The sequence below is a fragment of the Dasypus novemcinctus genome, chromosome 13 (genome assembly GCF_030445035.2).
Source record: "Dasypus novemcinctus isolate mDasNov1 chromosome 13, mDasNov1.1.hap2, whole genome shotgun sequence".
NCBI classification, from domain to species: Eukaryota; Metazoa; Chordata; class Mammalia; order Cingulata; family Dasypodidae; genus Dasypus; species Dasypus novemcinctus.
The window spans coordinates 109,755,011-109,813,141 of NC_080685.1; the positions used below are offsets into that span (position 1 = coordinate 109,755,011).

The 58,131-nt window shown below is 48.7% G+C and overlaps 2 protein-coding genes and 1 long non-coding RNA gene across 3 annotated transcripts; all 3 read right to left on the minus strand.

The window, feature by feature from the left end:
* Positions 1-4,070: 4,070 nt before the first annotated feature.
* LOC131280820 (ral guanine nucleotide dissociation stimulator-like) lies at positions 4,071-7,022 on the minus strand. The gene is made up of 4 exons (XM_071207309.1): positions 6,939-7,022; positions 6,529-6,876; positions 5,062-5,175; positions 4,071-4,579 (listed from the first exon to the last, which is right to left on the minus strand). Exons 1-4 carry the CDS (start codon positions 7,020-7,022, stop codon positions 4,505-4,507), a joined length of 621 nt encoding a protein of 206 aa, XP_071063410.1. The 3' UTR covers positions 4,071-4,504.
* Positions 7,023-7,436: 414 nt separating this feature from the next.
* LOC131273104 (uncharacterized) lies at positions 7,437-8,711 on the minus strand. Its single transcript, XR_009180257.2, has 3 exons — positions 8,637-8,711; positions 7,728-8,236; positions 7,437-7,557 (listed from the first exon to the last, which is right to left on the minus strand). It is a non-coding gene; the product is annotated as an uncharacterized lncRNA (long non-coding RNA).
* Positions 8,712-18,980: 10,269 nt separating this feature from the next.
* LOC101411242 (TATA box-binding protein-associated factor RNA polymerase I subunit A-like) lies at positions 18,981-45,152 on the minus strand. The gene is given in 9 exon segments (XM_058309334.2): positions 18,981-19,214; positions 21,552-21,706; positions 22,651-22,774; positions 23,483-23,549; positions 34,679-34,695; positions 34,764-34,902; positions 36,094-36,251; positions 41,568-41,698; positions 45,079-45,152. Coding segments are annotated over 9 exon segments (978 nt in total). The 3' UTR covers positions 18,981-19,101.
* Positions 45,153-58,131: the final 12,979 nt, after the last annotated feature.

The following is a 58,131-nucleotide window of genomic DNA, read 5'->3' on the forward strand; positions in this document are numbered from 1 at the left end:
TCTGTGCTCCCCCTGCCATACATAACTGCTCTTCTATGTCTGTCTCTCTTGTTAATTTTTAATATATTTTGTAAAAACAGTATTATATATGCAATATTACCCATTTTCACATTTCACACGAGGTTTCACTATGTTATGTTTTTTAGCTTTCCTTCTAGTATTATACATGGCCTTACTTTCCCTTTCAACCACTCTAATACCCATATAATAGCTTTGCTAGTTACAAACAGTGATGTGCTTTCACCATTTCTATTCATTGCCAATGTTACTATCAATTCTGCACAGATTAACCCTCAACTTTCCATTCTCTACCCTCATTCTATTTTCTATTCTCATTCTAGTTATTAACTCCAAGGGTTTCCATAATATATTCAGTTCATATTAGTGCAATCATACCATATTTGTCCTTTTGTGGCTGACTTGCTTCACTCAACATAATGTCCTACAGGTTCATCCATGTTTTCATATGCTTCACGACTTCATTTCTTCTTACAGCTGAACACTATTCCATTGTGTGTATATACCACAATTTATCAATTTCTCAGTTGATGGACACTTGGGTTGTTTCCATCTTGTGGCAATTTCGAGTAACACAGCTATGAACAGTGGTGTAGGGGGGTCACTGCTGTCAGTTCTTCTGGGTATATACCTAGCGATATTATTGCTGGGTCACATGGCAAGTCCATATTCAACTTCTTAGGAAGTTCTTAGGACAAACAGTCTTCCACATGCTGTATCATTCTACATTCCCACCAACAGTGAATAAGCGTTCCTATCTCTCCACATCCTCTCCAACACTTATACTTTTCTGACTTTTTAATAGTGGTCATTCTAATAGTGTGAAATGATATCTTATTAGAGTTTTGATTTGCATTTCCCTAATCACTAATAATATTGAACATTTTTTTATGTGTTTTTTCACCACTTGTATTTCTTCTTTGGACAAATGTCCAAGTCTTTTGCCCATTTTTTAATTGGTAGTTTGTCTTATTATTGTTGAGTTGTAAGTATCTATGTGTCACGGGTATTGAACCCTTATCAGATATGTGATTTCCAAATATTTTCTAGCATTAAGTAACTGCCTTTGTATCCTTTTGACAAGGTCTTTCAGGTGCAAAAGTTTTTAATTTTGAGGATGTCCCACTTTATCTATTTTTTTCTTTTGTTACTCTTGCTTTGGGTATAAGGTTTAAGAAACCACCACCTAACACAAAATCTTAAAGATGTTTTCCTACATTTTCTTCTAGGAGTTTTATGGTTGTCACTTTTTAATTTAGGTCCTTGATCCATTTTGAGTTAATTTCTGTATAAGATGTGAGATAGGGGTCCTCTTTCTTTCTTTTGGATATGGATATCCAGTATTCCCATCACCATTTGTTGAGTAGACTGTTCTGGCCCAGCTGTGAGGGCTTAACAGCCTTGTCAAAAATCACTTGACTGTAGATGTGAGGGTCTATTTCTGAGTTTACAATTCAATTCCTTTGGTCATTCTGTCTGTCTTTATGCCAATACCATGCTGTATATTCCAGTGTAGCTCAGTAATACGCTTTAAAATCTGGAATTGAGAGTCCTCTAACTTCGTTCTTTAAGATATTTTTTTACTATTCAGGGCCCTTTACCCTTCCAAATAAATTTGATAATTGACTTTTCCATTTCTACAAAAAAGGCTGTTGGAATTTTTATTGGGATTGCGTTGAATTTGTAAATCAGTTCGGGTAAAATTGACATCTTAATGATATTTAGTCTTCTAGTCCATGAACGCTGAGTATCCATCCATTTATTTAAGTCTTCTTCAGTTTCTTTAGCAATATTTTGTAATTTTCTGAAAACAGGTCCTTTATGTCCTTAGCTAAGTTTATTCCTAAATATATGATTCTTTTAGTCACTATTATAATGGCTTTTTAATTTCTGGTTTCCTCCTCAGGTAGCTCTTCAGTAGTGTATAGAAACATTTTTTTTTTCTAGGAGGTATTTGGGATTGAACCCAGGACCTCGTACATGGGAAGCAGACACTCAACCAATGAGCTATATATCCACTCCTCCATGAGAATTCGTTTTCTCGTTTGTTTTGTTTTAAGGAGTTATGGAGATCGAACCCGGGACCGCAAACATGGGTAACAGGTGCTCAATCTCTTGAGCTAATTCAGTACCAACACTATTGACTTCTGCACATTAATCTCATATCCCGACACATTGCTGAATTTGTTTATCAGTTCTAATAGCTTTGTTGTGGTTTTTCAGGATTCTGTAGATATGGGATCATATCATCAGCGAATAGTGAAAGTTTTACTTCTCTTTTTCCTATTTGGGTGCCTTTTATTTCTTTATCTTGCCTAATTGTACTTGCTAAAACTTCTAGCACAATACTGAATAAAATTGTTGATAGTGGGCATCCTTCTCTTGTTCCTGATCTCAGTGGGAAAGCTTTCAGTCTTTCACTGTTGAGTACAATACTAGCTGTAGGTTTTTCATATCTACACTGTACCATATTGAGAAGGCTTCCTTCTAGTCCTATATTTTGGAGTGTTTTTATAAAGGATGCTGTATTTTGTCAAATGCCTTTTCTGCATCAATTGAGAGGATCATGTGATTTTTCTTCAATTTATTAATGTGGTTTATGACACTAACTGAACCACCAGATATGTTGAACCACGCTTGCATACTGGAATATAACCCACTTGATTATGATATATAATTCTTTTGGATTCAGTTTGCAAGTATTTTGTTGAGGATTTTTGCATTGTATCATTAGAGAAATGTCTGTGATTTTTTTTTTCATATTATCTTTATCTGGTTTGGTATTAGGCTGATGTTGGCTTCATAAAATGAATTTTCTAGCAATCTTTCCTGTTCAACTTTAGCTCCCGGTCATGGGGAAGCCAGGCTAGAGCCCACGGGGAGCTCAGGACAGGGTCTGTCACTCCCCGGGCAGGGAGCTGCTCAGGGACTGTACGTACCATGAGGCAAATCGGGGCAAGACTGTGGTCGTTGATCCCAGCATGCCGTGACTTGCACCCCCTCCCGACAGGACCTGTCCACACCCCCGTGACATCAGCAAAGCCCGAGCTGAGGACCCAGGGACGCAGCCCTCCCAGGGACCCGCGAGCTCGAAGCGCTCAGAGCCAAACTCCTTCCGAGGCCAGTCACCAGCCGCACAGCCCGACTTCCCCTCGACCCGCAGAAAAGGGCGCGTGGGGTCTCTGGCCGCCAGGAAGGAGCGCTCCTGTCTTGGCATCGAGGGCTCCCATGTGCTGGCGCAGGCCCCGGCCAGCAAGCAGAGCCCCCGGGGACCCCGCGCAGAAGGGGGCATGCGGGGATGTTCCGTGGGAAGGATGTGCACAGGGAATGGCACAGCAGTGGGAAGCGCTCGTCCACAGGGAGCAGTGGTGTGACACCAAGGAGGCCCAGCTGGAGCCCGGGACGCTGCAGCTCAGACCTCCGTCCCCGCCTCAGGAAAAGGAATTCTGGTGCCAGGGATGAGGATCACAAAGCAGGAACTCCAAGGTCAAGCGTGGACCATGAGGCCCTGCGGGGCACCAAGGAGGCCGGGTCTGCCTGCCCTTGCACTGGGGCCAAGAATCCTCCTCATTTGCTCCTCTGTCCCTTTCCATTCCTCATTCTCAGCTATGTTCTCATTCTTGCCCTACCTCCTGCTGCTGTCACCCTGTCATTTGCCCTTGAAAATTACAAGTTCCTATTTGGTGTGCAAGCAAAGCCTCAGGCAAGAAGCTGGAAAGGTTCCTTCTTCCTCCAAAGTGGTAGAAAGGCAGCCGCTGCCCTGCCTGGGCTCAGGAAACGGGCTTTGAGAATGGTCTAAGCCCGACGGTCCTCCTGGTGCTCTCGGCTCCCTCGGGTGGAACACCGAGACGCACCGAAATGCTCTCTGCTGTGGCTTCCTGTGCTGGCGTCAGGAACCCGGGGAGGCGCAGCTGGCTCTTGTCGCTTCTCCCTTCTAAATTCAGCGGATGGCTCTGGAGGATTTCTCCTTTGATTGAGCACTGCGAGAGCCTGTATCTCATTTCAATGAACACAGGAAATGCAAGAACCAAACTCAACTCCCAGGCTATAGTGGAAACAAGAATTTAATAATAAAACCTTCACATCGAACATCTACTAAGGACAAAGGTAGATCTCGCCCCTCCCCTTTAGATAGAGAGTCTCTGTTGCGGTTGATTCTGAATTCAGTTGTCTGACAATCTCGCGCAGCTCCTCCCTCCGACTAGCCATGTGTCAAGGGGAGGGACAGGCCCAGGGGTGGGAGTGGAGTCTGGGGGGGTGCAGACTGGCTGCTGGGGAGGGAAGCGCCTGCCTGCCAGGCCCACGCTGGCTGGGGTCAGCAGAACGACTCGGCCAGGCGGACCTGGAAGGGAAGGGGGCTTGAGGCTGGGGGGCAACTGGGCCAGTTACAGTTTCCCCTTCCGGAAACTGGGCCCCTTCTGCCGACTCCCCCGAAGGGATGAGAGAGCCCTCTCCTTGACCACGGCGTCCAGGGACGTGCTCTTCCTCAGGAGACGAAACCGATAAGCGCGCGAGGGCGCCATAGCGTAATACACGTTGGCGCCGTCCGGGATCTGCAGGGCTGGGGGGGCAGAGGAGGGTCAGCCGTGCTCCGGGGCACGCACGAACCCCACCCTCTGTGTCCCCACGAGAGCCGGCCTCGCCCGGGCACCCGACTTCCCCAGCCCAACTCCAGGACCACAGAGGAGCCGCCTGCGCGACACCCTGAGCAACCAGGGAAGGTTCTGCAGAGGCACAGCTGGACGCGGGGACCCTTGTTCCAAAAGCGACTCTGCCTCCCACTGCCAGCCTCAGAGTGCAGCTGCCACGAGGTCGCCTCATCCCCCAGCACCCCTGCCGCCTCCCTGCTGGGGATGGAGGCGCTGAAACTGGCCTTCTCCAGCCCAGCGCACGCCCCTGAGCCCAGCGCGCCCCGGGCCAGCCTGCCGAGCGCGCCCAGGGCAGCCCCGCACCCGGCCTCCTGAGCGGGGCCTCGCGCCTTCGGCCCTGGCCGTGCTGCCCCCCCACCCCTGCGCCCCCACCTCTCCACTCGCCCTGACTCACTGCCATCTCCTGAGAGGATCTGCACCAGCTGTAGTCCGCGGGCTGCTCCCCAGCCAGTTCCTGCTCTTCCAGGGCCTTGCGGATCACGGCTGGAGCCCTGTCTTGGTCGGTCACCTGCAGTGGGTCAGCCACAGGCCTCAGGGCATGGGTCCTGGAGCCGGCACCCCACGGCGCAGCTGCCAGAGACCCCGAGGAGGCCCCTCTGCTCGGGGCTGGGGCTACAGGGGCGTCCCTGTCCTCTCTTGCTCCCCCGGGGACACTCCAGGCAGTGAGGGCTCTTTTCCAGTCCTTCCTCACCCCATCTCCTACAAGAACCTGCACCTCTGTCTTGAGGGTATTTCCACGGGAGGGTCCAAATCCCCCACCCTGCAGGCTGAACCCCGGCCCCTGGCTCCTCGGCCTGCACGACTCCTAGGGCCTCCCAGAGCCCTGGGACAAAGGGTGGCCTCGCAGCAGAGGGTGGGGACTGTGGAGTGACCTCGGGGCCTCTCTCTGTCCCTCCTCCCTCCCCAGCACAGGAGACGGCTCACCCTCGGGGAGGGCCCCTGCCCTGCCCCTGCCCCTCCAGGAGGCCTCCACGTAGCACTGAACCCCCAGGCAGAACACACTCGTCCAGGCCAAGCCCAGATGTCCGAGAGGAGGCTGGAAGACACCCTACGGCCCCGCAGGAGGCCCTGGGCTCCAGGAGGCTGCTGTGCTCAGCAAGGTCTAGACCGCAGCTGCCTTGAGCACGAGGGCCCGGGTGCAGGCAGGGCTCAGGCCGAGGCTCACTCAGGGACAGCTTAGAATCAGCACGCCAGCTCCTGGCCACAGGAGAAGTGCAGCCAGTGTGGCTGTGCACCACCGCAGCTCTGCAGCCTCTGGGCCGTGGGGCAGGGGTGGCTCCATCTGCACATCCATCCGGGATCTGGGCCCTGCTCACGCCTTCACGGCCACCGCCCCGGGGCAGACCCCCCCCCCCCCCGTCCTCCCTTCTGGGTCATGACAGCAGCCCCTCGCTGGCCGGTGTCTCCACGCTTCACCTCACTGTCCACTCTGAGGCAAAAGCTCTCCTGCTGTCCCTGCTCTGCTCTGACCCTTCAGAGGCTCCTTAGAAAGTCAAACTCCGTCCGGCAGCTCCAGGGCCTAATGGGACCCAGCTCCCAACGCCTCTCTGATGCCAGCCCTTCCCCGGCCCCTGCTCCTTCAGCCCTGGCCTCCCGGCTGGTCGGCCCCTGCTCCTTCAGCCCTGGCCTCCCGGCTGGTCCTCGGCCCGCCAAGCACATGCCCCCGGGGCCTGCCTGTGTCCACCGTCCTGAGCCCTGACCGCCATCTCACACACACTCTTCCTTCCCCTGGACGTGGCCGTCTGTCCTTCCCCAGCCACTGGCAAGTCTGCTCCAGGGTGCCAGGCAAGGACCACGGCACCGCTCAGGTGCCTACTGCCTGAGCCACCGCGGCCGGGGGGTGGCCGCACGCCCAGCTCACCAGGATGCTCTGGACCTTGTGGCCGCTGTCCTCAGCCAGGGCGACACGAACAAAGCAGCGGTCGCCCACGTGCCGTTTGTAGCGCGGCCGTGAGTCACGGCGCTTTCGGCTGGTCCGGGTGGCCCTGGCTTGGATGGAGGAGGAAGAGGACGATTCTCCCGACGCTGACGTGACACTGGAGCCGATCCGAGACGATGCGCAGGTGGACGGCCCCGGCTGTGGGGGACGGGAGGTCAGCTGAAGGCCGGGAGCCTCGGGGCAGCCCGGGCTGCTCGAGAAGCTCTGAGAGGCTCTAGAAGGTCTGGACCAGGCAACGGGGCTCCACCCCTCGTGGACACGAGGAGGGCCCTGCAGGCACAGGAGGGGCGGCGGGAGGGCAAGGGCCCCAGGGAGCAGGGCTGGGCAGTCACCTTCGCTTCCTGACCGTCCTGGGCCTCCAGGACGTTGTCCAGGTAGATTCCCACCGCAGAGCCGGAGGAGCCAGCCACGGGCATGTCAGCAGAATCCGCTGCATCCCCGCTGCTCAGGTCAGGGCCACCCTGGAGCTGGACGCTGGAGCGGGCGGTGCTGCTGCCACTGGACTCAGCGTCGGGGCCCTGACAGCTGGACGGAGGCTCATCTTACCTTGGGGGCCTCCCCTGGCATGCCTGCCCACCTCTGCCCTGCTAAATCTGCACATGCCTAAATCCTAGGTCCATCCAGAGGAGCCAGTGGGCCCCGACTGCCTCCAGCTCCCGCAGCACCACCCCATTGCCCAGAGCAGGAAACGGGCCCAGGGAGGGGGCGACTCTCCCAGCCCCAGGGCTGGTCGGGACTGGAGCTGGGATCCCGGCGCTCAGTGGCAGGCAGGCCCCCCCAGCCCACGCTCAGCCTGGAGCTCCCCTGAGCCCCGGCCAGCCCACCCTCGCCTGCTCTGCAGGGGGAACTCACTCTCCGCTCCAAGGCTCGCTGCCTTCCGGGGGCTGTTGGGCCTGGAGGCTCTCACTGGCCGACTCGGGTGGTGGCTCCCACTCACGAGACAGGAGGAGGCTACAGGACAGGGGGCAGCCGTCAGGCTCCCGGGAGCCCCAGCTTGGGCTCCCTCCTGGAGTCCGCACAGCAGTTGGCGTCCACGTGCCCCGGCCTCCTCGGGCAGGAGGGCATACGTGGGCCAGGAGCCACCAGGGCGCTCCCACCCCACCGGGGCCTGATGTCCTCACCTGTCCTTCTGGCCGAGCTGCTCCATGGCCTCAAACCAGGCCCCGAAGCACCCGTCGGGCACAAGGCAGTCGTAGCAGCAGCACGCCTGCAGCCTCTGCAGCTCGGCCACCAGCTGGTATTCCTGGGGACAGACGGAGGAGGAGGCACTGCTGAGGCCTGGGTGGGCTGGCCCGGTGGGCCGGGGCCCGGGGGCTGCTTTGGCCCCTGGGTTCCCCAGCCCTCCCCTGCCATCCGGGTTCTACCTGCCCTCAGGGCTGAGTTCACACAGCTCCTCCTCCAGGAAGATGACTTTCCACCAGGGCAACACCCACCCTCGCGTGGGACAAGGGGACGGGGCGGCGCTGTCTTCTCTCCTCCAGCTCCCCAGCAGTCTTCCAGGAAGCTGCCTGCAGCCGGGGTGCCCTGCCAGGAGGCTCTCTCCTGTCCAGGCCCCACCCCCAGCTCCACCCCCGCACTGCTGCCCTCAGCTGCTCACCTTTCTCCTTTTTTCAAAATTCACCATGGTGCCCTGGAAGGCAGAGAGGTCATATCCGTCACAAGGGGGCTCCCAGCCATTGCCGTGCCCATCGCCCCTGCGCCCTTGTCGCGCAGCACGACTGTGGGTTCCATGGGCACAGGACAGCCCAGACCAGGCAAGGACCCAGGCAGGCTTGTGGGCGCAGAGGTGGGGCAGCCAGGGGAGTCCCAGAGCCCGCCCGGCCGAGCCTCTGAGCACAGTGGAGAGACGCCCCCGGACCAGCCTGCACGCACTCTGCCGTAACAAGTCCACGCAGCCAGCTCCAGGGCGGCCGGCAGGCTCTCGGGAGATGCAGTGTGCCCACTGCTCAGCGCTCGGGGCTCGGGCTGGCCTCTCCTCCCAAGCCTCAGGGGCCCTTTCCCACGCGGCCCCGGCCCCCAGGCTCACTCACATCCAGAAACTCCTGCATGGCAGAGTCCACCAGCGAAAACCGAGTGAGGAATGTCCCCAGCCATGGGACAGTGCCCTGGATGGCACCCTGTGGCATGGAGTGGGTGGGGATGAGCGCAGGCACTTGGCGGCCCCCAACACCCTGCCCTGACCACCCCGCAGGCTCAGACTCCTAGGACCACCCAGCATCAGCCTGGCACACGCTCGGGCACTCAGCTGTCACCCGAAGACCCCCGCCCGGCCTCCAGGGACCCCAAACTCCCCTGCAGTCCCCTCCCAGCACCGGAGTTTCTTCCATCCTAAGCCCACACCCCTCCCCACCCAGTCCACCAGCCTCGGCTCTTCCAGGCTCTTGCTCTGACTTGCTGCCACTAGTCCCCGAGGATTCCCTCGGCTCCCGGCCCTCAAGCTTCCAGGGGAACAGACATGGAAGGGAGGCTGCCTGGGCTCAGAGGCCCAGGAGGGATGGCTGGGAGGAGGGCCCCACCCTGACTTGGAGGCCCCCCGCCCTGGCCCCCTGGCAGGAGCCACCCCCTCCCCCTCCTGCTGCTGCTGCTGCTTCTGGGCTCTGTTGGGGTTCGCATCCAGGGTGGCAAACTCGGGGTTCCCCTCCTGTCAGGATTGAGCAGCTCGGGGTCAGTGAGGCCCTCGGCCCCTCCCCGTTGTCCCTGGGGCCTTGGACCCCTGGGCCAAGTGGGCAGGTGGAAATCTGTTGTCCCCACGTGCCAGAGGTGCCATGGGGCCTGGTGCAAGCGGCCTGGCCTCCCTGAGCCTGTCTGGACATCTGGGACGTGACCACAAGACCTGACCCCTTCTGGGAGTCCAGAGGCCTCGGGGGTGCACGCCAGTGGCACAAACGCTCTGTCCATCCTGCTCTCCTGCTTAGAGTCCCAGGAACGCTCGTTCCTTTTCTCCTGTCAACCCCGCCAACTGGCCGTGAGGGCGGCACCGCTGGGTGCTCCTGCTTCCATTCCACAGGAGGACACACAGGCCCAGGGAAGGACGCGCTCGGGGTGCCCAGGACAGGTGTTTCCCTCCGATCGGAGGCCTCATCTACACGGATGTCGCCCCACAGCCGCCACTGCCAGCAGCTGTCCGCTTCTCCCGGCCTCTGCGCGTGGATGTGCGAGGGGCCTCGTGTCGTCCCAGCCGTGGAGCTGGAGCATGGGGTGTCCCAGGAAGCCTAGTTGCGCAGATCCTGCCTGCCCCAGCCACGCGACTGAAAACCCAAAGCCTGCCCAAGGCCCCAACAAAGGCGCCTCCTCCCAGGGGTCCACTCGGGAGGTTCTGCCTGCAGGGGCACCCCATCCTCCCGCTGCACGGCTGGGACACACGTCCTTGCAGTACTGGACATCGAAAGTTGTGCTGCATCTTCTAGGTGGAAGCTTCTAGTGACAGTCAGAAGGGACCCGCCATGGTTTCCCCTCTCCCAAAGACTTCTCCCAGCTCTCTGACACAACCCATTCGTAACGAGGTACAGTTCTGAGACCCCCACGTGGATGGAGACTTCTCATCCTGCCGTTCATCATCTCCTCCTGGAACATCCCAGCCCCCACTCCCCACCTCATCCGAGCACCAACCCCGGCCTATGGCCGTGCAGCTGCCCCCCACCTGCCCACGAACCAGGCAGAGTTCTCTTCATCTTCCTCCAGAAGAGGCCTGACTGGAGGTTTGCAAAGAAACACCCAGGAAAACACTCACAAGCCCCCCTCCTGAGCCCCGGCCCCCCGCCTGCTCTTCACCTGGGAGATCAGCTCGCTGCCCAGGGAGGCGTTGATCTCAGTGGAGACCATCCCAGACAGTGTCTGAAAGAGGCGGAAGCTGGCCCTGGGGGAGGGCAAGAAGGAAGGAGAAAGGTGGGAGTGGGTGGGAGCGTCCAGGGGACAGCCCACTACGTTGTAGCTGGGTCCTGGGACCTGGACTGCCTGGGTGGGTGGTGCTGAAACTGGGCAGCTCTGAGCACAGCAGGACAGCGTGGGCTTGGGAGCTGAGCTCTCAGGCGGGCACCGCGGGGACCCCCACTCCTAGTTGACGAGCGGCTGCTGTTGACACGGGGAGCTGTCCCCTGGACAGAGCGGGCTGCTGACCAGCACACCCTGGACGTGCTCTCCTCTGGCTCAACTCTGCCTGACCGCGGATGGCACCAGTGGTGACGCACAACAGCTGACCTCAGGTCCTGGCGAGACCTGGCGCCCCAGCCCACCCGGCCCCTGCCCGGGTCCCGCTGCCTCCTGGCTCCCTGCAGGGCGATGCCCAGCCTTCCGCGGGGCCCCCGGACCCCCTGGCATCCCCTGGAGAGAAGCCCGCCCACCTGGAAACTTCTGCCCATGTCTTCTTCTGACGGCCCATCATGTGGCTTTCGAGAGCAGAGAGGATGGCGAGGGCTGAGGAGAAGTTGTGGAGGGTTCGGCACTCCTGGGGAGGGAGAAAGAACGGGCCGTGAGGGGTGGTCTGAGCGTGCCCTGCTCCCACTCCAGCCCCCTCGGCTGACCTCCCCCTCTGGATGAGAGACCCCCATGGAGCCCCTGAGGGTGAGCCGGGGCCCCAGAGCGGGACCCCCACGCTCCACCTGAGGGAAGAGCCTGGGGGAGACGTGAGGAGGAAGGAGGGCTGTGCTCCAGGCGGGGCAGGGCCCGGAGGCCGAGAGCCCCCCAGAGCGCAGAGGGGCCCCAGGAGCACAGAGAGGGCCCGGCACGCACCCTGGCCACCTCGATCCAGTGCTCCACCACTCTGGCCCTGTCTGCGGCCTTCATGCTGGGGTCCCCGAGGCAGGTGGCCACGACGCAGTCGGCCACGCGGTTGACCTGGCTGATGACGGCGCGCACGGTGGGTGCCACGTGCTCCTTGCCCTTCTGGAGGCACTGGGACCAGATGGAGCCCGGGCAGTGGTGGGGCACCACCTCCTTGAACAGCTCCTGGGGAGGAGGGCAAGTCAGCCAGCCACACCCCCCCCCAGCTCAGATCCCGCGGGCCCTCGGGACGCTGGCCGGGGTCATCGTCACAGCAGTGTGTGTGGCAGGGACGGCCAGTGTCCTAGGTCTCCCCTCCAGAGGCGCAAGTGTGGGCTTGGGCTCAAGAAACTCGCCCAGGGAACGAGGCTGGCAGGGGACCAGGGCTTGGGCACAGTTGGCAGGATTCGGGATTAGGGTGGGCAAGGCTGGGGCAGCAGGTCCTGGGAGGAAGGCTCCCCCACCCCGCCTTGCCGAGCCAGCTGCTCACCGCATCCATGAGCGACAGCTGCTCTGCCACCAGCTCGGGAGGGAAGGACAGGAGCTCAGGCTACTGCTCACGCAGACCGTCCCCGCAGGGCCTGCGCCAGGGGCAGGAAGGCTGTGGGGGGGCTGCCCGCCCTGCTGCTGAGCTGAGCTCTGGCCGTGGCTCAGGGGCTGCTGCCAGGCTGGCCTCCCCCTCGAGAGCCGTTGCTCCTGAGGGTGCCTGAACCAGCTGCACCTCCAGAGTGGGCACTGCAGCGACCTGTGCAGGCGGCACCAGAGGTGGCGGTGGGACCGCCTCCCCCTCGCCAACTGGGAGTGCAGATGGTGCAGCAGGGGCTGCCCCTGCAGATGGGGCCGGCTCTGCCTGCGCAGGGGGCACTGGCGCTCCCTCCACAGGTGGCAGTGCAGGTGGCCCCGAGGCACCTTCCAGCTCGCAGGCCGGCACTTCTGCTGCTGCAGGAGCAGGCCCTCCCTCGAGAGCGGGCAGTGCCGATGCGTGGAGCGGCGGCGAGGCAGGTGCGGCTGGACGTGCCCCCGGCTCTGCAGCTCCTGCTCCTGACGGCGCTGCGGCTGCCTGCGGCTCCTGAGCAGCTGCTCCGGCTGCCCGGGTCGCATGGTCGAGCTCCAGGGGGGGCACGGGCCCCATCCCTGTGGGGGGCAGCGGTGGCGGTGCTGGAGCCACCTGCAGCTCAGGAGCTGGCGCCAGGGCACGGAATGCGGCAGGCTCTATCTGCACGGCGGGCGCTGGTGCCACCTCGCTAACTGGCAGTCCGGGTGGTGATGGAGCCGCCTCTGGCTCTGGACCTGTGTCGGCCGCAGGGGGTGGAACTGGCACAGGCGGTTGCACTGGAGGCATCGGCAGCTCCGGCGCTGACGCAGGAGCTGGACGAGAGGCAGTTTCCCACCATGAATGGCTCCGAGGTCGTTCCAATACAGAGAAGATCCCACTCCCTCGAGGGGAAAGTCCTGCCCAGGAAAGTGCTCCCCCCGCAGGCTCCCAGGGGACATGCCTGGGGCTCCCCTTGCTCGCAGCCCGAGGGCAGCCTCTGCTGGCTCCTGCCTCTGCGGTGCAATCCCTGCCCCTGGCCCACAAGCTCACGTGCCCCACCCCGAGGCCCCTCACCCTCCGGCTCTGCCTCCAGGGGCTCCGGGTGTGGCATCTTCGTCTCCAGCACCCCCGAAGGCTGAAAGGCTGCTCTGAGCCGCCCTCCTGCGATCCTGGGCAGCCGAGGCAGCCCCAGCTCCTACCCAGGAGGGCCAAGGGGGCGCTTATGAAGACGGCGAGAACCCCCTTCTGCAGGAGAGCTGGACGGCTCAGAGCAGATGGGCAAGGACAGCCACGGAGATGCTGCCGGGGACGTGGGGCCGAGGAGGGGACTCGCAACACAGCAGCACGAGGCGCACGTGTCTGCGGCGCGCCCACCCTCCAGCCGGCCCTGACGGGCATCCTGCGCTAAAGACCCTCTCCCGCCCCCTCCACGTGTGCGGTGACCTTCCCCCGTCTGTGGAGTGGCAGTGTGCTGGGGGACTGGGGGGTCCCAGGGTCCTTGGGGAGCATGCTATGGGGCCACTCGGGTGGGAAAGCCCTGAAGAGCGCGCGGGCGGCGGTCAGGGTGGACCACGGCCTCGGGTGCTCCCCGGCTGCCTCGGGCCCCCCACTTGGCACCTGCTCTCACCTGGAACCAGCGCCGGCCCTGGCCGGGGCCCCGATGGACCGGCACCTTCCTCAGAGAGACGCTGTAGACCAGCCCCTCCTCCAGCTCCTCGCCCACCACCTGCGTGGAGCTCTGCGAACACAGTGCCCGGCGGCCGGGCCGAGGGGCGTCAGCGAGGGGCCTGTCCTCCCCCGCAGGGGACGCTGCCCCCCATCGGGCCGGGACCAGCGCAGGCCCAGGTGGGGTCTGCCTTCCCCTGAGCCCACAGGAGAGAAGAGGGGAGCTCGAGGCTCAGGAAAGACACGGCCCACATGGATGTCCCCAAGCTGCCTCTTCCCACCCACACCCGTCACCTGGCAGGGGACAGGGAAGGCCCTCCGGGTCCCCAACCCTGACAGCCGCTCCTGCCCGCGGTGGTCCCCCTGTCCACGCCCCCACACCCTGGGAAGAGGATGGACGTGGGGCTGCCCAGGAGGAGCACAGCGGTGGCCTGTGCTGACTGGCTCCCCTGGGCCACCCCGTGTCACCTCTGGGTGCCTCCTGGGTGCCGATGGCCAGCGGCTCCGTGGCTGAGGCCTGAGCCAATGTCGGAAGCGCTGACAAGGGGATTCGTTCCCGCTTTGGTCTAGGCTGGAGCCTCGGGGTCGCGCCACGCAGCAGGAGAACATGTTGCTCTCTTGAGCGTCTCCTGCCAAGTGAGCTGGGAAGGGGCTGCCTGTGGAATCTGGGTGCCTGGTTACCAGGGTTCCAAGTTCTGTCACCGAGGAAGTGAGGTCACCTCCTGAGGTCATTTCCCCTGGGCCCTTCAACTGTCAGAAGCCCGCCAAAGTCCCTCTGCACGGCTGTCTGTCCATCCCCTCTCCTGGATCGCCTTGTTCCCTGGACACCGTTCTGCCAACACGTCCCCCCACAGCTCCCTGGGAAGGCTGCGGGCAGCTCGGGCCCCAGCTCAGGGGAGACCCAGCTGGGATCAGAGCCCGCTGCTCCGTCCTTTCCGTTTTGGGGAGCCCAGGCTAGTCACTGGGGCCCACCCGTCTCCTCACCACACAGCAGGATCCATCCTAGCATCGGCTTCCCGGGACAGTGGCACGTCCACGGGGGGTGGACACCGTGAGCCCTGCAGTCTGGTTTCACATGGAGCGAATGCACACACTCAGACATGGGAGAAGCAGGAAGGGACGGACGGAACCCCGAGTCCATTCCACACAGGGCTGGGGAGGGCCGTGTGGTCTGCGCAGACCCACTTGCGCTCCTGGGCTGCTGTCTCCCTCTGGCCCGTGACGAGGTGGAAAGGAGACCAAAGTCAGACACGGCGGCTGTGCCACCAATCCTGCCAGAGGCTTCCCATTGCCTTGATTATTTCTAACTCTCTCTTGTCCACTTCAGAATTGGAGACAAAAGCCATCATTTAAAAAGAAAAAGCAAGCACAATTGAATAAAACTGTACAACTCTCAATTAAATGGACTGGCTACGTAGAAATTTTTTTTATCGTACAGTATGTCACACAGTCTATTGGTTCATCATAACACAATTCTGTGGTATTGGCCCTTTTGTGTCTGGCTGGCTTCACTTCAAAGAATCTCCTCCAGAGTCATTCTCGTTGTCTTCTTCTTGACAATTCATTTCTTCTTACTGCTGCCTAACTTTTCCTTGGGTGAATTCACCAGCTTGTTTTTCCACTCATCCATCAATGACTCCTGGGTTGTTTCCAACTTCTGGCAATCGTGAAGAATGCCTCTGCCAAAATCGATGTGCAGATGTCTGTTCGTGGCACTGCTCTTGGTTCTTCTGGCTAGAGACCCAGTGGTGGTACTCCAGGGTCACATGGCAAGTCTCTTTTCAACTTCTCGAGGGACTGCCAAACAGTCCTCCACAGTGGCTGGACCGTCCTGCGTTGCCACCAGCCAACCGGGAAGAAGTGTGCCTATCTCTCCACAGCCTGTCCAGCACTTGGAGTTCTCTGTCTTTGGGAATAGTGGCCATTCTGATAGGTGAGAAATGATAAGTCCTTGTGCCTTTTGATTTGCATTGCCCTAATCAGAAGCGATCTTGAGCATTTTTTCCATGAGTTTTGTTTTTTGTTTTTTTTGCCATTTGTATTTGTTCTTTGGACAAATGTCTACTCAAGACTGTTGCTTATTTTTAAGTTGGAATGTTTGTGCAAACATCATATAACTCACTGCCTCGGGCTGGAGAAGTAACACTTGGACTATCTCCAACCAGTGAACTCACAGCTCCCACTGCCTTCTCGGAAATGGGAGGAGACCGACCATCTGACCCTGTGAAGGGAGAATGAATGTATTTCCCATTCCATCTAGGACCTGTGAGTATTTTTTGATCATTTCATTGACATTTTGGTTATGAAAAAACTGAGTCCAAGAAAACTAGCTCCTGTTGGAAAATGATTCTAAATTACCCTATTTAAAGAATTATAGCACACTAAAAAAAAAAAAAACGTGGACATAATAGAACACAAATCTTCCTGTCTACCCAGGAAATGTTCAAATCAGGTCTTATAGTTTTTGAGTCACTACAAAGATTAGCAAGAAAAGGTCAGTTAGCAGGATCTCTTCAGACATGGTGACAGCATGAGTTTCTAATTATTAAAATATGAAACATTTCAAATGGGACTATATAATGATTTTAAATTCTTTACATTTTATTGAATCTTTTGACAGTTCATACATGTTGCAAACAGGCACGTCTCTATTAGTAGACTGTACTTAATTTCCTGTAAGGTGCTATGTGATAAACAAAGGGTCTTACTTTTTATAGAGCCAAACCAGCTTGCAGCTCCTCTAACCATCACAAAATATACGAGGCAACTCTTTTCAGCTAGTGGACAACACGCGACATGAGCTAGATCACTGGGGAAGGGAACTGGGAAGTAAGTCCCACAACGGTCCTGCTTCTCTGCCTGGGGACAGTTTCCCGAGAGCAGTTCATGAAGCTCAAGTCCAAGCTGAGCAAGGCAGTCGCCCTGAGCTGAAGAGGCAGAGATCAGAGTTCAGGGCGGCGCAGGCAACAGGAATCTTCAAGGCTATTGCTCCAGGAGGGAACTGTGCGGAAAGAGCATCCCAAAGTGTGCGTGAGGGTTGTCTTCAAGTCCATTGCTGATATCTGGGTGGACATAAATTGAGAGGTGGGTATATTTAGCAGTGGGAAGCAATTCATTTATTATACTATTTTGTTATGTCAGAGGTTTTCAAAAGAAAATCAGTACTTTAAATTCTCTTTATTTAGTTCCTCTTATTAAAAGTGTCAGTGTAGTCATGATGTACAGCTACTTAATATTTATTAAGCATTATGAGCTAGGCATTAATTACATATTTTTTATTCTTCACAGCAATCCAACAAGATAAACCCTATTGTCTCCATTCTACACAGTCAGAAACTGAGACTAAGAGAGTCTAAGAACTTGCCTAAGAAGTCACAGAACTATGCAGTGATGGACCCAGGACTCACACCCAAACAGCCGCACAAGGTCCCGCTCCAGGCATTAACTTGCCAAGATGTTACTTCCTGTGGGGGAGGCACACTCAGTCACAACTTCCATAACAGTCATGCAGTTCAGCTCATTAAACAAGGTATGCGCTAGAAATTCCACCAGGTGCTGGCGATATGGAGATGATTAAGCCTGGGTAACACAGTAGTGAGGGAGACAGATGTGCAAAGATAATTAAACAATCCTATTGTACAATTAGATATGAACATTTAGGATATAAAAATTCTACGGAACTAAGCTTTGTGTGGAAGCAAAACACACATCTACTCATTTGTCTTTCATTCTCACCTCCATCCTCATAGAGATAATGAGAATTCATGAATCGTATTTTACAGCTTTTGCCAAAATAGCTGGGGATAGCAGCACTGCTGGTCTTGGCCTATGCTTTGAGATTTTTGTCCACATCACCTAGGAATTTCATTCCTATCCTGATCTTAGACAATTTTATATAGCCTAATACCCACTCCCATAAGCAAGCTAGCCTGATTCATGTGGTAATTTTTTTTTATTTCTCTCTGCCCCCCCCCACCCCAGTTGTCTGCTCCCTGTGTCCATTTGCTGTGTGTTCTTCTGTGACCGCTTCTATCCTTATCAGTGGCACCAGGAATCTGTTTCTTTTTGTTGCATCATCTTGTTGTTTTGTCAGCTTTCCGTGTGGGCGGCGCCATTCCTGGGCAGGCTGCACTTTCTTTTGCACTGGGCCGCACTCCTTATGGGGCGCACTCCTTGCGTGTGGGGCTCCCCTACGTGGGGGGACACCCCTGAGTGGCAGGGCACTCGTTGTGCGCATCAGCAGTGCACATGGGCCAGCTCCACACGGGTCAAGGACGCTGGGGGTTTGAACCGCGGACCTCCCATGTGGTAGGTGGGCGCCCTATCCACTGGGCCAAGTCCGCTTCCCCATGTGGTAATTTTAACTTAGTTTATTTTGGTTCTAGGGAACCTACTTGGTTTCAGATGAACATTATAAGCTTGGATACTTTGTTAACTCTCTTTCTTACTAAGTATAAAATTACATGAAATGTAAATTATTGACAAAGCCTAACTTGTCAACCATTTTTCTTGCAGATGGCTTAAAATTAGAAGCAATGTAAGTCAATGGGGAAAATGTGTAGTCTGTCATCTAAATACTGGGCTTCAAAGTCAGTGAGCCTTCATGGAACTTAATTACTAGTTCTCTGAACAGTAAATGTCTAAGAGGCAAGACCTTTCTGAGGGAGCACGTAGCAGTTACCCAAGCATGTTGTAAGCCTTAGTTCATGTTCAGGGAAACCTGCTCTTGGCTTCCCAGCCAACCTTTCCCACTGGTTTACGTGTGACGCTGGGACCCACCCTACTTCACTGGCAGTTTCCTCCACTGTCCAGCTACCTAGTGCTGCATCCTCCTTTCCAAGAGAAAAAGGAGAGGGTCCACGTATGTGCTAAAGCATGTCTTGGATTGCCATAGCAGGAAACAAAAAGAATCTAGAGCCTTCAAAATTAGGCCAGGGCCAGATGAAAGTAGCTAGCCCCCTTCTCACCCAAATTAGTCCTCTACAGTAAAAGGTACCTCTCTATCAGAAAGTCACTTGGTTCCAAACTTTAGTCTTAACACTAAAAGAGAAAGAGGAGTCCTTTTCTAAAGCCTTTTCTTTCCAAAATTTCTCGAGAACTCATCACGAATACATTTCTTCACAATTTTAAATCTAACATGCATCAATTAGAGACTAAAAGAATATAGATTCATTTCACAGTACCAGAAGTTATATTTTATTACACAATAGTCAGGGAAAAATAAAAATATCTACAAGAACAAAACTGCTGTGGAGCTATATTCTCTGATGAAACAAATATAATTATTTACTAGAAGAGTTATTCCTTAATAATTTAACAGCACAAAATATATATATATATTTACAAAAAATCAAAGGCAATAGAGACTGTTTATCTATAACTGATAATAAAAGAAAATATTAAAAAATAAGTAGCTTTTGTGTAGCCACATGAACCACCGTTCTGAAATGCCAAATGAATGAATATATTGAATAACTACCTCCTGAGCTACTACTAGGTTGAAGGCACTATTATCAAAAAATAACTAAAACTCACTATCAGAGGCCTGGATTTACAATATTATATTTTTTCATTGATTTCTTCATCTGCTTAATTTTCTTCTTTATGCCTTGATGACCTTATTTTGACACATACCGAAAATATCTACAACCTAAAACACAAAGCAGAACAGAGTTTTAATACTTATCAAATTCTCCAAATATATTTCTACTTTTAAAATTATTTTATGAAAATACTTGCTTTGTCTTATCTTTACAAATACATCCCAAGCATATTCTAAGAGCTGTCACCAATGAAACGTATTGCTTCCTACATACAAAGATGCTCCTGATCCATCATAATTAAAGCATATACTTTAGCTTCTTTTCTGCCCTGCTCACCAAGCCCCAGTTAGGGTGATATGCATAATACATGATATATATAATGACCTTTCTCAAAGAGCAAATTACCTTAGCTTCCCTCTTAATATTAGCTTGTAAATCAGTTAAAAAGGCATATACAAAATATGAGAGTTGCCATAGAAAATACTGGTGAGATAATTAGAATACATGAAGCAAAGCTTGGAAGAGATCAAATATTATCTGTTCAAACGAGTTGTCTAGAAAGCAGCTCTGAAAATGGTTAAAGTGCTACCTTTGCTGCCTAGTCTTACAATACTAAGAGGACCATTTATCAACTATTTCAAAGAAATGAAAAAGTTTCAGTAAAAAAAAATATAAACTGGATTTTAAGAGTTTATTTTTAATTTAGAAATTTAATAAGGAGACTCACATATGAAAATTAATTTCATTATAGTCTCACCATATATATATATATATCCACCCTGTCTGGAAAGCTCCAGGCTGTACACTGTACTTAGAGTAACCATTTTATTATCCCGGAATATTGGGAACCAGAATTGCCAATATTTTATCAACTGGGAGAAAAGGGCTTCTGTGGTTTTACTTCAATAACTTGTGCGGCAAAACTCACAGATCAGAGATTTCTACTTCCACCTAAAACGGAGAAAGCTAGAAAAAAGTTCACTCCCACTCTAACAATGAGAAAGTGTCAAATGAATTACAAACTCTTCTCTCTTCTTCAGCCTATCAGAGAGCTGGAGTCCCAGATCAACCAAGCAGCCGAAGGTCAAGGAAGGAAAGGCCTTCCAGAGAAAAGGGAGACCAGTACGCGAGGGAGGACAGGGCCGCCACTATATAAGCAGCGCATCTGGAAGCTCGGAGCAACAGCACACCTCAGCTAGAAGAACCTGAATTCTGTGGCGTAGTGGCAAGAATCAAAAGAAGAACACAGCTCAGCACAAGAGACTGGCTTAACCCCCACACTAACACCTCGACAAAAGAGAAGTGTACCCACTCTCAGCATAATGATGCCTGATACTCATACGGTACTTTACAACTTATACAGCACTTTGACATGACGTCCACTTGATGTTTACAACAATCCTGTAAGTAAATCCACACAGGCGTTACAATGGACATTTCACAGAGAAGGTTCACGAAGATTAATTGCTTGCATCTAAAGTTATATGGAAAGTAAGTGACAGAAATGGAAAATGAGCCTGGTCTACAAATTTGGCTCAAACGTACTGCATTAAGTAGTAGAAAAATCACATTCCTAATTGCATTTGTTCCTTTTCATCAGTGTATTTAGAAGTAAAGTTATTAAACTCTTCTTTATTCATCTCTTTTCTAACCAAAAAGCCAACATTTATTAATCTTATTCACCATCTGAAACATTCATTGAAAATACTAATTCCAAAATTATACAAATCATATCTAAAACTGAACTGAAGAAGAAACTTTTTCACACACCTTAGGTCTCCTACCAACCACTGCTTACTAGTGGTCGTTCTGAGGTTTATTTTCTTCATTTTGGATGTATTTTCTGATAGTTTCATTTCAGTACTGGCTAACTTCTCATAGTTCAGTGGTACAAAGCAGGTCAGACTTTTATCAGCCAAAATATTTTTCAAAGAAAACATCAGCTCCCCTCTTCCTTTAAGAGGAGTTTCAATAAGTTAATAGGATGTAATCTTTTTAGGGGAAAAAAAATATTGTTTCCTTACAGGAACAGGTAGGTAAATAGACAACTAGGATAGAATAGTAAGTCCAATACTAACTCCAATAGAATATTTTTTCTATTTCCAATAAAGTAAACAATCCCAGTAAACTTTCTATACATGAACACCAAACAGTTATTTGTTTGGAAACAGTCTGTCTCCTATACCTTTATGCCCCCTAAAAACACTCAAGTTAGAGCATGAAAACCAACCGCAATCAACAAGAGGAAATCACGCTTCTGATCACTGGGGATTCCTACAGGCTCACCACCTGGTCCTAACTCAAGACTGGGTCTTTCATTCAACTGTTATTTTTCAAGCACTTTGTATCTCTGGGTAAGATTTAATATGAATGAACAGGCACACCTGTAATTTCAAACTCATCTGAAAGTTATGTATAGATTAAAAGGAAACAAAAACATGTACCTTTTCCTAATAGTAGTCCAGCTACCAAAGCTTTCTCACAAGCCAAAGCTTCATATTCTTTCCAATCGCTTTTTGCCCAAAAAGAGCTGAAGTGAAAGCTTGGCCACCAGTTTTTCCTGGAGTTCCACTCTGCTTGAACCCAGGCTAGATGATTTCTGGAAAAGAAAACGATCAAAAGGGAAGATCCATGACAGGGACAGATCTATATTTAACAATCTGAACTTAAGTAGAGTCTGTGGAAAGGCAAGGAAAAGGTTTCCAAACACTTTAGTCTGAGTATTGGTCATGACATGACACAGCATGAAAGCAAATCCTTTTCTGTAGGAAGCGGATGTGGCTCAAGCAATTGGGCTCCCGTCTACCATACAGGAGGCCCAGGGTTCGATAAGCAGGGCCTCCTGGTGAAGGCAAGCTGGCCCATGTGGAGAGCTGGTGCACATGGAGTGCTGCCCCGCACAGGAGTGCTGGCCGACACGGAGACCTGGCACAGCAAGATGATGCAACAGAAAGAGACACAGAGGAGAGACAATAAGAGATGCAGCACCAGGGAGCTGAGGTGGCACAAGAGAATGATTGCCTCTCTCCCACTCCAGAAGGTACAGGATCAGTTCCCAGAGCTGCCTAATGAGAATACAACAGACACAGAAGAACACACGGTGAATAGACAGAGAGCAATGGAGGGAGGGGGGAGAAAGAAATAAATCTTTATATATATATATATATATATATATATATAAATACTTATATATATATATATATAAATACTTTTACTTATTTTTTCTAAAAATACTTTTTTGTTGTTCTCTTTTATCTCCATGTCCCATTTTCCAATTAATTAAATAACCAGTGTAGGATAATACAATGCTTAGGAATACAGACTCTGAATTCAGACTCCTGGATTCTCAGAACTTCTACTTACCATCTGTGTGACCTGGGCAAGCTGCTTTACATTTCAGACACTACTGGTGCCTGTCCCACAGCAATGCTACTAGGGTGAAACTGCTCCCATAATACAGGTCTCATGTGAAGGTCTTTGCTTAGGGTGTAGTACAGAGAAAATGTTCAATAAATGTTAGCTATTATTATTATTATTACTTACCCCATTAAGGTCTGTCTCAGATATTTTCCCAAATATTTCCAAGCAGTTATATTCTTATTGCATCCAGCAAAATCTAAAACTGCAAATAATACTTCCAACCCCAATTTATGGTGTTCTTCTCTTTCTGCGTTGATCATAATAGTTCAAGTTTATAAAAGACACTGAGGTACACAGAGCAAAAAATATATATATACATACAGGGGAGAAAGCAATACCGATTCCTGAGCCTTCTGGTCTAGTGAACAGTGTAAAGCAATGCATTTGCTCACACTCTCCTCTATGAGGAATTCAATAATTTAGGCCATGCAAAGAGGCCAGGATGGGGAGGTTAGGCCCAGCGTGGGTTATGCTGCTCTACTTACATACGACTGAGAACATTATTTAAAATATCTGCCCATTTGTGCTCTGTCTATAAGACTCTCTTGTATCAGGAGAGGCACCCAGCAGCCCAGTACCAATCAGGCTTATTAAGCTGATTTTCTTCTATGAAGAAATACGTCCTTCTCTGTACTGAACTAAAACCCAGTGGGAATGAACATGAGGTGAATTCTATCAGGTGACGCCACGTCTCCTTTGCTGTCTAACATTTTATAACACGGCCTGGCAAACCTTCCCTGCAAAGGGCCAGCTAGTAAATATTTCGGGCTTTGTGTGCCACACAGTCTGCCACACTACTCAGTGCTCACATCAGAGTGCAAGAACAGCCTTAGATGAAATGAAAACAACTTTATTTATAAAAGTAGGAGACAGCAGATTTGGCCCAAGGGTCATAATTTATACGCCCAGCTCTTTAGCTTGTCTGCACAAAGAGATAGAAAACAAACTTATTTACCTGGTTTTCTAAGTAATCTATGAAATTCCAACATCAGTTTATGAGATGGTACAATCTGATACAAAATCTAGAAGAAAAAATGTCAATTTTACACACTCTAATAAAAGCATTTCTCAAATTTCAGCTTACTTTCAAAGAAAGCTCTTATTGCCTAATGTACCTCAAAGAATAAACCAAGATTTTAAAAGATATTTTGCTTTCATACAATATCAATTTGGATATAGTGAAAGGAATTATAACCTCTGGTAATAACAAGATAATCAAGAGAATTAGGAGACGTATATGATGACCTTTTTTTTTTTTGAGGTACTGTGGACCAGGGATTGAACCTGGGACCTCATATGTGGGAAGCAGCGCTCAACCACTGAGCCACATTGGCTCCTCTGAGTTGGTTTTGGTTTTTTTGTTTTGCAAGTTGGGTGTTCTTGTTTTTTCAGAAGATACCAGAAACCGAACCTGGGACCTCCCATGTGGAAGGCAGGTGCTCAACTGCTTGAGCCACATCCACTCCAATGATGACTTTTATTTTCATCTCCAGGTGTTTATCTACTGAGTACCACACTTAAAATCTCAAATAATTTGTTTTCAGAATTCAGGATCAAGGAGAAAAATAAAGAAAAAACATCACAGAAAATATTTAATATTTACAGATCAGAAGAGGCTAGTAATATTTATGGAAAACAAGAAAACCAAGAGAAGACAAGGATAACTATTTTGGAAGACTGTTCAGGAACACAGGACATTATGGCTATGCGGGTAAATATTTTTACACAATAGAAAGAAGAAAGGCAAAAGTTCTTTTTTTGAAAAATAAGAACTGTTTTTTAAGGAAATGCACAAATACAGGATTTAAAGTAAATTTATATTCTCATTTCAACACATTTACTATTAGAAATGAATTGTCTGCTTGCTGGAGTACTTTAATCTTATAATAACATAATTTCCCACAAACTAAAATGTAAACTTTGTTAATTTCTCCACCTTTTTTTTTTTTTTTTACAGATTTATTTATTTAATTTCCCCCCCTTCCCCTGGTTGTCTGTTCTTGGTGTCTGTTTGCTGCGTCTTGTTTCTTTGTCCGCTTCTTTTGTCATCAGCGGCACGGGAAGTGTGGGCAGCGCCATTCCTGGGCAGGCTGCTCTTTCTTTTCACGCTGGGCGGCTCTCCTCACGGGCGCACTCCTTGCGCGTGGGGCTCCCCCACGCGGGGGACACCCTTGCGTGGCACGGCACTCCTGGCGCGCATGAGCACCGCGCATGGCCAGCTCCACACGGGTCAAGGAGGCCCGGGGTTTGAACCGCGGACCTCCCATATGGTAGACGGACGCCCTAACCACTGGGCCAAAGGCCGTTTCCCAATTTCTCCACTTAATGTTTCTAAAAGCTCAATCAATATCAATACGCCAATAGAAAACAGTAGTATTAACACTCATTTCCTATGAAAGTCACCTTTGTCCCATGGTTTATGGAATTATGTATAAGGCTCAATTCACTTCAATTTTTAAAAACCTTTTCACTGAAATAAAACATCCTCTCTCTGTCCTCTCCCTTTGGCACTACAATTACAAATATGTCAGACTTTATCACCAAGTCCTTTATATAATCTTTTCTGCACACTACTACCTTTTGTTCTCTGATGCCTTAGCCTGATATTTTCTATACAATTCATTAGTCCTCTCTTCTGCTATATCTAGTCTGCTATTTATCCCGTCTACTGAGTTCTAAATTTCAAAAGTACAGTTTTCAAAAGGAAAAACAAAATTCTCTAAACCCATGTTCTCTTAAACAGAAATAAGTATATGAATATAGTTATTTTCTATAAACTTTGTGGCAGTTTGATAGTATTTATGAATTCCAAAAAGAGATATCAATTAGGTTTGTAAACTGGTCTTTCTCTGGGCGTGATACCTATTGACTGTTAAATTCAAAGGCCTTATGTTTACTTGATTCAATCAAGATTAGGGCTTTGATTGCGCCATGTCATTAGTGAATGGAGGGGTGGAGGGTGGAGTCCCCGCCCGCCTGGGGGGCTAATATAAACAGACGCTTAATCAAGAACACAGGAGATACACAGAACAGAGAGGAAGAGAGACAGCTCCACAGACACGGCAGAGGACACGAGGGAAGTCAGATGGAACCATTCCCCGGACAGCTTACAACTGACCCTGTGAAGAGAACAGAGCCCCTGAGCCCGGAAAGGAATGAGCCCTCCAGCCTACAGCTAAGATCCCAAGAAGCTGGACCCATGGGGCTTTACGAGGAAGAGGAAGGCTCAGCCCTCGCAGACGTCACCTGCCACCTTGCTCCAACACATGGCAGCAGACTTTGGATAAGAAAGGACCTCTTATGGTACCTTGAATTGGACTCTTTATGGCCTGGTAACTGTAAGCTTTTACCCCAAATAAATACCCTTTACAAAAGCCAACAGAGTTCTGGTACTTTGCATCAGCACCCCTTGGCTCACTAATACAACCTGCTTTAAAAGTTTTTTCAAATACATTAGTGTTCACAATGAACCCAATTGTAAACAGCAAATGACAGATATAGATACAATTCTATCTATATATAAATATAGACATAAATATACTAGCCAACCAAATTCAAAAGCACATTAAAGAACACCATGATCAAATTGGATTTATCGCACGTGTGCAAGGGTGGGTCAATGGAAGAAAATCAATTAATATATCACATTAACAGAATAAAAGGGGGAAAAACATGATCATTTCTATTGCTGCAGAATAGGCATTTGACAAAATCCAGCACTCTTTCTTGATAAAACACTTAGAGCACTAGAAAGAGAGGGAAACTTCCTCATTAAGATAAAGAGCATATATGAAAAACCACAGCTAACATCATACCCAATGGTAAAAGACTGAAAGCTTTCCCTCTAAGATCAAAACAAGATAAGAATGCCACAGTCACCACTGTTATTCAACATTGTCCTGGAAGTTCTAGTCAGAACAACTAAGCAAGAGAAAGAAATAAAATGTCATCAAACTGGAACGGAAGAAACAAAACATATTTCTGCATGCAGAATATGTGATCCTATATGCATAAAGACTTGAAAATTCCACAATCAAGCTACCAGACCTAATAAATGAATTTAGCAAAGTGGCAAAGTACAAGATCAACAACTAAAATGCAGTCGTGTTTCTATATACTAGTAATGAACAATCTGAAAAAGAAATGAAAAAAAAAACATTTACATAGCAATTGAAAGACTCAAGTACCTAGGAATAAATCTAATCAATGATTTAAAGGATTTGTACAGAGAAAACTACAAAGCATGCTGAAAGAAATCAAAGACCTAAATAAATGGAAAGACATGCTGTATTCAAGGATTTGAAAACTAAATATTGTTAAGATAACAACTCTACCCGAAGTGATTTACAGATTTAACACAATCCCAGTCAAAATTCTAACAGCCTTCTTTCCTAAATGGAAAAGTCAATCATCAAATTTATGTGGAAGTGAAAGGGACTCTAAATAGTCAAATCCATCTTGAAAAAGCAGAACAAAGTGGGAGGACTCTCACGTCCCGATCTTGAAATGTATTACAAAGCCACAGTAATCAACACAGTATGGTACTGCCACAAGGACAGACATACAGATGAATGAAATCAAACTGAGAATTCAGAAAGTAACCCTCATATTTAGGGCCAATTGATTTTTGACAAGAGGGCAAAGTCACTCAACTGGGAAAAACAGTCTCTTCATCAAATCGTGCTGGGAAAACAGGATATCCACATGTAAAAGAGTGAAAATGAACCCCTTCCTCATACCATACACAAAATTAATTCAAAATGGATCAAAGAGCTAAATACAAGAATCAGAATTATAAAACTTCTAGAAGAATACATAGGGAAGGCATCTTCAGGACCTTGCATTAGGCAATGGTTTCTTAGATTTTACACCCAAACCACAGGCAACAAAAAATAAAAGAGATAAATGGGATCTCATCAAAATTAAAAACTTTATCATGAAAGTAAAACTTACTGAATGGGAGAAAACATTTGAAAACCACATATGTGAGAAGGATTAAATATCCAGATTATATAAAGAAATCCTGCAACTCAACAACAAAAAGACAAACAGCCCAATTACCAAATGGGCAAGGGAAGCAGATGTGGCTCAAGCAGCTGGGCACCCACCTACCACATGGGAGGTCCTGGGTTCAGTTCCCAGGGCCTCCTAAAGAAGATGGGCAAGACAACAAGCCGGCACGAGCTGGCACAGCAAGCTGGAGCAACAAGATGATTCAACAAGGAAACACAATGAGAGACAGAACAAGCAAGGAGCAGAGGTGGCTCAAGTAACTGGATGCCTCCCTCCCACGTGGGATGTCCCAGGTTTGGTTCCTGGTGCCTCCTAAAAAAATAGAAGCCGAGCACACAACAAACAGACACAGACAGTAGTAGACAGCTAGCACAAACAAAGAGGGGAGGGGAGAAATAAATAAAATAAACCTTTTATGAAAAATGGGCAAAGACTTGAATAGAAATTTCTCTGAAGAAGATAGACAAATTGTTATGAACTATCACTTGCAGGAAACTAGCTTCACAAAAGAAGCCTATAAGAAGTACATCTAAGATTAATGTCATCCATTAAAGGCAAACTTGAAGAACAGAGACCAAAAAGAGTAGTTTTTTGACAGGGACTGTAGAACAAATCCAGCACATCCTTGCTAATTTTAACAACTAGCAGTTCTTTATTGGTGAAAACATGAATCCAGATGGTATGGTTGCTCTCCTAGACTACCATGAGGATGTTGTGATCCCATATATGATTTCGAGGATGGTTTAAAAATAGAGAAATGTTAACAAATTTGGAAATTGCTTTGGATCTACCACCTGTCATCATAACTGGCCACTGCTTTTCACCCACACCACACCATGTAATTTAGACAGATGAACTGATGCCATCTTGAATTCATCATTTTTTTTATCTTGTTTTATCTGGAGTGAAGGCATTATTGTTTAAGAAAAAACATTTCGTGTAGGTTGTCTAAAAATAAAAAAGCATTTAAACTCAAAAAAAGACTTTCAACACCAGGGACGACTGTGCTTTTGGGACTTTCATCCTCTGGGTCTTTAGCAGAGGCATTTCGACCAATGAGCACAGCATCAATGAGATCCTCTGTCCCACTGACCATCTTCCCCTCCACCTGCAGGCACAGCCCTCTGTGGCCTCCCAGATACTGTAAATGTTGGAGAACATGTCCTTTGCTGATGAGGTCCCAGGAGATGATCATGATGGCAGCTGGAGGGAGGCAGCAGCATGGCAGTCCATTGAAGATGATCAACAGAGCAGCCATTAGGGAAATGCAACTCAAAACCAATTACCATTTCATACCCACCAATGGTGTATTAGTCAGGGTTTTCTAGGAAAACAGAATCAACAAAGGATATCTGTCGATAGTAAGAGTCTCACACAGTCATGGGGATGCACAAGTCCATTGAAGATGATCAACAGAGTAGCCATTAGGGAAATGCAACTCAAAACCACAAGTAATTACCATTTCATACCCACCAATGGTGTATTAGTCAGGGTTCTCTAGGGAAACAGAATCTACAGAGGATATCTGTCAATAGTAAGAGATTTATCAGTGTCTCACGCAGCCATGGGGATGCACAAGTCCAGGTTCCACAGGCAGGCTACAACCAGGAGCTCTGGTCAAAGTCCAAAGAAGATTCTTGATGAGTTCTGGGAGACACTGGCTGTCGAAAGACGAGCTGGGAAATTCTCTCAATACTGGAATCACTTCCCCTTTTAACTGATTGGGTTAAGGGGCACCCATTGCTGATGGCAATCTCCCTGGAATCACTTCCCCTTTTAACTGATTGGGTTAAGGGTCACTCATTGCTGATGGCAATCTCGCGGATTAATGTAATTATAACCACTATGATTTACCACTGCGGTAAAGTCAATAGTGACTGAAGTCCATAAATGCCCTTGTATTACACTTAGCCCAGTGCTGGCTTGACCTAACAACTGGGCACAATCACCTGGCTGAGTTGACACAATAGCCTAACCATCACAAATGGCTATTAGTAAAAAATGAAAAATTACAAGTGTTGGAGAGGATGTAGAGAAATAGGGATAATGACTCACTGCTGTTGAGAATACAGTATCGTGCAGTCACTGCAGAGGACAGTTTGGCCATACCTCATGAAATTAAACATAGAATTACCACAGGGCCCAACAATTTCACTTCTAGGTATAAACCCAAAAGAATTTAAAGTAGGACTCAACTATTATTTGCACACCATTGTTCATGGCAGCATTATTCACAACGGCCAAAAGATGGAAGCAACCCTTGTGTCCATCATCAAGGAATAGATAAACAAAATGTGGTAGGTACATACAATGTAATATTATACAGCTATCAAAACAAACGTAGTTCTGATAGACATTACAACATGAACCTTGAAGACAACATACTGAAATAAGTCAGACACAAAAAGACAACAATTGTGTGATCTCACTGATTTGAAATGATTAGAATAAACAAATTCACAGAGTCAGAAACTAGAATTAGGTTACCAGGGGGTATGGGGTATGGAAAGGGAAGTTGATGCTTAAATTGTACAGTTTCAACTTAGGATGATAAAAAAGTTTTGGTAATGGATGGTGGTGATGACAGCACAGCATTATGAACAGAATTAACAGCACTGAAAAAACAGACTTGAAAGTGTTTAAAAGGGGAGATTTTAGGGTGTATGTTACTAAAATAAAAATGAAAAATAAAAAATCCATAGGACTATATAACACAAGCAATGAACTATAACCATGTAGTACAGTTAACAACACAATTACAAAAATGTTCTTTCACCTACTGCAAAAAAGGCACCACACTAACACAAGGTGTCAATACTAGGATGGTGTATGGGAACTCTGTAGGTTCTGCATGATTTTTCTGTAAACCTACAACTTCTCTAATAAAGTCAACATTTAGTATTAAAAAGGTAATAACTGAAAACATTCAATTAACCCCAAAAGAAAGTAGGAAAGAAAAAATAAATAGGACAAGTAGAAAACTAACAGCCCTAGTGTAACTACATTAAATAGAAATGGGGCTTCCAGTTAATTCCTAGGTAGGCTGGCTGGACTAAACCTTCCACAGATAAAAGTATAAAAATAGAACAAGCAAAAAACAACAAAAACTTTTTGAAGGCCCAAGAGAGTAAAAGAGAAGCTGGAGAAAAGTTGAACATGAAAAGAAGAAACAATATCGGATTACATTTGCTTCTTTTGGCTCTTTGCCTAAAATATCAGAGAACAGAGTTTGGAGCTGGCAGAGCAGCAGTAAAGTAAAGGGCATACATCCAGAAAGAAAGAGGAACTGAGGGTATGTGAACTCTAAAAATCTATCTTTAAAACACTACCCAATCCAGGCAACCCAGCGAAAACCCAGTTGAAAGAAACAAGTGGGTATTTCAGCATCTGCACATACCCATGGGAGTCTGAGTTTAGAGTTTGACTAGAGTCAAATTAACTGCCAATCAGAATTAAAAGCAATAATCTAGAGAAGCACAACTGGACCCAGAGTCCCTGCAACAAAATAGTGACAATGTCCGGAATGGAATATAAAATTAGTAGATATAAGAAATGATAAAATGTGAGTTTATGAAAAGTGGTACCAATAGATTCCAAGCCTGAGATGACCCAGATGTGGAAATTAGCAAATAAGAACTTTATAGTGGGAAGCAGACTTGGCCCAATGGATGTCTCAAGTCATTCACCCTCAATTTTATTCCTTTTTATCAGATTGGATAATTTTTGTTGATTTATCTTCAAGTTTACTTCTGCTCTTTCCAATCTGTTGTTATACCTAGCCATTCACTTTTCATTTTAGTTTTTGAATTTGTCTTTGCTTATTGTGATAGTTTCCATTTTTCTGCAGAGAGGAAACACAGATTCCCGGTGCCGCTGATAAGGACAGAAGTGGTCACAGAAGAATACACAGCGATAGGACACAGAGAGAAGACAACTGGTGGCGGGGGGGGGGGGGGGGGTAGAAGGGGAGAGAAATAAATAAAAAATAAATCTTTAAAAAAAAAAAGAAAATAATGCAAAGAGGTATAGCTAAAAAGTCAAGAGAGATTAAAATGTAATCCCAAAATATATTCAATTAACTCAAAAGTGTAGAAAATGAGGACAAAAAGAACAAAAAAATAGAAGGGATAAATAGCAAACAAGTAGCAAGAGGGCAGGCCTAAACCAACCGTATTTAGCAGACTGTATTTAATGAAAATGGACTAAAAACACCCAATTAAAAGGCAGAGATTGTCAGACTAGATTAAAAAGCTAGACCCAACAATAAGCTTTGTATAAGAACCCCCTTTAAATATAATATTTAAACAGACTGAATGTAAAAGAATGGAAAAATACATACTATGCAAAAAGTAAGCATAAAATGCTGGAATGGCCATATTAATATCAGAAAAAAAGAGACTTTCAAGAAAAGGTGTATTACCAGAGATGAAGGGAAATATTTCACAATGACAAAAAAAAAAAGTCGGTCATCACAAAGATAAAATAAGTGTAAATATATATATACTTAATAACAGAACTTCGAAACACATGATGTAAAAACTGACTGAACTGAAAGGAAAAACCCACAATTATCCTTCGAGATTTTAATATCCCTTCCTCGATAATTGATACAATTAATTTAATACATTAAAAGAAGTAAGGATATAGAAAGTCTAAATCATAACATTGAACAATTGAAAATCCATCAATATAAGCAGAAAAAGCATCCGACAAAATTCATGGATCATTTTATGGATGATAAAAGTATCGCAGTAAACAAGGAATAAAATAGAATTTCTTCAATCCAAGAAAAGGCATTTCTGAAGACCCTACAGCTCACATCTTTCTTAATAATGAAAGAATGAAGGCTTCTCCCTAAGACTAGGAACAAAGGCAAGGACGCCCACTCTCACCATGTTTGTTCAACACTGTCTTGCAGGTCCTAATCAATGTAGTAGGTCAAGAAAAATAAAAGGCAGACTGACTGGAAAAGAAGCAAAACTGTCTGTTCACGTATTACACAACTGTAAAAATCCGTAGGAATCTACAAAAAAGTCATTATGAGTAATAGTAAATTCACAGAATGCAAGGTCGATTTTTCTCATTACATAAGGAAAATTAATCGTAGATTGAAAAATGAATTTTAGAAAAATATATACAATAACAACCAATGACATGAAACACTGAGGGATAAATTTAACAAAATACACTAAAAAACTACAAAATATTTCAAAAAAAATTATAGAACTAAATAAATGGAGATAAACCATGTTCCATTTGGAAATCTCATTATTAAAAAGTCAAGTCTCTGAAGATTAACCCTTATATTTTAAAAATCCCAACAGTCTTCTTTTTGTTGCAATAAACATGCTGAATTTAAAAGATATATGGAGGGAAGCGGCTGTGGCTCCAACAACTGTGCTCCCGTTTACCATACGGAGGACCCAGGTTCGATCCCCAGGACCTCCTGGTAAAAACAGGAAAAAAAGGCGTCCCAGACCCACACGGAGCAACGCACCAAGAAGACAATGAAGCAACCAGGTAGAAAATATATATAGAGAGAGAAATTCAAAGGCCTAGAAATTTCAAAGGACTAGAAAGTTCAAAAACAATTTTGAAAAAGGATAAATGTCCATGGCTTCCATGGTATGATTCCAAGGCTTACTACAGTAATCAAGCTATAGCAATCAAGACATGCAGTACTGGTCACTAACCACAAGAGAGTCCATATATATCGTCAACTGACTTTCAACAGAGTTACCAATGTAATTGAATGAGGAAAGGAAAGTCTTTTCAATAAATGATGCTAGAACAACCACATGGAAATCAATGAGCTTTGACTCTTACCTCACACCACACAAAAAAAATTAGTTAGAAATCTATCAAAAACCTACCATAAAAATTATAATACTTCCAAGGAAAAATATGGGAGAGAATCTTCATTATCTCGAAATAGGCAAGATTTCTTAGGGGAAAAAAAGCAGTAACCACAAAAGGAAAAAACAGACAAACTGGATTTCATCAAAACTAGAAACTTCTGCCCCTTGAAAGGCCACTGTTAACAAAAAGGCAAGTCACAGACAGGGATATAATAGTCACACTTTATATACTTGACAAAGGCCTTGTTTCTGAGTTTTATATATATAAAAGAAGCTTTCAAATCAATAAGACAAATAGCCTCCCCCCGCAAAAAAGACAAAATATTTGGCAACAAACACTTCATGTAAGAAAATACAGGAAGGTCCAACAGGCAGGTTCCTCAGCATCATTACTCATCAGAGAAATGTAAATTAAAACCACAATGACATACCCCTACACCTGCACCAGAAGGCAGCTAAGGAGGCTAAGGCTGACAAAAGCAAGTGTTGTGGAAGATGTGGAGAAAGTGACCCTTCGTACTTAGCTGGTAGGAATGGTAGTCACTTAGAAAAACTGGGCAGTTTCTTAAAAAGTTAAACATATATACTTACCTTCTTACCTAACCTTTCCACTCCTAGGTAACTAACCAAGAGAAATGAAAACATACGTGTACACAAACACTGTTCATAGCAGCACTATTCCTAATAGCCAAATGTCCATCAACAAGTGAATGTATACAATGGAATGCCACTCAACAATAAGGAACAATGTACTCATATAGGGAATAACACAGAAAAATCTAAAAAAACATTACGCTGATCGAAAGAAGCAGAGACACAAAAAAGTACATACTGTTCTCTTTTATATGAAATTGAAGAAGAGGCAAAATTGAAGGGTCAGAAAGCAGATCAGTGACCGTCTGGGCCAGGTGTAGCTGTGTAGGTGGCTGTAAAGGGCAATGAGGGAAATCTGGGGGGTGAAGGATATCTTGCATATCATGGTAGTGATTACATGGCTGTATATATTTGGCATATTTGGCACAATGCATCAACCTGAACACTGAAAATAAGTGTAGTTTATTGTATCTAAATCATACTTCAATAAAATTGATTTTTCTTAAAAAATCAACAGAACTTTCCAACCAAGGGACAAAGGGATGCTGGAATACTGATCATCTCCCCGCAGGCGTACTTGTGAGGATGGGGTTGGGAGTCTGCCAGGAGCCATCAGCTGGGAGCAGTTTCCGCCGTTTATTCCAGTGTGCCCTACACATATTGTATAAATCTGCGGCTGCTATCACATACAAGTTGGAAAGCACTGACCTAAGAATGTATTAAAGCAGACCCTCAACCCTATTCAAATCATAAATGCTATACCTTAAGCACACTTATCTACTGGTGCCTTCTCTCTCTTTAGAAAGTTGTATAAGTAGCTATGGGCATTCGGATTTGATGGGAATTTTTCATCATATGCATAATTGGTGATCTCTCTGGCTCCATCATGATCCCCATAAAATTCCAGCATCTACATAAAATAAGTCATAACAACTTAGCTAAATTCTGTAAGATGGTAATTTAAAAGGTAATAGTAATATAAAACTTAACTTTACTGATGGGTGTGAAACTTTACAAAATTGACAAACAGTACTGTTTAGGGAACAACAGTGATACAAGCTTTTGCTTTCACCAGCATATGTGTCAGAATCTCTATCAAAAACAGAAAACCTTTACAACAAACGCCTCCATGGTTCCTTTTTTGATGATATTTTGTTACTGAAAAATGCAGCAACTTCAACATTAAAAACTGTTCCCATAAGAAATAAAGTCCTCAAGGCAGGGTGTGCTAATGACGGAGACAGGCCACACAGTGCAACTACCGTCAGTGCCCAGCCTCACTTCAGCCACAGAAGGGGTACTTGGGAATTATATTTCCTGTCATTTCACTCCCATTCTTGTAAAGGAACTCCCAGATTCACCGGCATTTGATTTCAGAAACTATCTTCTCACAGCTCACTTACCACTTTAGCACTCAGAAAATATTCACCCAGCAAATTGTTTTCCATTTTTATTTCTAGTACCCAGTGCTAAGGCCCTCTCTCCTTACAAGGACTTTGAGATGAAAAGACCTTCTTCAGAACTTTCTAAAAACCACTACCCTTCATTCCATGCATTGTGTACTAATTTCCAACTTCTATCCTCTTCCTCCTATAAACCCACTAAATTATTAAAAATCTTTCTGCTTTTCTTTCAAGCCTACAAGAGTAGTAAGGAATTAATATTCACAACTATTTTGTCATTTATCTTTTAGGCAGTATCAGGGAATAAACCCAGAACCTCATACATGGGAAGCAGGTGCTCAGCCACTGGCCTCCACCTGATCCCCAATGAGAGTTGGTTTTTTCATATTGGTTTTTAGGAGGCACTAGGGATCAAATCTGGGACCTTGTTTGTGGGAAGCAGGCACTCAAACTACTGAGCTACACCTGCTCTCCATATATGTGAATTTGTTTTATAAAATTTGGCTACAGCAGGTTATCCAGTGGTGAAAATAAATGCAGTATACTGGGAATTTTAAACAGAAATTATGCAAACCAAAAAAGAGGTGCCAAATTCTTTTTTATTCTACTTTCTCCATTGGCTTCCTTCTATCCAAAAAAGATTAGGAATAGGAGTAAGACAAAATGAAACCAGTAAAATTTAGGAAACGTCTACTCACCTCTACATAACTCTTCACAAAGGGGTCCCAAACACCAGGAATTTGAATCAATGAATTAAAATGCATAGATGTCTTCCAGCTGTGCTCGAGCATATTCTTGGTGGCTGTGCTGTAAGCATAATCATCCACATCAGCCCAAAGACAAAAGATTTTTGGAACTCATTCAATCTTGAGGACTTCTGCTTCAGATAACAGCAGTCTAAGAAATTTGAACCAAACCCTCGTTCAGGAAAATAGTGCCAAAAAATCTTAAAGCATCAAAGAGCTAAGAAAATAATGAAAATTCACCAGACCAAAACCTAGGAAAAAACAAGCACCCAGAAAGGTAAGTCCTAAGAACTCATAGCATCTGAGTGATCCAGAGAACCTTGAGTGTCAAAAGAGAATTGCTGTGGTCCTAGACTAGTAGCACCCCCCAGTGCTGGGGGTAAGCAAACGCAAATCCTCTCCAGAGAAAGATACTGTCTTTCTAGGCCTCTGATTATTTCTACAAACAAGTCTTAAGATAAATGATAAGTATACACATAGAATATGTTTATAAGAAAATAAGACACCATGGATGAGAGACCTAGCCAAGATGAAATAAAAACAGAACCATGAAACTTCAGAAGTTGTAACTATTTATAAATGATTAGAAGAGACAAATAGAAAAATGTCAGCAGAAATAGAAACTATAAAACTCAACTTAGAATGGAAAAAAATGTTTAACTCTATGGAATGCAGGAAGGAGGTGCAAAAAGATGAAAAATACTAAAAGCAGGTCAATAGACACTGAGACTTCAAGAGGGTCTGATATACATGTAATTAGAGAGCAAGAAAAGCCAGCAGAAAGAATATTTGAAAACATAAGGGCTAAGAATATTTTTGAATGGATACAAGATACCAACTTATAGATTTTTTTAAATCCAATAAATATCAAGAAGGTTTAAGGAAAATTTTAAAAAGCCACCCTTAGATATGCCAAAATAAAACTGCAGAAAACTAAATACAGAGACAATATCAAAAACAGCCAAACAAAAAGGATTAACTTGAAAGGAGCAACAGCAGGAAAGACAAATAGCTTCCTAACAGCAGCAATGAGAGCCAAGGTCATTAGGCTTCCCTCTGTGTGCTGGGGTGGGGAGGGGGTGAACGGCAGAGAGTCAAGAAAAGAATCAAGAAACATAGGAGAAAAGGTAGGTAAGACAGAAGGAGAATAGGAAAGTAAGAAGGCGGAAAACTAGGCAGGGAGATAAATAGGTAGCAAAAACATTGAGTTCTGTACCTGGGGAAAGTATTCTTCAAAAATGAAGATAAAATAAAGACATTTTCAAACAAAGAAGAAGAGTTTGTTATCAGTATATCTACTGCTAAGGATACTTTTATTTATTTATTTTTTTAAATAGATTCAGATCTTCAGAAAGACAGCAAAAATTGCACAGGGTTCCCATATATCCTTCACCAATATTCCCAAATGTTAACTTACAGAAACACAGTATAACTGTTAAAACCAGCAAATTAAGCTGATAAGCTATTAATCAATCTACAGATCTTAGTCAGATTTCATTAATTCTCTCAATAAAGTCCTTTTTCTGGCCCAGGATTCCATACTGCACTTAGTTGACATGTCTCCTTAAGTCTCCTCCAATCAGGAACAGCTTCAAGGTCATTTTTGTCTTTTATGACCTTGACACTTCTGAAGACGACTAATTAGCTATTATGTAGAATGTCTCTCAATTTGGGTTTGTCTGATGTTGCCTCATGATTAAATTCAGGTTATGCATTTTTTTGTTTTCTTTATTCTTTATTTTTAATATATTGAAGTATATCACTGACATATAAACATACATTAACAAAAAGTGTATAGTAATAGTTGTGAACTTACAAAACATACATAGCATCATACAGGACTCTCGTAACGCACCCTACTGCCAATACCTTGCATTGTTGTTAAATGTTTTAAACTAATGATTAAAGCGCATTGTCAAAATATTACTACTAACTAAAGTACTTCCCCCAACCCACCCTATTATTATTATCTATGTATCATTTATATATGAACATACATAAACAATGAATGTATAGCAAAAGTTGTGGACTTACAAAGCAAACATGCATAACATCATACAAGGGTCCCACACATCAACCTTCCATCAACACTTTGCAATTTAGTGAGATGTTTGTTGCATTTATGAAAGAATACAGTCAAATATTTACTACTAATTATAGTCCTTATCTTATATTTGGTGTATTTTCCTCCAACCCACCCTATTAATATTTTTTAAATATCTTTTTTATGACAAGTGTTGTAAACTTAAAAAACAATCATGCACATGTGCAGAATTCCCAAACAACATCCATCTATCAACACACCACACTCTGGTGGAACATTTGTTACACACAAAAGAATATCATCTGATTGTTACCACATCCATAGTGTACATTTAGCAAACATTCTCCAAACTGCCCCATTATCAACACAGTACATCTTTGGCATAGAAGCAAGCATATTACATTATTACTGCTAACCACAGTCCATAGGTCACTCCAGTTGTATTTTTCCCATGCTTCTCCACTTTCCCACCAAGTGATGTACACTTGCTCTAGCTCAGAAAGAACACTCTTGCATCTGTACTATCAACCACAATTCTCATGCACCTCTTGCTTTACTACGCTATTCAGTTCCTCGATTATTCTCTAGCATTCTGTCAGTTGGCATTTATATCCTTAGATGACCATTTTCAGCCACATCCCCATTTATAAACTAGCTGCTACTCACTATATTTTACCATCCACTCATACATTTCCACATTTTTATATTAAGCCTCATTAAAACTTCTACATACATTAAATATCTGTAGTCCATCTCAGTTCTTCTCTTATGTCCTTTAAAAATCCACCACCTATCACCAGGGTTTGAAGATATTTTCCTATACTTTCTGCCAGAAGCTTTATGGTTCTTCCTTTTATCTTTAGGTTTTTGATCCATTTTGAGTTAATTTTTGGATAAGGTATGAGATAGGGGTCCTCTTTCCTTCTTTTGGCTATGAGAGCCAGTTCTTTCAGTACCATTTGTTGAATGAACCAGTCTGCTGACTTGTGGGTTTGAGAGGCTAGTTAAAAGTCACTTGACAATACATGTGAGGGTCTGTTTCTGAACCATCAGTTTGGTTCCATTGGTGTGTCTGGATTTATGCCAGTACCATGCTGATTTTACCACCAAAGCCAGGTAATACGATTTAACATCTGGAGATGAGAGTTTGCTTTTCCTTTTTAAGATGTTTCTGGCTATTCAGGACCACTTATCCTATTAAATAAATTTGATAATCATGTTTTCAATTTTTTAAAAATGTTGATGGAATTTTTATCAGGATTGCATTGAATCTGCATATCAATTTGAGTAGAACTGACTTTATGATATTTACTCTTCTAATCCATGAGCATGGGATGTTCTTCCAGTTATTTAGGACTTCGTTTAATCTCTTTTGAATTGCAGTTTTCTAAATACAAGTGCTTTACATTGTTGGTTAAGTTTATTCCTATTTGAGTTTTTGTTTTATTTTATTTTCCCCATGCTTTTGATACTTTTGGTTACTTATATTAATGTAATCTTCATTTCCAGACTCTCCTCCAGGACTTTCTCTCCTGCCTTTCTTTTCAGGCTCTAGCACACCCTTCAGCATTTTCTGAAAAACTGGTCTCTTGGTCAGAAATTCTCTTGGTTTCTCTTTATCTGTGAATATTCTAATCTTCCCTTCAGTTTTGAAAGACAATCTTGCCAGACATAAGATTCTTGGCTGGAAGTTTTTCTCTTGGAATATCTTAAATATATATCATACTACTGTCTTCTTGCCTCCGTGATTTCTGGTGAGAAATCAGCACTTAATCATATTGGGTATCCCTTATATGTTATGCATTGCTTTTCTCTTGCTGCTCTCGGAATTCCCTGTCTTTGGAATTTGACATTCTGATGAGTATGTGTCTCGGAGTTGATCTATTTGGATTTTTTCAGATGGGAGTAGGTTGTGCTTCTTGGACACCGATATCTATGTCCCTCAATAGCACTGGAAATTTTCTACCATTATTTCTTCAAATATCCCTTCTGCCCCTTTTCCCGTCTCTTCTCCTTCTGGGGCACCCATAACACATATGTCTACACATTTTTTGCTGTCTTTAAGTTCCCTGAGACCTTGTTCAATTTTTTCCATTCTTTTCATCTGTCTTTTGTATGGTAACTTTCAGAGGGCATTTCTTCAAGCTCACCAATCCTTTCTTCTGCCTCCTCAAATCTGCTATTATGATTCTAATGTTTTTTTATTTCATTCATGGTGTGTCTTTCATTCCCTTAAGATCTGCTATTTTTCTATGTATGCTTTCAAATTCTTCTTTGTGCTAAGACGACGTTGGGTCTTCTTAATAACCTTAATCTCTTTAGCCATCTCATTGAATTTATTAAGGAGATTTGTTTCGACATCTATGATTAGTTGTCTCAACTCCTTTATGTCATCTGGAGGTTTATCTTGTTCCTTTAACTGAGCCATAGCTTCCTGCTTCTTGGTGTGGACTGTAATTTATGGTGGTGTCTTGGCATCTGGCTTACTAGAGTATTTATTCTGGGTGCAGTTTTTCTCTTTAGTTCAGGGCTTCCTGCCTTTTCTCCCTTGCTGGTTGTGCAGTAGGAGCCAAGGATGTAGTTGGTGCTATAAGCTGTGGAGGCTCAAGATGACTCATTAATAATTTAATTCCCTCAATTATTTTGAGTGAAAGGGCAAATATTTTTTTTCTCCGAGCTTCTGTCCCTGGCTTTCAGTAGAGCAGTTCTGGGATGTACTTAAGGGGTACTCTGAATGAGAAGTCTGTTCTTGGGGGTTCCCCCAGGTGCTCCTGCACTCACCACTGCACTACAGGGGACCAAGACCTAGCCCACTCATTCTCAGCCCAGGGCAAAGCTGCCTCCCAAGAGGATGGAGAAAAGGGGGCTGCTTCTAAATACTTCTGTGTCAGAGATCGGGAGGGCCCCTGCCACGCAGGTGCAGGGGCTGGGATGTGGAGCCACTAGTGACCTCAGTGCCGCCAGTGCCCCCACTAGACACAGCTCATTCCTCCGAGCTGTCCTCTGGCTCCTGGGGCCCTGTGGCACAGATCTTGGGTCTCCAGGTTCTTTCAGCAGGTTACGTGTCCAACATTTACACAGCCAGGCCCTCTGTGCCAAGAACACAGGAAAGGAGGGGTCCTTGCTCTCAGGAAGCTCATGTGCGTAGGAGTGACACGCCCATGCACTTCGCTAGGGCACCACCAGGGCTGAGCCAGCAGGGCGTGGGGTGACAGGCACATGGGAGGAGCACCCACAAAGGGGCAGGACACCCCCCGAGGTCTGTCCAGAAGAGGCAATCCTTGACCGGGTGGATGGCAACAGTTGAGGGAGGGTGGACAGAGGAGAAGGCATTCCAAAGAGAAACAGAACCAATAAAACTCGGGCAGCTCCAGCACCTCACTGTGGATACGGGAAGATGGAGGACCAGGAGCAGGTTTCAGGGAGAGGAGGAGGAGCTCGGTCTCAGCCACCCTGATTTCGAGATGCAGGGACGATTTGTGGAGATGGTCAGCCAGCAGCTGGCAGGTGGCTCTGCCACACAGAGGAGAGCCTTGGCGGGAAGCACCAAATTGAGAGTTACCTGGCTCCTGGTGCTAATGTGAGTCAGCACGAAGAGCCCCGTGGAGACAGCAAGGACGGGATGAGAAGGCCGAGGACGGGGTGAGAAGAAGGCTGAGGACGGGGTGAGAAGAAGGCTGAGGACGGGGTGAGAAGAAGGCCAAGGGAGGATGAGAAGAAGGCTGAGGACTGCGTGAGAAGAAGGCCTAGGACAGGGTGAGAAGAAGGCCTAGGACGGGGTGAGAAGAAGGCCGACGACTGGGTGAGAAGAAGGCCGAGGGAGGATGAGAAGGCCTAGGACTGGGTGAGAAGGCGGCCGAGGACGGGGTGAGAAGAAAGCTGAGGACTGGGTGGGGAGAAGGCCGAGGACGGGGTGAGAAGAAGGCCGAGGACTGGGTGAGAAGAAGGCCGAGGACTGGGTGAGAAGAAGGCCGAGGACTGGGTGAGAAGAAGGCCGAGGACTGGGTGAGAAGAAGGCCGAGGATGGGATGAGAAGGCTGAGGACGGGGTGAGAAGAAGGCCGAGGACTGGGTGAGAAGAAGGCCGAGGGAGGATGAGAAGAAGGTCGAGGACGGGGTGAGAAGAAGGCTGAGGATGGGGTGAGAAGAAGGTCGAGGACGGGGTGAGAAGAAGGCTGAGGATGGGGTGAGAAGAAGGCTGAGGGAGGATGAGAAGGCCGAGGACTGGGTGAGAAGAAGGCCGAGGACTGGGTGAGAAGAAGGCCGAGGACGGGGTGAGAAGAAGGCCAAGGACAGGGTGAGAAGAAGGCCGAGGACTGGGTGAGAAGAAGGCCGAGGACTGGGTGAGAAGAAGGCCGAGGACTGGGTGAGAAGGCTGAGGACGGGGTGAGAAGAAGGCCGAGGACAGGGTGAGAAGAAGGCCGAGGACGGGGTGAGAAGAAGGCCGAGGATGGGGTGAGAAGGCTGAGGACGGGGTGAGAAGAAGGCCAAGGATGAGGTGAGAAGAAGGCCAAGGATGAGGTGAGAAGAAGGCCGAGGATGGGGTGAGAAGAAGGCTGAGGATGGGGTGAGAAGAAGGCCGAGGATGGGGTGAGAAGAAGGCCGAGGCAGGCACCTGGAGCTCCGCTGAGGGGAGGAGAGTCTAGAGAAACCTCAGGTCGAGGGGTCTCATGGAAGGAGCGAGCTCTAAGGGGGAGCGTGCGGTCACAGTCTGGCGCTGTGGAGTCAGGTGGAGCACTGTCATGTCAGGGTCCACGGGCTTTCCTCAAGGAGGGGCTGGTGACTGCGCAGTCACTTCAAGGGGGCAGGGGCAGGAGCGACGCAGACTGCAGGGAAAGAAGAAGGCCCGGGGATTTCCCAGGAACTTCTTTTTTTTTTTTTAAGATTTATTTCTCTCTCCTTTCCCCCCAGTATCTGCTCTCTGTGTCCATTCAGTGTGTGTTCTTCATCTGCTTGCATTCTTGTCATGTGGCACTGGGAATCTGTGTTTCTTTTTGTTGCGTCATCTTGAGGCGCCATTCCTGGGCAGGCTGCACTTTCCTTCGCGCCGGGCGGCTCTCCTTACAGGGTGCACTCCTTGCATGTGGGGCTCCCCTATGTGGGGGACACCTCCACGTGGCATGGCACTCCTTGCGCGCATCAGCATTGCGCGTGGGCCAGCTCACCACATGGGTCAGGAGGCCCTAGGGATCGAACCCTGGGCCCTCCATATGGTTGACGGACATTCTATCAGTTGAGCCACAACCGCTTCCCATCCCGGGAACTTCTGACAGTTGAAAGGTAAACAGGAGACAGGGAAGGGGGTCAAGAGGTATGGAGAGGCTGGTCTGCCCGCGTGAAGGTGGGGCGACCTGGGGGCCTGAGATACTCCAGGGAAAGTGCCAGGGGATGCGGAGAGCAGGCAGGCTGTAAGGAGGACCACCAGTGAGGTCTCCAGAAGCCAGACACCGCGGAGCTCCGAGCCCTGGGGAAGGGCCGTGGGGGAACCTCCACCCCACAGGAGGGGAGGAGACGAGGCTGGAAGCACCTGAGGCTGCTGTGCTGGGACTGGTTTCGCTCCCACACCACAGCTCGGCATTCTTTTAACTTCAGGTAATTCACGTACTTAAAAGACAGCACAGGGGGCGGACGTGGCCCAGTGGTTAGGGCGTCTACCTACCACATGGGAGGTCCATGGTTCAAACCTCGGGCCTCCCTGACCAATGTGGAGCTGGCCCATGCGCAGTGCTGATGTGCGCAGAGAGTGCAGTGCCACGCAGGGGTGTCCCCGCGTAGGGGAGCCTCACACCCAAGGAGTGCGCCCCGTAGGGAGAGCCGCCCAGCATGAAAGAAAGTGCAGCCTGCCCAGGAATGGTGCCACACACACGGAGAGCTGATACAACATGACGACACAACAAAACGAAACACAGATTCCCGTGCCGCTGACAACAGAAGCGGACAAAGAAGACGCAGCAAATAGACATAGAACAGAAAACTGGGGTTGGGGGGGAAGGGGAGAGAAATAAATAAATCTTTAAAAAAAAAAAAAAAGACAGCACAAAGACGTCTATGTCTAGTATTCATTCACTCAGCAAGAATTTCCTGAGTGCCACTGTCCACGCCAGAGGTAAGGACGGCGGTGCCTGCCCTTGGAGAGCGTGCCCTGACTGACGGCGCACCCAGCGGCAGTGCTGGAGAGGGATGGAGGCCGAGGCCAAGGGGCGCTGAGCCAGGCGGTGTGCTGGGTGGCCCACTTTTAAGGGAGGTCGGGGAGGGGCTCGTGGAGAAGGACATGTGGGGTCCCAGAGGAGGGGCACGGCAACCAGCAAGCACACGGAGCCTGGGGGGCTACGGGGGAGGCAGTGGGAAGAGCAGCTCTGGGGGCCTGGGAAGGCACAGGGCGTCCAGGGGCAGCGCGGGGCAGCATGAGGTGGTAGCCGCAGAGGGCCTGAGCCCGGGGGGCAGGGGACAAGGCCTCCTGGGGCTGCTGTTAAGAACAGACCGAGGGAAACGGATGCAGCTCAAGCAGGTGGGCTCCCGTCTACCGTGTAGGAGGTCCAGGGTTCAAAGCCCAGGGCCTCCTGGTGAGGGCAAGCTCGCCCGTGTGGCGAGCTGGCCCACAAGGACAACCGCCCTGTGTATGAGTGCTGGCCTACGTGGAGAGCTGGCGCAGCAAGATGATGCAATGAGAGACGCAGAGGAGAGATGCAATAAGATGTGGCAAAACAGGGAGCTGAGGTGGCACTAGAGAGTAATAGCCTCTCTCCCCCTCCAGAAGGTCCCAGGATTGGCACCTGGAGCCACCTAATGAGAAGACAAGCAGACACAGAAGAACACAGTGAATGAACACAGAGAGGAGACGACGGGGGAATGGGGGGGGGAGAAATAGATAATCTTTTTAAAAAAAGAACAGACTTAGGCGAGGGGGTAGAGCAGAAGCCTGAGGGGCCTCGGGTGAGCTGAGAGGCGCGGGGTCGGGTGGCCGGCATGTCGCACAGATGGTGAGCTGCTCGTGCCAGGCAGGTGGGCAGTGCTCGCAGCCTTCTGTGTGCACTACCTTGCGATCCTCACCACCCGGCGGGGCAGGGATCCCCACGACCCTCGTTTAACAGAAACCCAAAGTGCCGTTTGGTCCAAACCCTGTGCCCGCCTGTGTGGGGAGTCACAGGGCAGGCTGGGGAGTGGGCTGCCATGCCCCGGGCCAGCAGCGCAGTGCCGAGCTCAGCCCAGCCCCCGCTGGGAAGTCCTCAGTGCACGGCAGTGATAAGGGGGTACAAAGGCCCAGTCCCCCTCCATTCGCTCCTCTGGAGGGCCACCCGGCTACAGAGCCCACGGGAGCAGGGGGTCCTGGCCCGCTGCCCCGGGCGCCCCTGCTTCCCTGGGGCACTGCTCAGCTTCCCACGGGCACTCTGCCTCACCTCTGTGTCCCCGGGAGCTGTACTACCCAAAAGAGCGGCATAAGGCAGAAGAGAGACACAGAGAGACCTTTGTGAACAGAAATTAGGGACTGTCATTTTGACATTCAGTCGACAAGCATGATCGTGTGATTAAACTTCTACTTTTCTTCCTCCTAACTTTCTTGAATTTAATGCATTAAACCGCCAGACATAACAAACACTATATATATATATATATATATATATATATATAGTGAGAATGTAATTCCATCAAAAGAAGAGGCAAACATAATTTCAAGTGTCTACTCATGATACTGGAAAGAATATTTTGACACTTGTAAGTGGAGCCACCACACCAGCAGAAGAAGACATCTCCATGTCTTAAACCTGGCAACAAATGGCACTGGAATTTTAATTTTTTCCAGAAATACATGGCAGCTGGTCTCCAAGGCCACTTGTGGTCATGAGAGTTATTTCAAATGTTCATTCAAAAGAGGCCACGTAAAGAAGTGACTCCTGATTTTTAAGAAATGCTCATCCTCCACCAGCTTCAGAGACAGCATTTTGAAAGAAATTATAATGCAGTCATCTTTTTTAATATACTCAGGACATCACTGCACAGCAGGTTGGACATGGTCAGATTTCACTCGACTGTAACGTGAGGCTTTTCTTCAGGCTCCTTCCTTCACTACTTCCTGTTTCCACCCCGTGAAGGGCAGTCTAAGGGAATGCTGAAGGAACATAAAGAACTCTACCAGCGGCACTGCTGTCACGACGGGTCTCCAGTTGATGCACCAGACAAACGGCATCCGCCCTCCCAGCGCCAGCCGAGGGAGCAGCGAGTGGGGCTCCTTCAGCAGCACGAAAAGCACATTCGCCCTTCTGGCTGTGCCGGCAGAGCGGAGCACGCCGTGGGCTTTGTCCCCTTCAACACCGTTCTCTGGACCTTCCAACTCTGCCACCTGCCATGGAATGTGGAAACCTTCCCAGTTTTCCAGGCCCATCACCTGCTGTGGAACGTGGAAACCTTCCCAGGGTCCCAAGCCCGTCACCCGCCGTGGGATGTGGAAGCCATCACTAAAGGGGCAGAAGGCGCTGAGGAGGCATGTGGCTGATCCACGAGGGGTTTCTGATCCTCCAGCATGGAAACCCTAGTGTGGAGCACCCACAGCAGGAAGAAACGGGAGCGCGGCCCCAGCAAAGCGCAGCTGACGCGTCTGCTGCGGCTCAGGGGAAGGGTTCTGACAGTTTTCTTTTTGATGACCGGGTCTTAAATTAAACCCACAACCTTAGCTGTGGCCCTGTCCAGGGGAGATTTCCCCCGCACTGCGGGAATAAACGAATATGCTTGGGAGGGGGGAGTCAATGGCACTTTCACATGATCTAAAAAACAAGTGTAAAAGGAACCACTTTCACGTCACACGTACCTATGATTTAATACAGTGCTACTGCTGGCCTCGGGAGGGAGCCCAGAGGAGACTGGTGTAGGCACGGCCTAGTGGCTGCATGCGCTGGGACCTCTGCGGTCGACACAGCCAGCACAGCATGAAGGATGACTGCTGGAAGTGACTTCAGGCAACGTGGCGCTCACCCAGCCGTTTCCAGCCACGCTCCTTGCTGCTGTGTGCACAGAGGGCAAACACGCGGTGCTCTGAAGAGGAATGAGGTGGAGCAGCTGGGAGGGGGAGAGACTCCCGTCTCAGCGACTGCCACAGAGAAACAGCGGTATCAAAACACGGGCCACCCTCCAGGCACCGAGGGCCGCGTCCCCACGGGAGGAGCAGCCCTGGAGGGCCCCTTGGTCCCCAACGTGACGGACTGACCACTTATTCCAAAAGACACCCACATCTGCGGAAAAGTCACCACAGTCCCGTCAACACAAAAGCAATGATACTTAATCCAGCAAGGGTTTTGAGCCTGGTCGGAGAGGACACAATATTTCACTAATTACTAGGCAGCTCATTTATAGTTTCAATTTTCCCCTGCATTTCTCAAGGGGCAAATTTCCTCCAGGAGCACAGTTGCGGAAGCAAACATTTATTTTTATTGTTTCTCTGGAAAGAAGGAGAAGTACACAACCAGCTACTCTAACTCTGTAATATTAACTGCCAGTGGATTTTGATTAATTTATGACTTTGTCTCAAGCTGTGCCTTAAGGTCTTCCTTCTTTTTCTGTTTGTACCCGACAGAAAATAGTCTGTTCGAATGAAATAAATTTTTAAAAAATACCGATGCACTTCCTTCCAACCAGTAACTTTTAGGTAAGCTTACTGCTATTTTTGACCCCCAGGAATGCCATCCCAAATCACAAAATATTAATCTTTAAATCCAAAATATACTTTTATACGGAGCCTTGGGAGAATATGCCTTTTTCAAAATACCATTTCCTTACCCAAAAGTAATATAGGTTCATTGTGAGATGTCTGTAACACAAAAGAAAATATGAAGAAAACGCAATAAGTCACAATCTTACCAACTAGGGGTACGCTTTGTCAACATTTTGGTAAACTTCTTTTTAAGGAAAGAAAATGATATTTTAATAAATCTTAAAAACTGTCTACTATTCCTTAATAAAAGTTCTATTCCACAATAGAAAGTTTTGTTATAATTTTTCCTTTGGGACTTAAATTTCTTGTAATCTCTGGGAAAGTATTTGAGAGCTAACTTGAGGTGTACAGTTTGAAATTTTACCATGTTGGATGTTAAGTAACAGGATCCTAAGTCTAAAAGATGGTAACTGATGAACAATCCACGTGTACAGAACGTTGTTCAAAAGGCTAATTTAAAAAATCACGGTGGATAATCTAAGAATGAAGATGTCAATCTAAGCTTTGAGACAATCCTGGTAGCTGCAGAGCAATGTATGATTGACTGGTATCCGCATTTACGCAATACCAAAGGGAGGAGAGTATCAGAAAATTCGGCCAAATGTGGCCAATCTGAGGGGCACACAAAACTCTCAGAAAGGCTTCTGTGACATCACAGTACTCAATGCAAGATCCACCTGTGCTTTCCCGTCCACACGGGAGAGTCCAAGGCTACGTTTAGAGCTCAGGTCTCCACATGCTCGAGGCCAAAGACATTTTTTTATTGGGACCTTTCAGAGAAGGCCATCTTGAAAGTCAAAATTACGGTACAAAAGAGTCCCTAAAGAGCAAATCAGGGAAGTGGACTTGGCCCAGTGGTTAGGGCATCCGTTTACCACATGGGAGGTTCACGGTTCAAACCCAGGGCCTCCTGGCCCATGTGGAGCTGGCCCACGTGCAGTGCTGATGTGGGCAAGGAGTCCTGTGCCATGCAGGGGTGTCCCCCACGTAGGGGAGCCCCACGCACAAGGAGCGTGCCCCGTAAGGAGAGCCGCCCAGCGCGAAAGAGAGTGCAGCCTGCCCAGGAGTGGCACTGCACACACACAGAGCTGACACAACAAGATGACGCAACAGAAAGAAACACAGATTCCCATGCCACTGACAACAGAAGCGGACAAAGACGACGACGCAGCAAATGGACACAGAGAACAGACAACTGGGGGGTGGGGGGACAGGGAGGGGAGGGAAATAAATAAATAAATATATCTTTAAAGAAAAAAAAAGCAATCTTTAATCAGACTGCTGGTCATAAGAGAGAACTTAAGTTTTTCTTTTCCCCTGAGAGTCCTGTCAAAATACAGGTGTGGCAGACTCTCTTCCAGTGGAAGAGCACAAGGAGAACGTCAGAGCTGTTCAGTTTAAGTACAAATACACAGATATGCCTGTTCCCAACACGACAGGCGACAGTCTCCTCGTTTCCTTTGTATTAACACGGCCATCACATACTTACTTATGGTGCACAAATGCCCTCACATGAAACCCTTTCAGAAGGCGGGAGGTCTAGAGTTTTCTACACACACATCATTCATAACGCACGGGACAAATATCCTGAGAACTTACCAGTAATTTTTGTCACCACTCCTGCTGACCTGCATGGATGCTTCCACCTGGGCGTGACTTCATGGCTTCATATTTAGAAAGGGAAACCTTTACAGGGAGACGCCAGGAGCCAGGGGCAGGGTGGACACCTCGTTGGTACAGACAGAACAGTGAGCCTGAAGACACACAGTCCCTCCCAGGAGAAGTCTGCCGGCAAGAGGAGCTCCGGGGGGGCATGCCAGGTGAAAAGCGGGGCGAGCGCCCACCACACTCACCTGAGCGCGGCTCTGTGGAGGGAGACGGCTTCCCTGTCGTGGCCTGCGTCCTTCAGGAAGTTGGCGTAGTTGTAGTGGGCCTTGGCGTTGTGGGGCAGGGTTTCCACTCCAGACCTAAGGGTGGCGAATTACAAAACAAGGAGAAGAAGCGTGCCGGTTAGGAGCACCGGCCGTCGCCTTTACGTTACTCACACTTCCACGAACCTGTACTTGAGACGGTCCATTTCCAGAGTCGGTGACTTCTGTGAGATACTAAACACGACAGCGTGCACGGCTGAGCAGATACGCTAGTGCACGTGAACAGAGCACCCTCGGCCAACAAGGGCCTCTCTGCGTGCCGGGGGGCAGGCTCAGAGCCCAGGAGAGGGTCCTGGGACGCCAGGGCCCGAGAGCACTGCGCACGAGGCGAGCCCAGCCCCGGCCAGCAGGGCTTTCCCATGAGTGGGCTCCGCGGCCACCAGGCGAGACCCCCCGAGGGCGGGACAGCGCTCCCCTCTCGTGGGGACCCCCCAACCCCTCCCCTCGTGGCCGCCTCGGGACGTGGCTGCTTGTGCGTGAAGCCTGGATGAACCCGCACACCCCAAGCCCCGAGGGAAGGCAGGAGCGCGGAGAGGCCTTCGTGCCAGGAGGAGCCTCTCCACCCCACGCTCCCGAGAGCACCCAGCGGGCAGCCCGCGGGGCTGCCTTCTCTGCCCTCCTGCCTGTTCGGGGTGCTTTCCTGTCGGGACCTGTCGGGACCTGTGGACCTGGTTTAGGGGAAGGCTCTCCCACCGTCCCCCATGTCCCTGCTCCCCGCTCTGGGCGCACAGTTTCTCCGAGCTGGAAGGAAAACAGATTTGAGACTGAGGGCTGTGCAGGGTACTCAGAAACCCCCTTCATCACTCACAGGTGGGTGGTGGCCAGGTGGGGCTCGGCTGAGGCAGCGCACCTGGGCAGGTGGAGCTCGGCTGAGGCAGCGCACCTGGGCAGGTGGGGCTCGGCTGAGGCAGCGCACCTGGGCAGGTGGGGCTCGGCTGAGGCAGCGCACCTGGGCAGGTGGGGCTCGGCTGAGGCAGCGCACCTGGGCAGGTGGGGCTCGGCTGAGGCAGCGCACCTGGGCAGGTGGGGCTCGGCTGAGGCAGCGCACCTGGGCAGGTGGGGCTCGGCTGAGGCAGCGCACCTGGGCAGATGGGGCTCGGCTGAGGAAGCGCACCTCCGCCTGTCTCTAGCAGGGTCTGGGGGAAGGACAGGAAACGCAGAGGTCAGCGTGGGTTCCAGCACAGTCGTTTCCAAGGACCCAGCCCGAGGTGAGCAGCTCTGACCCCACCAGGCTGCCAGGTGTCCGGCCTCTGTGCAGGGCCGCCTTGGGCGGGCACCGGGCAGTGCCCGGGGTGGGCAGAGCTCCTGCCCGGGGGCCTCACAGCGTAGGACACCACGTCCCTCGGGGCGGACAGTGTCCGGGGACGGGGCACGGCATCCCCGTCGTGGGCCTCGGGACGCTCCAGGGAGCAGCGATGGCAAAGCTCCAACTTTAAGGACAAGGGGACCTGAAATTGGTCTCTGGGGGGAGCGGGGGTCTCAGGAGGAGGGGGCTGTCCTAACCAGAGGAGCCACAGGGGAGAGTGTGGGGGTCCGAGGGGCTGAAGGGAGTTCAGAGAGCCCCATCCCAGAAGGCTGGGTGGCGGGGGTCCCCAGGGGCCTCGGCTCCCGCGGGCTTTGTGCGAGAGCGGCAGGAAGCAGTGGGGGATTCGGAACAGAGGAGGGGGTTCAGCCCTTCAGGGGGGCTCCAGGTGGAGATAGGGCGGGAGGGGAAGGCTGGCAGCATGGAGGCCTGGGGGGCTGCAGGGACTGAAGGGAGAGAGACGGATGACGGCTAACTTTCGCAGAGGCAGGAGCAGCAGGAAGGCTCGGGATACTCGAGAAAGGGGGCAGTTCCTGGAAACACCTCAAGGTCCAGTGATTCAGCTCCTTCCTCCCTCCCTTCCCTTAAAGCCTTTCGCATTAATGACAACTTGATGAGGCCTACAAAAAAATCCATCCCGACATCCCGAAGGGAATGAGAAAGCGATCAAAGGCGGGGCAGATAAGGGACCCTCTCTAACAGGTAGGATCTACAACACACAGCAGGTTTCTAAGCTATGGCTCCTGCCACGATGATTTTCCCTGGAAAAACTTCTGGACCGCATTCCCCATCACCACTGCCAACCCTGCAATGACCACACTAATTCCCCACAGTTAAAATACACTCGACACTTCAGAGGTAATGAAATTGGGGGGTTTTGGTATACGTTCAGCATAGCATTGCTTCTTCTCTTTAGTGTTTCCCAAAAGCTGTTTCCAGAGCAGTCCTGCGTCTTATACCCGAGGACAACAGAAGTGAGGCCATGCGGTGGCTGTGAAACATGCTTCCCTGTAACTAACGAGCTGGCGTTAGGTCGGCTCACTGGATCCCTGAGAACTGACGCACTGAGGGCCGAGGCCGAGTGCAGGTGAGCACTGCTGCCTTAGGAGAGTTTTTCTGACAGTGACAGAGCAGGTGCTGGCTGCTCAGGACACTGCCAGCTCGTGACAATATAATCACACGTCAGGGGACAGGAGAGCAGCTTTCTGGTTTTCTTTAAGGACTGAGCCTTGGGACACTGTGACAGCCTCCCTAACGCTGACTGCACAGCTCTCCTACGTGCAGCAGGCATGCGACAGGGTCCTGGAGACTGGCCCCACCCACTCCAGGGGTGGGCCCCCCACTTGTCTCAGTCAGATGAATCCATGTCCCCCACCAAGCCAAGGCCAGTCAGCACCTGACATCTGACCAGGAACATGATTCCAGAATGGACAGGGGTATTAGTCAGCCAAAGGGGTGCTGATGCAAAATACCCAAAATTGTTTTTTTTCCTCAAGATTTAATTTCTCTCCCCTTCCCACCCCCACCCCCCCAACCCAGTTGTCTGTTCTCTATGTCTATTTCTGCCTGTTCTTCTTTGTCCGCTTCTGTTCTTGTCAGCGGCACGGGAATCTGTTTCTTTTTGTTGCATCATCTTGTGTCAGCTCTCCGTGTGTGCGGCGCCATTCCTGGGCAGGCTGCACTTTCTTTCGCGCTGGGCGGCTCTCCTTACGGGGCGCACTCCTTGCATGTGGGGCTCCCCTATGCGAGGGACACCCCTGCATGGCACGGCACTCCTTGTGCGCATCAGCACTGCACGTGGGCCAGCTCCACACGGGTCAAGGAGGCCTGGGGTTTGAACCGCGGACCTCCCATGTGGTAGACGGACACCCTAACCACTGGGCCAAGTCCGCTTCCCTAATTGGTTTTTGTAAAGGGTATTTATTTGGGGTAGGAGCTTACAGATACCAGGCCATAAGCAAAAGTTACTTCCCTCACCCAAGTCTGTTTTCAGGTGTTGGAGCAAGATGGCTGCCAACGTCTGCCAGGGTTCAGGCTTCCTGGGTTCCTCCCTTCCAAGGTCTTGCTTCTCTCTGGGTTCAGGGTTCCTCTTCCCAGGGCTTGCTTCTTCCTGGGGCTGGCTTCCCTCTCCTCTGTGAGCTTACTTCCTGGGGCTCCAACTTAAGGCTTCAACATCCAACTCCAACATCAAAATCCCTCAACTCTGTCCTTGGCCATGCCTTTTATCTATGAGTCCCCACCCACCAAGGAATGGGGACTCAATGCCCTAATGACGTGGCCCAATCAAAGCCCTAATCGTAGCTTAATCATGCCTAGGTACAGGCCAGATTACAAACATAATCCAATATCTATTTTTGGGATTCGTAACCATATCAAACTGCTACAACAGGTAATCCTATTCATCATTCTAGTAAGTTGTGAGGAGGATTTTGAGAAAGGTTGATTCCAAACTCTTCTGACACTCCAAGTCAGCTCTCTTCTCTCACTGTATATGCAAGTAGGAGACACCTTGGCAGGCAGAAGAGAGAAATTGAAAGCAATGCACTCAGATGTCAATACTGAGACGTGAACTGCCTACTGAGCACTCACTCCATCCGGGTACTGCTCTCAGCGCCGCACGTATTGGTGCATTTAATCCGTTCAAGCCTCTGAGGTTAGGCTCACCGTCCTGTGTCCTATGTTAAACCAATAAACCATCTTTACTGTTTTAAGTCAGTTTGACTGGAGATTTCTGTTAGTGACACTAGAAACCTCAAAAATTCCAAACAGAAACGGCGAGAGAATGCTTTCCTTTCTGGGGGCTGGCGGTTGTATGCCACCCCTGAGGTCACCGGGCGCTCTGCAACATGAGCTTGGCCCAGCGCTAGCTTTTTGCCTTCTGGGTTTTCAAATGTGTTGGTGAAAACGACACAACTGAACCGATGAGAGCTCTGGTTTAGGCTGCACTGCTGCTCAGAAATTACTTTTTATTAATCAGCTATCTTTATAACTCTGAGGCAGAAAATTCAACTTTGACTTCTCTCGACTAGCAACCTACCCCACCCCATTCTCCCAGTTCAGCAGAGGGTCCTACTCACCATTTCACTTTTCACTGGGATGGGGGCATCACCCATGAACCCCCTTGTGATGGTTTGAAGCTGGACAGACCCCAGAAAATCAGGGTTTTAGCGCTAATCCCTTCCTGTGGTGTGGACCTACCAGAAGGAAGACCTTTTGGTGAGGTGACTTCAGTCACGGCGTGGCCCAGCGTGGGTCTTAATCCCCTTTCTGGAGTCCTTTAGAAAAGAGTGCAATTCAGAAAAGGGGAGAAAGCCACGGACGCCAGAAGCCGACAGCAATAAGCCCAGACGAGAGACCTGCAGCCACCGCCACGTGCCTTGCCATGTGACAGAGGATCCACGATTGCCGGCCGTGGTCTCGGGGAGAACACATCTCCTGATGATACCTTGATTTGGACGTTTTTACAGCCTTGGCCTGTGAACTAGTAAGCTAATATATCCCCACCGTAAAAGCAAAGCCATTTCTGGCATGTTTTTGCGGCAGCTTCAGCAGACTAGAGCATCCCTTGGCCACTGTACCTCATCTCCTTTCTCTCCGGGTTCACCCACCTCCAGCTCAAGTCGTTCCCGAGCTTCAGGCCGCCCCAAGTCTAGCTGTCCTGCAAGACCGTGCACTGAACTTCACACCGCCCGCCCCCCTGCCATCAAAATCTCACCATAGTCTCTACTTTCACATTAATGATTGTATTGATTTGAAAACTAAGGTAAATATCAGCGGTGGGGCAGTAGAAAGGGATAAGTGGCTGTAGAATTAGTTGGGAGTCTTTCGCCCCATACCAAGAAGTTAAAGCACTGCCCTGACTTCTACATGACTCTGCTCAGGACGTGGGCTGCGAGGTGGGCCAGCGCCTGGCGGAGCAGCGTCGCTCCCTCATCTGCACCTTGCATAACAGAAACTGCTCTGCGTGGATCTGGAGGCCTGTGACCTCGTGCACGTGCCCAAGGGGCTTATGGAAACACCCGTGCCCCTTCAGCTATGCTGATTTACGGGCTTGGCATTGATGGCCAGATGTTTTCATTGGAAGAACTGTAGTAGCTCAGAGCATCCAGATGACAACAAGATCAGAGTGGAGGCATCACACCGTTTAATCCAGGGGTTCTTAACACAGGCAGGGTCCACGAGCTTGAATTGAAATTTTAAAAACATGATTCTTGTGGGGACGTGCTGGTGCAGGGTGATATATTTATTAAATAATGCACAGTATAGTGTGGACTTACTAAGGGGTCCGTGGCTTTCACCTGACTGGCAGAGGGTCTGTGGAACAGAAAAGGTAAGAGCCCCTGGTTGAATCAGCCCCGACCTGGAAACCTCCACGTGCTCTTACATCTCCCGAGCCCTCATCTCTCTAGCAACCTTTCCAACTGCTTCCCAGACACTGCGCTCCAGTACACACCTCCTCGGAGTCCTGCTGGGTCCCGCGTTACCTCAAGGTCTTTGGGTGACTGAGGCACTCTCCACCCATACTTGGTGCCCTCCCCTCCACCTGCTGCTCACAGGCACAGACAACTGACTTCTTCTGAGCAGTAAAATAAGAATGAAAGTGACGAGTGTCTCTTCTGAGCAAAAGCCTTAAATAACCAACATGTGGTCGACCAAACTCTGCCCTTTTGCAATTATTACTTGGCAATGTGCCAGAGACAGCTTTTCTGTCGGCCTGTGCTGGGATAGAGATGAGCTGCTGCAGCAGCACTGCAACAGACGTAAGAAACAAACAGCTGAACGCCTCTGAAAGTTCGCTGTGATTTGCTCCTTGCACATAACCTAGTAAATCCTGATGGGTATGATGTTTCCTAAATCGACTGCCCCTTCTAAAGGCGATTTCTCCCTCCTTTCTAGTATTTACGCTACTACATTTGTTAAGGTAACTCTCGGCTATGAGAAAAATCCAAAACTCTCAGCAGCAAGACATAACGGGAGTTCATTTCCTGCTCGTGTGAAGTCCTCCAGGGACGTTATTACTTTGAACAGGCAGGTCCTACTCTGCAGTCATCTGAGGACCCTGCTGACTCCATAGTCACTCTGAGGACCGAATCTCCAGCCAAGAGCTGAGAAGAGAAGCTGAAGACGTCGCTCGCTTCTCAAACACGTGCGTGTAAAGGACCACATCGCTTCCTCCGATATGCCATTGGTGAGAACGAGCACATGGCCCTGGCTGGGGAAAGGGGCTGGAAATGCAGCCCCTGGCCTGTTTGCACGGGTAGCATCCAGCCTGGATAGCTCCGTCTCTGCCACTGTTCACAGCTCCGCGTTCACAGGATAAAGCCCTCCAACTCCCTGCCCTTGGATGGGAACCAGCCTCTGCTCGGGCTCCCCTGCTGATGACGTCTTGCAAGAAGCACCTACACCTTCCAAATCCCGTGCTCAGCATGCCCGCCTACCCCCTGCTATAGTTTTCCTTCTTGAATTCCTTCCCCCTTTCTCCAACTAGCAAAATCCTACTTCTCTTGCAAAGCCCGACTCAAATGTTACTTCCTCTGTGAATTCGACTGTGATCTTCCCCTTGCACAGTGGTCCCCAGCTCCTCGGTGGTCTCGGGGGCAACGTTCGGCACCTCGTAGGACACATTGTATCATACTCTGGAAGGCAAATCTAGGTCCCTGTGGCAGTCTGATATTGTTTATGAATTCCCAAAAACAGATACTGGATTGTGTTTGTAAACTGGTTTGTACCTCTAGGCATATTAAATTGTATTAAATTTTGTGGTTTCACTTTCACTTGATTAAATTATGATTTGGGGTTTTGGCCATGTCACAGAGAAATGACATGGCAGAGGAAAAGTCTGAGATGTTTTTTAAAAATAGATTTATTTATTTTATTCCCCCCCCACCCCAGTTGTCTGTTCTCTGTGTCTATTTGCCGCATGTTCTTCTTTGTCCGCTTCTGTTGTTGTCAGTGGCACGGGAATCTGTGTTTCTTTTTGCTGCGTCATCTTGTTCTGTCAGCTCTATGTGTGTGTGTGGCGCCATCCTGGGCAGGCTGCGCTTTCTTTCGCGCTAGGTGGCTCACCTTAAGGGGCGCACTCCTTGTGCGTGGGACTCCCCTACACAGGGACACCCCTGCGTGGCAGGGCACTCCTTGCATGCATCAGTGCTGTGCATGGGCCAGCTACACACGGGTCAAGGAGGCCCGGGGTTTGAACCGCGGACCTCCTATGTGGTAGACGGACGCCCTAACCACTGGGCCAAGCCAACTTTCCCGAATCTGAGTTTTGATGCCGTAGCCACAGGAATGCACAGGACAAGAATACAGCACCTCATGCCTTACAGCAATCAATTGGTTAACTGGAATTGTCCATATATATGAAAATACGTATAAATATATTGCTACATAGGCAGATAACTTATTTATGTATTATAAAAAATAAAGCAGTCCTAGGCTCTAGGCGATCCTGGAATGCAGACCTCCAAAATGAATGTTATCTCGGGAACAGCGGAAGCTGGGAAGGGCAGCGGGGCATCTCCCACACCCGGAGAACACACCCAGCTCCTGCGACTGCCTGTGCTTTCTGCTCAGTCTAGACCGGAGCTGACCCAAGTGGAGGCCACCTGGTAGAGAGAGCTGTAGTAACTCGTCCACACCAAACCAGACGTGGGCTGGGCTGCAATGCACACGTACACGGAGCAGTACTCGTTTTCTATTGCTGCCACAACGAAATCACCCAAACTTGGAGGCGCAGACCAACACAAAATTACCATCGCACATTCCTGGGTGGTCAGAGAGGGCTCCTGTGCCCGGGTTCTCTCCAGCCGAAGCCCAGGCACCAGCCGGCGGCGCTCTGAGCCGCAGCTTCTGAGCGAAACTCCACCTCCAAGCTCCTTCGGGTTCTTGGCAGAACGAGGGTCCTGGAGCTGCAGGGCCAAGCTCCCCATTTTCCTGCTGGCTGTCCTGGGAACCGCTCTCAGCTCCTTCCTCATCCAGAGGCCCCCCACCGCCCATCTTCAGGGCGACTT

What these genes read in the sequence shown, in the direction of transcription:
- LOC131280820 (XM_071207309.1), bottom strand. Translation starts at nt 7,022, where the DNA reads ATGCCCGTGGCTGGCTCCTCCGGCTCTGCGGTGGGAATCTACCTGGAC. An exon ending in AGGACGGTCAGGAAGCGAAG is followed by an intron (nt 6,877 to 6,938) that starts GTGACTGCCCAG and finishes CTGTGCCTGCAG; the next exon opens with GGCCCTCCTCGTGTCCACGA. An exon ending in ACAAGGTCCAGAGCATCCTG is followed by an intron (nt 5,176 to 6,528) that starts GTGAGCTGGGCG and finishes GACCCACTGCAG; the next exon opens with GTGACCGACCAAGACAGGGC.